Source organism: Triticum urartu, chromosome 3A (genome assembly GCF_056163025.1).
Source record: "Triticum urartu cultivar PI428250 chromosome 3A, HENAU_Tu73, whole genome shotgun sequence".
Taxonomy (NCBI): domain Eukaryota; kingdom Viridiplantae; phylum Streptophyta; class Magnoliopsida; order Poales; family Poaceae; genus Triticum; species Triticum urartu.
In genome coordinates this window covers 671260580-671325155 of record NC_141875.1, presented here as the reverse complement: position 1 = coordinate 671325155, position 64576 = coordinate 671260580, and the positions used below count along the sequence as shown (strand labels likewise).

General features: G+C 46.9%; 2 protein-coding genes across 2 annotated transcripts; one reads left to right on the top strand and one right to left on the bottom strand.

Annotated features, from left to right (window-relative positions):
- Window positions 1–8453: 8453 nt before the first annotated feature.
- LOC147981364 (uncharacterized) lies at window positions 8454–18948 on the bottom strand. Its single transcript, XM_087515950.1, has 2 exons — window positions 18202–18948; window positions 8454–9046 (listed from the first exon to the last, which is right to left on the bottom strand). Exons 1-2 carry the CDS (start codon window positions 18842–18844, stop codon window positions 8454–8456), a joined length of 1236 nt encoding a protein of 411 aa, XP_087372076.1. The 5' UTR covers window positions 18845–18948.
- Window positions 18949–24635: 5687 nt separating this feature from the next.
- On the top strand, window positions 24636–32486 carry LOC147981363 (uncharacterized). Its single transcript, XM_087515949.1, has 3 exons — window positions 24636–24815; window positions 31659–32263; window positions 32465–32486. The coding sequence occupies exons 1-3, from the start codon at window positions 24636–24638 to the stop codon at window positions 32484–32486; spliced, it is 807 nt and encodes a 268-aa protein (XP_087372075.1).
- The last annotated feature ends 32090 nt before the right edge of the window (window positions 32487–64576 follow it).

The following is a 64576-nucleotide window of genomic DNA, read 5'->3' as shown; positions in this document are numbered from 1 at the left end:
GGTCATTGACAGAATCCTCCAGTCGCTTCCACCAAGCTACAAGAGCTTTGTGATGAACTTCAATATGCAGGGGATGCAAAAGACCATTCCTGAGGTATTTGCAATGCTGAAATCAGTAGAGGTAGAAGTCAAGAAGGAACATCAAGTGTTGATGGTCAATAAAACCACTAAGTTCAAGAAGGGCAAGGGTAAAAAGAACTTCAAGAAGGACGGCAAGGGAGTTGCCGCACCCGGCAAGCAAGCTGCCGGGAAGAAGCCAAAGAATGGACCCAAGCCCGAGACTGAGTGCTTTTATTGCAAGGGAAGTGGTCACTGGAAGCGGAACTGCCCCAAATACTTGGCGGACAAGAAGGCCGGCAAAACAAAAGGTATATGTGATATACATGTAATTGATGTGTACCTTACCAGTATCCGTAGTAGCTCCTAGGTATTTGATACCGGTGCAGTTGCTCACATTTGTAACTCAAAGCAGGGGCTGCGGAATAAGCGGAGATTGGCAAAGGACGAGGTGACGTTGCGCGTCGGGAATGGTTCCAAGGTCAATGTGATCGCCGTTGGCACGCTACCTCTACATTTACCTTCGGGATTAGTTTTAAACCTTAATAATTGTTATTTAGTGCCAGCTTTGAGCATGAATATTGTATCGGGATCTCGTTTAATTCGAGATGGCTACTCATTTAAATCTGAGAATAATGGTTGTTCTATTTATATGAGAGATATGTTTTATGGTCATGCTCCGATGGTGAATGGTTTATTCTTAATGAATCTCGAGCGTAATGCTACACATGTTCATAGTGTGAGTGCCAAAAGATGTAAGGTTGATAATGATAGTCCCACATACTTGTGGCACTGCCGCCTTGGTCACATAGGTGTCAAACGCATGAAGAAGCTCCATGCAGATGGACTTTTAGAGTCTCTTGATTATGAATCATTTGACACGTGCGAACCATGACTCATGGGTAAAATGACCAAGACTCCGTTCTCAGGAACAATGGAGCGAGCAACCAACTTATTGGAAATCATACATACTGATGTGTGCGGTCCAATGAGTGTTGAGGCTCGCGGTGGCTATCGTTATGTTCTCACGCTCACTGATGATTTGAGTAGATATGGGTATGTCTACTTAATGAAACATAAGTCTGAAACCTTTGAAAAGTTCAAAGAATTTCAGAGTGAGGTTGAGAATCAACGTGACAGGAAAATCAAGTTTTTGCGATCAGATCGTGGAGGAGAATACTTGAGTCACGAATTTGGCACACACTTAAGGAAATGTGGAATAGTTTCACAACTCACGCCGCCTGGAACACCTCAGCGTAATGGTGTGTCCGAACGTCGTAATCGCACTCTATTAGATATGGTGCGATCTATGATGTCTCTTACTGATTTACCGCTATCTTTTTGGGGCTATGCTTTAGAGACTGCCGCATTCACTTTAAATAGGGCTCCGTCGAAATTCGTTGAGACGACACCGTATGAATTATGGTTTGGGAAGAAACCTAAGCTGTCGTTTCTAAAAGTTTGGGGATGCGATGCTTATGTCAAGAAACTTCAACCTGAAAAGCTCGAACCCAAGTCGGAAAAATGCGTCTTCGTAGGATACCCTAAAGAAACTATTGGGTATACCTTCTACCTCAGATCCGAAGGCAAGGTCTTTGTTGCCAAGAATGGATCCTTTCTAGAGAAGGAGTTTCTCTCGAAAGAAGTAAGTGGGAGGAAAGTAGAACTTGATGAAGTGTTACCTCTTGAACCGGAAAATGGCGCAACTCAAGAAAATGTTCCTGAGGTGCCTGCACCGACTAGAGAGGAAGTTAATGATGATGATCATGAAACTTCAGATCAAGTTGCTACTGAACTTCGAAGGTCCACAAGGACACGTTCCGCACCAGAGTGGTACGGCAACCCTGTCTTGGAAATCATGTTGTTAGACAACGGTGAACCTTCGAACTATGAAGAAGCGATGGCAGGCCCGGATTCTGACAAATGGCTAGAAGCCATGAAATCCGAGATAGGATCCATGTATGAAAACGAAGTATGGACTTTGACTGACTTGCCCGTTGAACGGCGAGCCATAGAAAATAAATGGATCTTTAAGAAGAAGACAGACGCGGATGGTAATGTGACCATCTATAAAGCTCGGCTTGTCGCTAAGGGTTATCGACAAGTTCAAGGGGTTGACTACGATGAGACTTTCTCACCGGTAGCGAAGCTGAAGTCCGTCCGAATCATGTTAGCAATTGCCGCATTCTACGATTATGAGATATGCCAAATGGACGTCAAAACGGCATTCCTTAATGGTTTCCTTAAGGAAGAATTGTATATGATGCAGCCGGAAGGTTTTGTCGATCCTAAGAATGCTGACAAGGTATGCAAGCTCCAACGCTCGATTTATGGGCTGGTGCAAGCATCTCGGAGTTGGAACATTCGATTTGATGAGATGATCAAAGCGTTTGGGTTTACGCAGACTTATGGAGAAGCCTGCGTTTACAAGAAAGTGAGTGGGAGCTCTGTAGCATTTCTCATACTTTATGTAGATGACATACTTTTGATGGGAAATGATATAGAACTTTTGGACAGCATTAAGGCCTACTTGAATAAGAGTTTTTCAATGAAGGACCTTGGAGAAGCTGCTTATATACTAGGCATCAAGATCTATAGAGATAGATCAAGACGCCTCATAGGTCTTTCACAAAGCACATACCTTGATAAAATATTGAAGAAGTTCAATATGGATCAGTCTAAGAAGGGGTTCTTGCCTGTATTGCAAGGTGTGAAATTGAGCTCGGCTCAATGTCCAACCACGGCAGAAGATATAGAAGAGATGAGTGTCATCCCCTATGCCTCAGCCATAGGTTCTATTATGTATACCATGCTGTGTACCAGACCTGATGTAAACCTTGCCGTAAGTTTGATAGGAAGGTACCAAAGTAATCCCGGCAAGGAACACTGGACAGCGGTCAAGAATATCCTGAAGTACCTGAAAAGGACTAAGGAAATGTTTCTCGTTTATGGAGGTGACGAAGAGCTCGTCGTAAAGGGTTACGTCGACGCTAGCTTCGACACAGATCTGGATGACTCTAAGTCTCAAACCGGATACGTGTATATTTTGAATGGTGGGGCAGTAAGCTGGTGCAGTTGCAAGCAAAGCGTCGTGGCGGGATCTACATGTGAAGCGGAGTACATGGCAGCCTCGGAGGCAGCACATGAAGCAATTTGGGTGAAGGAGTTCATCACCGACTTAGGAGTCATACCCAATGCGTCGGGGCCAATCAAACTCTTCTGTGACAACACTGGAGCTATTGCACTTGCCAAGGAGCCCAGGTTTCACAAGAAGACAAGGCACATCAAGCGTCGCTTCAACTCCATTCGTGAAAATGTTCAAGATGGAGACATAGATATTTGTAAAGTACATATGGACCTGAATGTAGCAGATCCGTTGACTAAACCTCTCCCTAGAGTAAAACATGATCAACACCAGAATTCCATGGGTGTTCGATTCATAACAATGTAACTAGATTATTGACCCTAGTGCAAGTGGGAGACTGTTGGAAATATGCCCTAGAGGCAATAATAAAAGCATTATTATTATATTTCCTTGTTCATGATAATTGTCTTTATTCATGCTATAATTGTGTTATCCGGAAATCGTAATACATGTGTGAATAATAGACAACAACATGTCCCTAGTAAGCCTCTAGTTGACTAGCTCGTTGATCAACAGATAGTCATGGTTTCCTGACTATGGACATTGGATGTCATTGATAACGAGATCACATCATTAGGAGAATGATGTGATGGACAAGACCCAATCCTAAACATAGCACAAGATCGTATAGTTCGTTTGCTAGAGTTTTTCCAATGTCAAGTATCCTTTCCTTAGACCATGAGATCGTGTAACTCCCGGATACCGTAGGAGTGCTTTGGGTGTACCAAACGTCACAACGTAACTGGGTGACTATAAAGGTATACTACGGGTATCTCTGAAAGTGTCTGTTGGGTTGACACGGATCAAGACTGGGATTTGTCACTCTGTATGACGGAGAGGTATCACTGGGCCCACTCGGTAATGCATCATCATAATGAGCTCAGAGTGACCAAGTGTCTGGTCAAGGGATCATGCATTACGGTACGAGTAAAGTGACTTGCCGGTAACAAGATTGAACGAGGTATTGGGATACCGACGATCGAATCTCGGGCAAGTAACATATCGATTGACAAAGGGAATTGTATACGGGGTTGCTTGAATCCTCGACATCGTGGTTCATCCGATGAGATCATCGTGGAGTATGTGGGAGCCAACATGGGTATCCAGATCCCGCTATTGGTTATTGACCGGAGAGTCGTCTCGGTCATGTCTACATATCTCCCGAACCCGTAGGGTCTACACACTTAAGGTTCGGTGACGCTAGGGTTGTAGGGATATGTATATGCAGTAACCCGAATGTTGTTCGGAGTCCCGGATGAGATCCCGGATGAAGCAGTTGGTAGTCTCCTCCCACCTTCCATGGTTTTTTTGGTACCTCGTCCCACCTCACACTAAGCCGTCACGAACCGCAAAAACTGCCTACCTTAGCCAAATCAACAAATCTCTCTCGTTAATGCAATTTTCTTTAGGAAACAAATAATAGATTCTTTCCTACCTTAGCCAAATCAACGGATCTCTTCTATTAATGTAATTTGTTTTAGCAAACAAATAATAGATTCTTTTCTACCTTAGCCAAATCAACGGATCTCTCCTACTAATGCAATTTGCTTTAGCAAACAAATAATAGATTCTTTCCTACCTTAGCCAAATCTATGAAATCTCTCTCATTAATGCAATTTGCTTTAGGAAACAAATAATAGATTTTCAGGAAACAAATAATCTCTAATCTCTAATAATTTCTACTCCTAATGAAGCAGTTGGTAGTCTCCTCCCACCTTCCATGGTTTTTTTTGGTACCTCCTCCCACCTTTGCTGGTTTTTTTCGTCCCCTCCCCTCACTTCATCGGTTTATTTTCGCGTCACCCTCTCACACAACGAAAGAAATCTAAACAGATCAGAACTTTCCATACTGGCGCAAGTTATTTAGTAATGTAGAATCAATCACGAACAATCTCTAAAGATCAAATCTAAATTAATTAACCTTACCTTAAATCACTCAATTACATTAATTAGAAAACAAATAATTGATTTTCAAAAAATCGCTCAATTATGTAAACCTTACCTTAACTCACGGATGGTAATCAATCTCCAAACAAAGGAAACAATACATCGAGGGAGCAGTAAATAAACTCTCTTTCTTATGACATGTATATGACCTTTCCTTCCCTCTACGTTGTCGAGCGTTCTTGATTCTCGAGGCCGATGCTTGGGCTGCGTCACTGGGTCGCGACGGTGCTGGAGGACGAAGACGGCGAGGCCGGGTGCCGCGGCACCGCGTTGGCCGCGGCCGGTGAAGGGGGCAAAGAAGGGCGGCTTCCCTGGCCCTGGCCATGGCCGTGACCCTGGGAGTTGGTGCGGTGGAAGTGGCACTTGAAGGACATGGCGTGGGTGGCCGACGCGCAGACGCGCTTGGAAGCGGGCCTGTGGCCCGTGCCGGACGGCGCCAACGCCGACCCGGGCCACCTCCTCCGCGTATTCTTGGAGCTGTGGCTGGCCGATTTATATGAAATTAATTCCCTCAGTTGTGGTGGCAAATATAATACACATAATCCATATTGTTATGTACTAGCGTGTGTGTGTGAAATAGATGAATTATGGTCCCGTACCCAATAAGATGGATATGTGTGTGTGTTACAGAGAGAGAGAGAGAGGGAGAGGGGGAGAGAGTGAGGAAGAGGGAGGCAGAGAGTGTGTGTGAGGAATTGATGGTAAAAAAGGTCGCCAATGTCACTTGATATATATGAGAATATTAATATTGAACTTTTAAAGTTAATGTGGCCCCGTTGCAACACACGGGTGTTCTTCTAGTTTGTATTAAGAAACTTCTGCACAATTGCCACTCTTACGTGACGCGTTCACCTGAGCCTACTGGCAACTGCTTTTGGTTCATCCTCTCTACCAGTACAATAAATTTAGAACTAAAACCACGACAAAAATTACTGGCTTCAACGAAGCTTAGGTCCTTCTTTTACTGTTACACCAGAGCTAGCTACACATCCCTAACTGAAACCGAATCTGCAGTGCTGAACAGTAAGACACTTCTCCAGAAATACCACTACTAACAGCTGAAGCAGTACTAAATCTGCTGTTCAACATACAAAAGCAAGCAGTTGAAGCACACAAGACACCAACACAAACAGACCAGGCAAGAGAGGTACTCGGCATACATGTCTTCTAGACGACGAAACAGAGGAATTAATTGGTCGCTAACAGAGTGGCACTACTGATGCCTTATTGATTCACTATACTAGTAAAAATGAACACGGTTACAAGTACTACTGACGAAATGTGCAGCCCTGTGCTCTTCATTGATGGCGCCCTTAGTCACAAGCCATCCAAAAGCTTCCTCGTATCCCTTCACGTGGCATTCCTGTTTTAGAGAAACAGAGGAAGTATCCAGATGGAGGTTATTGAGCATCAGAATAAATTCAGTTATCCACTTTAAGCATCAAAAATATCAGATGAGCTAACAAGACACGTGGCTAGTCCAACAATAGTTAAATGTTTAGTGCGTGTTTCCAAAGGCTACAGCGATAAAGATTAAATGCCTTCGTATTCATATCCCAGTCACACGTATTTCCATTTTATAGTTTGTATTCCAACAAACCAAAACTCTGGTTACAGGAGGAGAAATTCCACACAAACATAAACTAGCCACTGTTAGCTTGGACTAGCAATGTCATATAAAAGGGAAAAATATTACTACGATTTATCTGGATCACAAATCATGAATAAGCTCAAGAGCAACGACGTAAAAAACTACCACTTGCGTTTGAGAAAAAGAACATACGATCCACTAGGAAACATTCGAGGGTAAAAAACAAGCATTAGCAATCTCATACATAGCTTGAGCTTCACAGTTGAGAAGTAGGCTGTACAAAAGTACACCATGATTATATTAAGAAAATGGGAAGCTAAAATTCCAGGCTTGATTGGTCTGTCTATTTTTGTGCAAGAAAACATAATGGTCAACACTATAACAGATAACAAGGTTAGGCATCTTTCAGCTCTTCATCCTCTTATACATGATGTTTTATACTACTTTTGCAGGTCCAATTTGCAATTCTGCACTGATAGTTCAGTAAAGTGTAAGACTACAAATTGCTATTATGTTCATGAAGATTGACTTCTGGATACAGCACAAGGTTGAACAAAAGTAATTATTCCATTGAGTGGTCTGCCATTGTCTCATACATGAGGAAGGATCGAGTCCAGAATGATGATATACGAGATAGAGTTGGGGTAGCGCCAATTGAGGAGAAGCTTGTCCAACATCGTCTGAGATGGTTTGGGCATATTCAGCGCAGGCCTCCAGAAGCTCCGGTGCATAGCGGACGGCTAAAGCGTGCGGAGAATGTCAAGAGAGGGCGGGGTAGACCGAATTTGACATGGGAGGAGTCCATTAAGAGAGACCTGAAGGATTGGAGTATCACCAAAGAGCTAGCTATGGACAGGGGTGCGTGGAAGCTTGCTATCCATGTACCAGAGCCATGAGTTGGTTGCGAGATCTTATAGGTTTCACCTCTAGCCTACCCCAACTTGTTTGGGACTAAAGGCTTTGTTGTTGTTGTTGTTTGGTCTGCCATTGTCTGATACTAGTACTTCAGTACACGTCTAGCAAACGACAAGAACCATCGACACTATCATGTGTAATTTTGCAACTAATATTGAGCCCATAGAAATATCACTGCGACAGACTGACAGTATACGTGCGATAGTTGGATTCGGATATATGTAGCCGTCCGAGTAGCACCAGGGAAGTAAATGTCAATCACGGATCCACCATGGTAGCATATCTAAAGGGGGACTTCTGTAATCTTTTAGTGATTAGGAACCAAACCTGCATCCCCCCTTAACTCCTACTTCTCTTTTTTCGCTTACCTATATATCCACAACATCATTTGCAACGAACCCATTACACACCAAAAACCACACGCAAGGGTACCCTACTATGACCACAAGTAGACACCTTGCAATATTCCTCGGCACACAAGTGATTTCAAATCATCTTACATCAATCATTCACTAATGCCGCCTCAAGTATTATTAGATGTCCCACTAAATCAATACAGAGGTGATTTCAAATCATCTTATGTCAAGCATTCACTAATCTTGCTTAACTAGTATTGTCAAAAAGGCAAGGAAACAATACAGAAGTGATTTCAAATTATCTCACGACTAGTATTGTTTGATCTAAAGAATCAATCACATATGTAACAGCACTCCACGGCTATACTAAACAGTGAGATGCACAATTCACATTGCAAAACTATGTAAACTCTACAAGTACACTATACAGATCACCAAAAGGTTAAAAGGCAAACCTTGCAGGACGGAGAGTAGGGAAAATGGGAGGCCAGGTCATCATTAAAGGATAGATATTACCCAAACATTTCTCCTCTGTTGTCATCTCGTACACTTTACACAGCCTCCTGCGCCTGACATCCAAGTAGAGTGCGGATCGACCCATTTCCAAGAATACAAACCGATTATAGTCCCCCACATGGTTTATCTGGATATCAGCAGTAGGCTCATCCTCAAGCAAACCAGCACATGTTTCGCTCAAGCAAATGGTGTCCACCAGCAACCAATTGTCCCCATTGTGGAGCCAGATATGAAGTTGAAGCTCCTTGATATGGATGAGATATACACCAGAACCATCATCGACCCGCGACAACATGGTGGTGCCTAGGTCAAAACCCACCCCGTGTGGGAGCTGAATTGTCGATAAGATTGAGGATGTCAAATCTAGGACAACAATTGCATTGTCGGTCGCGAAATAGATTTTGTTGTCAACAAGTACGCCTTTCGGCCTAGATTGTGGATGCAGGAGGCGGTCTGACCCCAAGGTGAGATGTTTGTGCCAGGCATCATCACCAGTTTGCAACATATACACGTTCACCTTAGGTTCCATCACTACCGGACTCGCCACCTATGCCGACGGCCATTTCCCGTCGGCATACATCTATGCCTACGGCTGCCGTCGGCATAGCCCCGTCGGCATAGATCACGTCACCGTAGTCTTGTCAGACCGTCGGCATAGTTTAGCCGTCAGCATAGGGACCTATGCCGACGGCTTCCGTCCGGCCGTCGGCATAGTTTAGCCGTCGGCAGTGATTTTCACCTGACGGCAACGGACGGCGCCGTCAAAAGCGCTGACGAATCACGGGCCACCGCGTGGCAGAGGTATGCCTACGGCAAAGCCGTCGGCATAGGTGAAAATCTATGCCGACGGCTTTGCCGTCGGCATACCTCTGCCACGTGGACTCCTGGCAGCAGGGTATGCCTACGGCAAAGCCGTCGGCATAGATTTTCACCTATGCCGACAGCTTTGCCGTAGGCATACCTCTGCCACGTGGCGGCCTCTGGTGCTATGACCCTCTTTAGATCGTTCTGTAATATTCCAGTGGTTGCCACAAGGAATGTCGCATAGTCCTGCCACGTGGCAGCTCATGGTTGCTCCTGGCTGAGTACTATGCCTACGACTTTGCCGTCGGCAAAGCCGTAGGCATAGCCCTTGGCTAGGAGCTACCTATATTGATGAATAAATGATACAAGTAATATTGCAAAAAGTGAATAAAAGAAACTATATTCATAATATATGGAACACTACAATTATTTGGTCTGAATAATAAACAATAGACTTTATTAATATAAATGTCAATTACAAGCATTCAGGAATTACACTTAGAGGAAAAAGAAATAAAAGAAGAAAGAAAAAGTCCTAAACTAAACCTATACTAAACTATCTAGTTCTTCATCTTCTGCTTCTTTCTTCCAGTTCATCAACCTGCAAAACAAGAAAACAACAAACATGAAAAACTTGATCAAGGTTTAAATGTAGCATTCCCCTTAGCAAAAATGCCTTTGCTGTAGGAGCTAGCACTTACGAGTTTGGAAACATTAGTCAAACCCCAATCAGATTAAGTTGATCAAAGAAACAGTAGAAGAGAGCCAACACTGCATAAATGGAGCCAATAACCCAAGACAGAAGTAGAGCCAGCAAAGTATAGATCAAAGCCAAACCCAAAGATCAACTCAAACTAGCACTAACTCCATGATTAGGGGATCCCTCAATTAAGCTTGGGTTAGTTTTCAGATGAAATCCAACAAACCCACTACTAATCAACTAGCCCAGAGGTAGGGTTTGAAGTAGGGATTGTCCTCAGGCAGCCTAGTAGTGCTAGGACTACTGCATCATTGGATCAAGTAGTGCAGCATCTTTAAGTAACGATGAGAGCCTCAGGACACCATCATTGGCATGGCAAGATTAAGGAGCACCTATTCTTATCAGTGAGAGTAGGAGAGAAAGAAAGAAAGTGAAGAGACCAGTGTAGCATCTGTTCAAATCAGATTTAAGAGAGAGGGAATTGGCAAGGAAAGATATAGTCCATAACCTGCAAGAAGAAATAGGCCATTGATAGCACCTTTACTAAACATCTGTTGTAAGCAGAACACATACACCCACTTAGACATGGGTACTATTCTGTATATAGGTACACAAGCACAATACATGCACCTGGTATAGATAGGAGTATAAGCATGCATCTAAATCATCTGAAACATATGAAATAGCTAATGCAAAGAAAGAATTATCACTACATGCAACCATCACGACTATGTCCTGTACAATATACAACTAACCACCAGTAGATGATGTACTAAACCATACAAGAAATACCAATACATGGTATTTAGATAAAGACTAGAATATATCAAACACAGATACCAGCTTGAAAGAGAAACTATAATTTTATACCACTACAGGAGCAAATCATGAAGTACACAGAGTAATTGCAGTAAAGAGATGAATCAGTATATGTTGATCAATAAGAGAGTTACAGCTATATACAAATGAAGGACTATATCCTTTATAAGATAACAAAGAAACAGTAGCACTTATGCATATGAACAAACAGAACCAGCAGCCAACCAATAAAGAAACTAGCATGTGCTATATGACAGGAACAATAACATCTATAAGACCAAGATAATTGCAATGATAGACCAACATTAGGGTCATGCAATCATTCGATCCCATCATGGGAGCACTAGTTGAGAAACAAATCAAATATAACATTAGTTCCATTGGTTCAACCAACAAGTTAACAAAAGTTTACTTCCCACTACTAATTTTGCAACTCGTGATAATAAAGAAAACAGAGCACAAATAAATAGGAATGATCTTTTCCATGACACAAGCATCGCAAGCACAAACAAAATCACCCATACGCATGAAACAGAGCAAGGTACTAATATAGCAGCACAAGAGCGGGAGCTAGAGGTAGGAGACGGATTCACAGGAGAGGAGGCTGTAGTCGATGCCGCACACGACCACGTCGCCGTCACGCGGTGGATGTTGTAGTCGAGTTGGACCATGTGCGGGGTGTCGTCGTGGCGGTGGATGACCTGGTTGTCGTCATCGTCCACGGAGGATGCCTGCTGCTCCGAATCTAACAAACAAGTAAGTGCTAGTGTCGTTGGTCTAGTACAGAAATTAAGCAAGCTAGTATAGGAGAACGCGTGCTGCTGCTAGTATCTACAGAAATAAATCAAGCTGCATGTGTGTGTGCTTGAGCTAGCTTAGTACGTACAGTCCATGGTTGGGCTCCAAAACTAATAGAGCATGCTAGCGTCAACAGAATCAATCACAAGGTTATTTTGTTGTTGTTGCTAGCACTGCTAGCTGTATGTATTGGTCCATCCATCCATGACCTAACTAATGTTGTTGTATCTCTAGACTAAGTGCAGCAACACAAGAAGAACTAAAACTGCAGAGCACATGTGTACATAACTACCTATACTCATCCATGGCAAACTGTACCAAACCATCCATACATAGCCAGATTGCAATGGAGTAGATTTAACACAAGACATGAAAAATTGATGAGCCAAATGATTTTTAGTATTACTAACTTGAAAGGAAGCTCGCTGTTTCCATCTTCTATCTATCCATGATTTTATTTTTCTGAAGCAAGCATCAAAAAGCACAATGACAATCGAATTTCACACAAAAACTGAACCAATACTTGCTGTTATGTAGTGTCCATGACAATTGCAATTGATGTCCACTCCAGATCAGATTTGCAAGGGCTAGAAAGAGAGGTTGTAGCTCACCATGTATGGGGGTAGGAGGTGGATGCAGGGGAGGGGTGGAGGGCGTCCTGCAGAAGAAGCTTCGCCATTAGAGAAACCTGCACAAAACAGAGGAAGGGGAGATGAATAAATCATGGTGAGGAAAAGGGCCTTCCACATGATTAGATCTGGAAGAGAAACAGCAAAAAAAGACCCAAAAAAAGCCTTCCATGGCGTGCTGTACTAGGAGCAGCTCCTCTCTCTCCGCTAGGGTTTGGGGCTATGGGAGGATCCATGGTGCCGCTGCGTGGTGGGGGACAAGGGAATCCATCTCCATGGCGGCGTCCCGCCCCACGGAGGTGAGCCCCTCCTGCCGTCGTCGCCGGCACGCCCATGGCGACCTGCAGAGAAGGAAGAGAAGATGAGGTGAGGTGAGGAGGAGATGGTGGGCGAAGGAGGGGGAGGGGCTTACCAGTGCTGGATCCGGTCACCTATGGCCTCGCCGTGGCCTGCCGTGGTGGATCCCGGCGAACAAAAGGGGATGCAAAACCCTAGCCAGTGGGGGAGCCGCGGATCTGCACGGAGGTAAGCCAGACGCGGACCAATGGGATCTCGCCGGCGTGCTGTGCGCGGCCGGAGCTCGCCGGAACCGGGCGGCGTGGGTGGCGGCGGCGGCGAGGGAGAGAGGGGTTCGGGGGGGGAGAGAGAGGAGGCAACGAGGGTTTGGGTGGGTTCGAGCGAGAGAGAGAGAGTGCGTTGGGTCGGATGGATGGATGGATGTGGGATTGTGGGATTCCTGGGCACAAATGGACGGTAGGATGTGAGCCAGGTCATCGATCCGTGGCACAAATGGATCCACCAATGAGAATAAGTGAAACTGAAATTGAGTGTGTGGGTCTCTCTCTTGATTATTTTTCTTTTTTTTCTAATTCTGATTTCATTCGCGGGCTGTTTTTTTCGGTGAAAACGAAAGGAAATGATATATGGTTGGAGGGCCGATGGGTTGGGTTTCGAAAGCATCGCGTGCATGTTTCATCTGGCTTTTGGAAGACGGCATGGTGTCGAGCAGAGCCCACACATTTCGTTCGGCTTTCGGAACACGAAACTCAAGTTAACTGTCGGCTCACGTCATGGAGGTCGAGGAAGAACCGGCATTCGTCGTCGCCGTCCTCACAACTGCTACACATGCAACTCGGAGGGGGTTGTGAGGCCGAACATGAACACGTGTGATGGTCAACATCATAGATCTTCCTCCGCGATGGGTGGGTGATGCACGGCGAGTACGATGTTCCACGAGATATGCATGTTGTCGACCTCTTCCGGCTCGGAATCTATGTTGTGATAGCTCAGCCCATGGGAACATGTCAGACCAAGGTATTAGCCCAACCCACCACAAGATTGCCTTCGGGCTGACCCGGCGTGGCCATTTCTCCCGTCCAAGTGCTGGCGACAGTGGCGTCCATGAAGGGGTCACACTTCGGAGTTGTGTGTCAGGTGGTCACGCCTACCACCACACATTCAGACATGTAAGAGGATCCAATGCGAGTTTTGATGGCATTGCTAGCCACCGAAGACCGCGGAACATTACTACGGTGTCATCGCCATCCGTGAGGGGGGCACACTTCGGAGCTGCATATTGCCTATTTAAACATCCCGCCACACTTGCTGGCATTGCTACCCCCCCCCCCCCAAGGCCCACGACCGCCCTAAGCATGGCCTCGTTTACCTGAAGATCTAGGCCTTTGATTTTCGCCAGACGGACTTTGACCAACGTTCTTTTCCATTTGGTTGTGGTAGGTCATCCCATACGAACTCTACAGAACAAGGTTCGGGCCCAACCTGTTGGGGAATGTAGTAATTTCAAAAAATTTCTTACGCACACGCAAGATCATGGTGATGCATAGCAATGAGAGGGGAGAGTGTTGTCTACGTACCCTTGTAGACCGAAGCGGAAGCGTTGACGCAACGTAGAGGAAGTAGTCGTACGTCTTCCCGGTCCAACCGATCCAAGCACCATTACTCCGGCACCTCCGAGTTCTTGGCACACGTTCAGCTCGATGACGCTCCCCGGGCTCCGATCCAGCAAAGCTTCGGGGAGGAGTTCCGTCAGCACGACAGCGTGATGACGATCTTGATGTTCAACCGTCGCAGGGCTTCGCCTAAGCACCGCTACAATATGACCAAGGTGGAATATAGTGGAGGGGGGCACCGCACACGGCTAAGGAACGATCACGAAGATCAACTTGTGTGTTCTAGGGTGCCCCCTGCCCCCGTATATAAAGGAGCCAAGGGGAGGGGGCGGCTGGCCAAGGAGGGCGCGCCAAGGGGGATTCCTACTCCCACCGGGAGTAGGACTCCCTTCTTTCCTAGTTGGAGAAGGAGAAGGGGGAAAGAGGAGGAAGAGGGAAAGGAAAGGGGGGCGCCGCCCCCCTCTCCTTGTCCTATTTGGACTAGGGAGGGGAGGGGCGCGCGGCCACCTCTTGCCTCCTTTCCTCTTCTCCCTTAGGGCCCATGTAGGCCCAATAACCCCCGGGGGAGTTCCGGTAACTCCCCGGTACTCCGGTAAAATCCCGATTTCATCCGGAACGATTCCGATATCCAAATATAGGCTTCCAATATATCGATCTTTATGTCTCGACCATTTCGAGACTCCTCGTCATGTCCATGATCACATCCGGGACTCCGAACAACCTTCGGTACATCAAAATACATAAACTCATAATGAAACTGTCATCGTAACGTTAAGCGTGCGGACCCTACGGTTCGAGAACAATGTAGACATGACCGAGACACGTCTCCGGTCAATAACCAATAGCGGAACCCGGATGCTCATATTGGTTCCTACATATTCTACGAAGATCTTTATCGGTCAGACCGCATAACAACATACGTTGTTCCCTTTGTCATCGGTATGTTACTTGCCCGAGATTCGATCGTCGGTATCCAATACCTAGTTCAATCTCGTTACCGGCAAGTCTCTTTACTCGTTCCGTAATACATCATCCCGCAACTAACTCATTAGTTGCAATGCTTGCAAGGCTTAAGTGATGTGCATTACCGAGAGGGCCCAGAGATACCTCTCCGACATTCGGAGTGACAAATCCTAATCTCGAAATACGCCAACCCAACAAGTACCTTCGGAGACACCTGTAGAGCACCTTTATAATCACCCAGTTACGTTGTGACGTTTGGTAGCACACAAAGTGTTCCTCCGGTAAACGGGAGTTGCATAATCTCATAGTCATAGGAACATGTATAAGTCATGAAGAAAGCAATAGCAACAAACTAAACGATCAAGTGCTAAGCTAACGGAATGGGTCAAGTCAATCAGATCATTCATCTAATGATGTGACCCCGTTAATCAAATAACAACTCTTTGTCTATGGTTAGGAAACATAACCATCTTTGATTAATGAGCTAGTCAAGTAGAGGCATACTAGTGACACTCTGTTTGTCTATGTATTCACACATGTATTATGTTTCCGGTTAATACAATTCTAGCATGAATAATAAACATTTATCATGAATTAAGGAAATAAATAATAACTTTATTATTGCCTCTAGGGCATATTTCCTTCACAACCCACCACAAGATTTCCTCCCGTGTCGACCCGACGTGATTGTTTCCCCCCTCCAAGTGTTGGCGGCAGTGCCGTCCGTGATGGGGGTCACACTCCGAAGCTGCGTGCGGGATGACACTGAATTGATCTCGCTCTGAGCGTTCAAGAATATTCATGCAATACCAAAACTGCAAAACATTACTTCAGTGTCATCGCCGTCCGTGAGGGGGGCCACACTCCGGAGCTACGTATTGCCTCGGGACCTGGCACGATGTTGTCATATGGCCCTTGTAGGGTGTGGTGAAAGTTTTAGCGCGTTTCGCAGAAGCTTGACCGGAGGTCGCTTGTAAACTACACCATCTCCGAGGTAGTATCTGGCTATCGAGAGCAAACGTGTCCGGTTTGTGAAGGAAGTGTGTTGCTCGTTGCTCCGTTGGCCTCGAAACTTCTCGTGCTCACAAAGGGGGGCATTGCATGACACGTGCCAGTACATGGCATTTTTCGGGCCAGCCTGCAATATTTGAGACATTTACTACATTCGTAGGGTTTCAATGCAGGGAATTGCAGATCTACACGGCGGCCACCTAAAATGATGTCCAGAAGTGGTTTGGCAAATCATATATGATGTCTTTGTAGTATGTGTAGGCCTAGTGCAACCCAAGGAGGGGCATGCCCCACCACCGGGAGGCGAATGTACCTCGGCGACATGCCGGATCTAGCTGTTAAAATCCACGGGAAACCATACGATGCCGAAAATCCTCGGGACCTGGCATGGTGTAGTCATATGGCCCTTGTAGGGTGTGGTAAAAGTTTGAGCATGTTTCGCAGAAGCCTGACCAGAGGTCGCTTGTAAACTACACCATCTCCAAGGTAGTATTTGGTTATCGAGAGAGAACGTGTCCGATTTTGTGAAGGAAGTGTGCTACCCGTTGCTCCGTTGGCTATTTCAAACCTCCATCACACTTGTATACATATATTAAGACACAAATGCATGTTTTGGTGGCATTGCTACCCCCGAAGGCCCCCGACCGGCCTAACCCTAGCCCCGTTGACCCGAAGATCTAGGCCTTCGACTTTCACTGGACGGCCTATGACCAACGGAATTTCCACCTGGTTGTGATAGGTCAGCCCATAGGAACATTTCAGAACAAGGTCTGGGCCCAACCCACCATCGGATCCCCCTTGTGTCAACACGACGCGGCCGTTTCCCCCCTCCGAGTGCCGACGGCAGTGCCTTCCGTGTAGGGGGTCACACTCCGGAGCCGCATGACAGGTGTTTGCACCTGACACCACACTTCCAAACATGTAAGAGGACCCAGCGCAAGATTTGGTGGCATAGCTAGCCCCCGAAGGCCCCTGGCCATAAGATTCCCTCTGTGTCGGCCCAACGTGGCCGTTTTCCCCCTTCAAGTGCCAACTGCATCGTCGTCCATGAAGGGGTCTCACTCCGGAGACGGTTGTCGGGTGTTTGCGCCTGCCACCACAATCCTTGAAACAATCTGATGGATGTAGATATAAAATTTGTCTCGATTGGCAAGGAATGAAAAATATACAAAAAATTCAAAACAAAAGGGTGCTTTATGTAAATTTGAAGCAAACATGTTTTAAGTTTGTTCAAATTTGAAACATAGCATAGCAACATGATCCTTTCAAGATTCTGATAAAAAACCATATAATTTTTTTCAAAATCAATCCAAGTATCAATTACTTATGATTTTAACAAAGTATAAAGACCTATATGCAAAAGTACATGAGGTCACATTTCTAACATACTAAAAAAATAAAAACAAACTGGATATTCATCATCCATGGGAAATTCTACCCCAAGTCGATGTATAATTTGTGTATGTTTAAGTTTAGATAAGTTGATTTAAATCATTCAAATTTTAACTTAAAAAAACAAAAATAATTTAAAATAAAAAACAGATGATATCTATGCCTACGGCCATGCCGTAGGCATAGCTCTCGGGGCTACCAGGAGGCGCCACATGGCGGGGCTATGCCTACGGCCTTGCCGTAGGCATAGATGGAAAACTATGCCTACGGCTTTGCCGTCGGCATAGCTCTGCGACGTGGCAGCTCCCGGTAAAAAAAAACAGATGATATTTATGCCGACGGCCACCGTCAGGGCCGTCGGCATAGATTTAACGGCGTCAGTCCGTCGACATAGATTTGACGGCGTCAGTCCGTCGTCTGTCCCCGGGCCACCAGGGCCACCTCTATGCCGACGGCCTAACTATGCCTACGGCTGCCGTAGGCATAGATCGATGTATGACGACGGCCTTACTATGCCTACGGTTGCCGTAGGCATAGATGGAGCTATGCTGACGGCTTTTCTATGCCGACAGTATTCCCCAGGCCGTCGGCATAGCTCTATCTATGCCTACGACAGCCGTCGGCATAGATAAGGCCGTAGGCATATAAGGTTATTCCGGTAGTGCATGGTATCCTCCACGGTGACATAAAAGTAGGACGAGCCATCCCCTTCTTCTTTGGAGAAGAGTTGTGCCCAATTGTACAAACAGGGCATTGTGAACTGTAATCCTGGGAGGATGGCCATACCATGGTCATTGTCATAGCACAGTGGGCTGTGCACTGCAAATACAAGCTCGTAGGCGAGGACGCTGTTGGTGAGGCTGAGGACGCTGAAGTTTATGCGGCGGGTGAGGACGCTGCCGTTCGAGCAGCCCACCATGGTACCTCCTTCTTTTTTGGAGAAGTTTGTGCGGCGGATGACCGCAGCGAGCTCCGGGGGCTGAGGCAGCATCGGGAAGAAACGTGCGGCGTTGTACGGATAGCTTTGTGCAAGATAGAAGCCGAGGAGTCTTGGCGGGTGGAGCTCGCGGAAACGGCGGAGGAATGCGCGGTCGGAGGCGTGGCTGAGCCAGCGCCGGCAGACGCAGGCGGCGCGGACGAGGCTGGTGGGGAAGCCGACGCGGACGATGATCTCCGTCAGAAGATTGTCGTCGTCGAGCACCTTGGATACACACGCCGGCGGCGGCCGCGCCTCGTCTTGCATACTGTCCGGCGGCGGCGGCGGCGGCGGCGGCGGCGTCTCGCCCTCCATTCCGTGGGTTCAGGGTTTGGGTGGAAAGGCGATCGAGGAGGTCGACGATGGAGTGAATAACATCCGAGATTGGCTCCCCTTGTTGGGCTCCTAGCCGTGGCCCATCCGAGTCCAGCCCGAACTAAAAACGAGGCCCATCAACCCCGTAATATGAGTAACAATGCAAGCGATCGGTTCTCGTTTTCTTATAGATGCATACATTTTGATTTTGACTCGAAACCCGGGGATCTTTATTGGTTAATAGAAATTTGGTTACACTTTCTTAGAAAAAAAGGTTACAATCGGTCACAATGGTTCTAACAAGGAACCTCGAACTTTCAGCCATCGGCGCTTGTAAGACTAGTAGCGTGCTTAGCACATAAATCAGTCAGAGTGTTGACTTGCCTCATTGAAAATAGGCGCCACAATGAACGTTCATTGTGCCGCGAAGACCAGAGGTTGACAACCTCTAAACAATCCCTTTCATTATCACATGCGAGTACCCCCTAGTTGGGTGAATACTACACCATATCGCAAAGCCAGTACTCCAGTTATAAACGTACCGGTAACACCTGGAAAAGGTTTACTCCAGGATCCTTGGAAAGAAAGGTGTGGTCTGGTTATACCTACTCTACCTTCATTCTGAGAATGGAATCAATGGCACCGTTAGTATTGATCTTTACCCAACTTGGATCAGATGGTTTCCAGCATTGTCCTTGATGCATACGTTGTCTAAAGGCATGTCCAGTACTGACAAATCATCTCTTACCCTCTTGACCGCATGAACTGGATCAAAGGGCTCTTATTCATGTGTCCATATGTTGCGAGCTGTCCAGATAGTATGCATCACCGTAATGATTTTGCATTTATCCTTATCAGCAAACCTTTGATCAACCACAATATCCCGAGTCCATGTATCCGGGTGGAGGCGAGGTAGCTAAGATCCACGGCCTCTCTTGTCACCATCCAATAGGGTGTGTTTGGTAGGGTGCATGAACTCAAAAGTTCCCTACAGAACCCATTTTTGACTGTTTGGCAGGGTGTATAGACTCACCTCGATTATGCCCATCTCATGTAAAAAAGATCTCTTGGCCATGTTGAGTTGAGCATGCCCAGATAGGGTGCATGGAGGCAGCCATGCTCTCCTCGACCCTCAAAAAATGTTTAGAATTTTAAATTTTGTTTAAATTCTCAAAAAATGCTCAGAATTTCAATTTTTATTTAAGTTTTCAAAAAATATTCAGAATTTCAAAAGTTGTTTAATTCCTAAAAAATGTTCAATATTTCAAAATTTATTTAAATTCTCAAAAATGTTCAGAATTTCAAATTTTGTTTAAACTCTAAAAAATGTTCAGAATTTCAAAAAATGTTCATAATTTCAAATTTCGTTTAATTTTAAAAAATAAAAAAATTGGAATGCCATATGTGTTGAATTTTTCTCCATGTTTCTCAAATTTTGTTCACCATTCAAAAAAAATATATTTAAAATTCAAAATTGTTCAACATGTCTAAAGTCTAAACACATGCAGACTGCCAAACAAAGTCTTAGCTCAGCATGTCTCAGCAGATACACCGCTACTAAATAACAGCAATGCATGTACTCAGCATGTCTCAAGGGGGACAACAATGATATGGTGAGAACTGCTACACTCCTAGCATGGGAACATGACACATGGGCATGCATCATGTTTTTATCCATTGCTTCGCAAAGATCACACCTTACAAATACGCCTACTGTGGCGATGCTTCAATGTAGCATAGTCAGGGAGGATTCCTCGAAGAACTCTCCACCAAAATACCCGAACTCTCGGTTTAACCTTGAGTTTCAATAGAGCAGACCAAAGGTGAACATTTGACAATGAAGTCCTTGTCGTCGCTCCTTCCTCTAGAGTGCAATGCTCACTATAAGTGACCAGAGCATGGTATGTTGTTTTGACTGAATATTCACCTGATCTTTGTAATGCCCATCTCAAAGTGTCTTCCACACCAAACACCAGAGGTGGAGCCAGGATTTCTCAAAGCCTAGGGCTAAAACTAAGTGCCAAAAAAACACCAAATACCACGGATACTAATGCATATTAGAAGTACACAAATTCACGTTACGAATGAAATATGAATTCATATTACCATGAGAGCAAATTTGATAAAACTTTTTAGAAAAATTAACAAAGTGCATCATTCGAAAATTGATACCAAATTAGTTAATTTGAGGTCATTCTTTCTTCAGAAATAATAAAGGGACATGGACCTATAAACATAAATCAAGTACTCAAGTATTTAAAATCAATAACAAAATAAGATTGTATGAAATAAAGTTGACTAAAGTAGTAAAAAAATTACATCACTAATTCATTGATTTAGGTTGATACAAAAGAAGTAGGGAAAATATATACTCCCTCCGCCCGGAAATACTTGTTGAAAAAATGGATAAAAAGGATGTATCTAAAACTAAAATACGTCTAGATACATTCGTTTCTCCGACATTGTATTTTCGGATGGATGGAATATGATACTCCCTCCGTTCGGAAATATTTGTCATCAAAATGAATAAAAGGGGATGTATCTAGATGTATATTAGTTTTAGGTACATCCCTGTTTATCCATTTTGTTGACAAGTATTTTTGGACGGAGGGAGTACAACAAGCTAGAGATTACCTATCATGTCCAGCTGGTTGTGTAGATGGAGCAGATCGAAACATAGCAAAACGGTTGGAGGAGGCTCCTCTAATGAGGCTACATGATCTGAGGTTCAGAACGCCGCCCGCCGGGCGCAGCTGCCCAGGTCCGGCCGTCCGGCCGTCGAGTCGAGTAGCCGAGGGGAATTGGCGGCGCAGCATGAACGAGGGTTTTTTTTTTTGATCGATCTGCCTCGACGTCCCACTGTCTGTTAATACAACGTATTGTTGAACGAAATTTCACAGGTGCTTAGACCACATGCATGCCTATTCATTAAAAAAAATCATGTCGCTGATGCTTGCCCGAGCAACCACAGGTTGCCGCCGTTGCTCGCCCACACCTGCGCGCGCCATCGCAGCTCGCGTTGACCACGCCTGTGTGAGCATCCGCATGTACTTACCCACGCCTACTCGCGCCGGCGCAGCTCACCCTCGCCTTGCCGATGTGCACGTCTGCACGTGCTGGCGCAGCCTCATGGGTGCCTGCGCGAGCCACAACAGCTTGCCGTCGGTGCTGGCCCACGCCAGCGTAGCTCGCCCTCCCCTTCACGCGTTGGCGTAGCTTGTCCCGAGAGCCAAGACATACGAAGGCAGCATTGAACAGCAGCTCCAGCGGCGTGATGGCAGCACCGGCTGGAGTAGATGGATGCGTGTACATGTTCCGAAGACAGGGATGCAAGCGTGACGCTTTCTCTAATCTTATACTTGAATCTCGCATTGCAATTTGGCAAAAAAAAAATCTCGATAAAGGATGAATTTTATTAACTCAAAATGAAGCGTTAAAAAGATACATAACGCACGAGCACACACCCGGCTTCTGCATAACTAGGATGCACACAGTCAACACCAACTCACACACACACGTAAAGAACACGCCGACAAATAGCAAAGTCATATAAGACCAAAGCTATGTGTAAACGGTAAAAAAACAAGAAAAAATCCCTAAGCGATAAGATCTGTGATCGGTAAACTACGGTGAAGACCATATCCGCACCAATCATCTCATAACACCACATGGACGACGAAGTTCTTCAACAGCAACGCCTTCAGGAAGGGAGCGACACTCAAGTTTCGCCGTCACCGGATCCAACAAGAATGTCGGAATCTAGATTTTTCACCCTGAAGAATCAGTCCGAACATATTCGAGCAATGCCTTCAACAAGGTAACGATGTAAACAAAAAACATCGTCATTGCTAGGTATAACTACTCTGGTCTGACCTAGGCTTTCGCCTCGGAGCTCGAGACTAGGTGCTTGAGTAGCACCACAATCAAAGTCTCTCATGTGTTGTCGCCACCACGTTTCCGCAATTCCAGCAGCTGCATGTGATGCAATCACCGCCACTGCACCACCATTCCTCTGCGTCAAGCCTTCATCCATAATTTGTATCTCACCGTCGAAGTCAACCACCGGATCAAGAGGACATGAACCCTCTCAAAGACCTCTCGATGATCACGGTCGCCGTGAAATTGCAGGAAGTCGTTGCAATATAGTTGCAGTCACCACCCTCCAGCCGATCAGATCCGTATCACCACCACCAAGCCATGGTCCTTAGCCGCCCGAGCGAGAACGCCGCCATGGTCGTTGGACGGCACAGCCGCTGGTCACCGGGATGAGCCGACGCGCACTCCGTCAACATTCGGCTACCACCCAAGCAGCCAACAAGCTTTCGGCCGTCAGATCTGGAGGCAAAGCCCGGCCAGACTAAACAAAGGCCAAGCGCGTGAGGCCTAGCACCACCAAGCATGCCCTGGTGCAGGACAGCACGCACAGCCGCAGCTAGCTTCCTAGCACCGCAACGCCATGATCCGCCGCCGCCGTGGCCAGTCGCATACCTGCAGGCGCCGCCTCCTGGCAATTACATGTATCTAATCATAGTGTATGTATATCTGCTTGTGTATCTATTCACAGTGTATGTAAAGATAGGAAAAAGGAATTGCAGTCAGAGGAGAGTGTACATTTGCCTTCCACAAATACAATCAAAGCCACTAGTGAAGTTTCTTGCAATCTGTTTTTCTGCACTTGCTGTAGCTTATTTAAAGACAGGAAATGGAATTGTAGCTAGAAGTGGCAAAATATGTAGACCTCAAAATTCAGTATGGCAAGGGAGAGACAAAATACCGTTCGGAAAGATTGGTCTCCATATCACCACTTCCTTGTCGAGCCTCGCCGAGGAGATCGGCGGCACGAAGCTTCGATGAAATCGGCGGCGGGGAGAAGATCAGTGTCACGCGGCGGCGAGGAGATGGAGGCGGCGTCCAGAGGTTGACGCAAGACGTGGATACAGCAAGCACGTTATTCTCGGCGGGCTGCACGCTTTCTTCTGTTTCAAGTGTGCTGATTGGATGCCAATTACGTATTTACGTGAAGATAACATCAGGGGCGGTTTAGTCTTTTCCGGTGCCTGTAAATGGGAAAAGAAAAAGAGAAATCTGTAAAAGGGATGGGATGGCATGTTAATCAAAGTACACACGAGTCGGGTGGCATTTTTAGGAAGTCGATCTTGAAAGTGGCATTTGTGCGAAGCCCCATATTGAAAATGGCACTTTCAAAAAAAAATTATTGAAAGTGGCAAATAACCAATTTTCTTCTTCACTCCACCTCCATAGCCCGATCCCCTTTCAATTCTTACCCAAACCCTAAACCCACGGAGACCACAGGAATGGAACCAGAAATGCCGCCGCCGCTGGATCTGGACGGAATGGGGGCGACGTGCAGCAGCCGGTGGATCTGGACGGAATGGAGGGCAACATGCAGCCGCTGTCGGCGTGTGTGTCCAAGGTGCTTGACGACGGCAACCTCCTGACGGAGGTCATCGTCCGCGTCGGCTTCCCCGTCAGCCGCGTCTGCGCCGCCGGCGTCCGCAGGCGCTGGCTCAGCCACGCCTCGGACCGCGCCTTCCTCCGCCGTTTCCGCGAGTTCCACCCGCCCACACTCCTCGGCTTCTACCTCGCACTCCGGAGCCATTCGGCCGCCTATGCGCGCTTCTTCCCGATGCCGCCTCAGCCCCCGGAGCCCACTGCCATCATCCGCCGCGAAAACTTCAGCTTGGACACCCACCAGCGCGCGCATCACAATATGATGATGGGGGCTGCCTCAACGGAAGCGTCGTCACCATCTCGCACTTAGTGAAAAAACATGCGAGAGGACGTTGCATTTGTGATGCGCAAGCCGCTGCGCAATGAGAGAGGTATGGCCATCCTCCCAGGATTAAAGCTCACAATCCAGGAAGCATGTTTCTACAGTTGGACACAACTCTTCCTCAAAGAAGAAGGGGATGGCAGCTTGTCCTACTTTCATGTCATCTTGGAGAATACCGCGGATGCAACAAAACCTAGGGTGCACTACCAGAAAAACTTGGGTTGCCGACGGCCAAACCTATGCCGACGGCCCCCGTCGGCATAGATGGACCTATGCCGACGGCCAAGGATAGGCCGTAGGCGTAGAAAAGTCGTCGGCATACATCCATCTATGCCGACGGGGCCGTCGGCATAGACGAGGCCGTCGGGACCGCTCGAGATACGCCTACGGGGCCCGTCAGCATAGGCGAGGCCGTCGGCATAGCCCGGGCCCACCTACCCGGTCAGCGCTGACCGTTTGACGGCGTTGAATCTACGCCGACGGGAGGTAACGGCGACCGTCGGCATATATGTGGCACAGGTATGCCTACGGCATAGCCATCGGCATAGACCTGGTCCATGCCCCTCTGCCACGTCATCGATCCGTCTGCGCGGCTATGCCGACGGCCGTGCCATCGGCATATGTTTATTTAGTTTTATTTTTAATTTTGCTTTATACTTTGGAGCAACATCCGGGGCAGACCCACAGCAAGATCCCCTCCGCGTAGCCCTTACGCGTCCATTTCCCCCCTCCAGGTGTCGGTGCCGGCGCCGTCAGTGAGGGGAGGCACACCCCGGAGACGTGTGCCACCTCTTCGGACATGCCATCGCAGCGTACGCCATGTAGTAGGTCCCGGTGTGACGGTCCGGTGGCATTGCTACCCCCCACCCCCAGGGCCCCCATCCCGCCTAACCCTGTAGCGTTTGACCACGGGATCTAGCCCTTTGACTTTGCACGGATGGGCTTTGAGCAGTGGACCTATCCACCCGCTTGTGTTAGGTCAGCCCATAGGAACACTTTGGAGCAACATCCGTGCCAGACCCACAGCAAGATCCCCTCTGTGTAGACCCGACGCGTCCGTTTCCCCCCTCCAGGTGCCGGCAGCAGCGCCGTCCGTGAGGGGGGCACACCCCGGAGACGTGTGCCGCCTCTTCGGACATGCCACCACACCACCCCTCATGTATGAGGACCCGGTGCGACGCTCCGGTGGCATTGCTACCCCCACCAGGGCCCCCCATTCCGCCGTGTAGACCTCACGGGCGTGGCTGCCGCCGTGTCCCGGAGGGGGGAAACGGCCACGTCGGCCCGACACGGAGGGTATCTTTGGGTGGGTTGGGTCGGGATGGTGTTGGGGGGTGTAGCTATGGGCTTGGCTACGAAAATCAGGTGAAAAGGTCCACAGGTCAGACCCAGTCCGGCGCAAGTCAAAGAGCTAGATCCAGCGGTCATCTATGTTAGGGTTAGATGGGACGGGGTACCAGAGGGGGGTAGCAATAAAAAAATAAAAAAGTATCACTATTTTTGGGCGAGGTGAGACTATTTTTTACATTGTGCTGAGAGTCACACATATGTCATAATAAAAAAAAAGCAAAGTATTTATGCCAACGGCTTAGCTGTCGGCATAGCAGCGCGCACGGCCACGGATCAATGACGTGGCAAAGGGACAGGCCTATGCCGACGGCCAAGCCGTCGGCATAGGTTGACCTTATCCGCTGCGGTTCGCCCCCGACCACCCATTCCCCATCTCTTCCCCCCGACCCACACCCGACCCCTACCGCCGCCGCCCACCTCCTCCGCCGCCCGCTCCTCCCCGCCCCGACCCCGCGCCGCCCCGCCCAGTCCCCGCCGCCGCCCGCTCCTCCCCGCCCCGACCACGGGCCGCCCGCCCTGACCCCGCCTCCGCCCACGCTGCCCCGCCCCGACCCCGCGCCGCCCCTCCCCAACCTCGCGTCGGCCGCCCGCACCGACCCCGCGCCGGCCGCCCCGACCTCGCGCCGGCCGCCCCGCCCCGACCCCGCGCCTCCCCGCCCCAACTCCGGCCGACCGTCTCGAAGGTGAAAATTTTATGTATTTTTTAGTGTTTTTAGTAATTTTGTAGCTAGTTAGATAGATAGTTAGATAGGTATTTAGATAGTTAGATACATAGTTAGATAGATAGTTAGATAGATAGTTAGATGGTTAGATAGATAGTGAGATAGGTAGTAAAAAAATTGGTTAGATGAGATGTTATATGTTGCGTATATTGAAAAAAAATGGTTCGATGAGATGAATCAATGATTATGATGAATAGGTGATAATGATGGTGATGAATATGTGATGACGATGATGAATATATTGTTAATGTTGTTACTTTTTTTGCCTACATGATGCAAAAATAAATGAATGCATGTTTAAATGTTTTTAATATGCTCTATGAGTTGTGATGTTCTAATTTTTTGCCACGATGGAATTTGCAGGCTTTGTGGTGTCGCATTTCATCAGAGTGACCATTGTCCGATGCGTTGGTCCCCCTGAGCACCCCTCTGCTGTTCGACAATTCCTCTACAGCCGAGGGTGAGCTACAAGTCCATCTCCTCCATTTTTTCATATCACTAGATTTCATTCTCAAATCAACTGGCGTAACCTAGGCATCTCCCGTCCAAAAGGGTTGCATCGATAAATATGCATTCAATTGCATATTTATCACCGCAGCTCTTTCGGATTGTCCGGCGTTTTCCACGGACAGCCCGAGGATGTGTAGATTGGGTATGTTCTCTATGTTCTACCCCGTTCCGAGACAGAATTTCGGCGGCGCCTTCCCATTGTTCTCCGGAGCACATTCTCTCGGCTATTTGCCGAGACGTGTATCTGGAGAACAACGGGGAGGTGCTGCCGAAATTTTGTCTCGGAACGGGGTAGAATGGAGAACGTACTCAATCTACACATCCTTGGGTGGGATTAGGACCCATCTTTACCTATTAGGGATGTAGGTGGATTCAACGCGGTAGAAACTGAAAATTTGATGTGATTAATTTAAGTGAATCCTTAATTATGTTGTGTGGCTTGCAAAAAATTAGAGGATGGCAGATAGTCAGTGGATGTACAGTGGTTTTATCCGTCGAAATCGAGTAACATCAGAGTGGATCGCGAAAACCGATGTGTATTTGAAGGAGATATTCCGTCGTCCAATGAGAATTATCCCGCCATGCCCCTGTGCGAGATGTGACAGACGTCACCGTAGAAATCAGACGGACATGAGTGAGCACCTTCGCACGCACGGATATATGCCAAACTTTGACATGCCGCCGATAAACATAGCCGAGCAGGACCGTGGTAGAGAGGAGGTGATGCGACAACGCATCGATGGATATGAGGATGACGGGGTCAGGGACATGCTAGATGATGTCATTGTTGCAGAAACGGCAAATGCATCACCTTCGGAGAATGAATCGGAGGAGCCGGAGGCAACCGCAAAGGCCTTCTTGGAGGTCTTGGCCTCGTCGAAGAAACCTCTTTATGCGGGTGCGAAAATATCTCATCTGGATGCCATCTCGCAACTGATTGCAGTCAAGGCTGAGTACGGCTGTAGCCAGAAATGCTTCGAAGCATTCCTGGGAGTATGGGCTAACAGCCTCCCTGAGGGGCATGAACTGCCGAAAAGCATGTACGATACAAATAAAATCATGAAGGCACTCTCTATGGATTATGATAAAATAGATGTTTGCCCGAAGAATTGCCTTTTGTTTAGGCACGAGTATGCGGATGACAAGTACTGTAGGAAGTGCGGTTCGTCTCGGTACATTGAGGTGGTCGGTGAGGATGGTGAGAAAAAGCAGCTAACCATCCCCGTTAAGGTTCTTCGGTATCTTGATTTTATAAAAAGACTGCAGCGCCTTTTCATCACGAAGGAGTCTGCCAAAATGATGAAGTGGCACAAGGAAGGTATAAGGTACAATCCAAAAAATATCGTACATCCATCTTGCGGGGAAGCATGGAAGTCGTTCGATGAAGAATACCCCGAGGAAGCAGCCGAGGTTGGGAATGTCAGAATAGCCATATCAGGTGATGGGTTGAATCCATATGGTATGTCGTCCAATCCATACAGCTGCTGGCCCGTGTTTGTAATTCCGCTCAATCTTCCTCCCGGTGCCCTAATGCAACGGAAGACCATGTTCTTGTCGCTCATCATTCCGGGGCCTGAATACCCGGGGAAGCAATTGGGTGTGTTTATGCAGCCGCTGGTGGATGCTTTGCACCATTCTTGGTACTTTCCGAGGTTGACATACGACCGGGATCTGTAGAGAAATTTCTTGATGAAAGTTTGGTTGCACTATTGCATGCATGACTTTCCCGGCTATGCTCTATTCTGCGGATGGTGTACAAGTGGGAAGATGCCATGCCCATTGTGCATGCAGGCTCTGCGAATGATTTGGCTGAGTAAGGGTGGCAAGTATGTAGCCTTTGACCTGCATCGACAGTTCCTCCCTCCAGACCATCCAGACAGGGAAGACAAGAAAAACTTCACGAAAGGCCGGGTTGTTCATGAAGTAACCGAGATTCCAACATTTTCGGGGGCATATGTTCTTGCTCAGCTAAAAGCTCTCAAGGCTAAAGTCAAAGGCAAAGGCAAAGCCAAAGCCAAAGGCTTCGAGGGATATGGTGAGATGCACAACTGGACTCACATTACCCCCTTCTCGCAGCTTCCTTATTTCAAGGACCTCAAACTTCCTTACAATATTGATGTGATGCACACCGAAAAGAATGTGGCAGAGTCCCTTTTCCACACGATCCTCAACATTCCTGATAAGACGAAGGATAACGTTAAAGCTAGAGCCGATCAACAGAGAATTTGTGATAGACCACGCTTGAACATGAAGCCTCCCACAGGCGGTCGAAAAAACTGGTTCAAGCTAGATGCTGACTTTGTCCTTAAACCGCCAGAAAAAAAGGAAGTACTTATCTGGCTGAAACAAATTTTGAAGTTCACCGATGTTTATGCATCGAATATAAGTAAGGAGTCAATCTTTCAACGGGCAAAGTGACCGGCCTGAAGAGTCATGACTACCATGTATGGATTGAGTGGATAATGCCGGTGATGGTTCGAGGCTATGTCCCCGAGCATGTCTGGCGAGTGCTTGCCGAGCTTAGCCATTTCTTTCGCATGCTCTGTGCTAAAGAAGTAAGTAAAGAGGTGATTGAAAAATTGCATAAGAAGGCACCGGAGTTGATAGTCAAGCTAGAGAAGATCTTTCCGCCAGGCTTCTTTACTTCGATGACACATCTCATTCTGCACCTCGCGAACGAGGTATTGTTGGGGGGGCTGTGCAGAATCGCTGGCAGTACGGCCCTGAGAGACAGAACAAGCATCTCCGACGGAAATGCGGAAACAAAGCTAAGATTGAAGCTTCCATAGCTGAGGCAGTTATCCTAGAGGAGGTGTCAGACCTCAGGACATCATACTATCCAGACCACGTTCCCCATCTGCATAACAAGGTGCCTCGATACAATATAGAAGAGCCCAAGTATCAACCCAGGCTCCATCTATTCAACGCGCAAGGTGGGAGGGCTGGGGCCTCGAAATCTTATAACATGCCATGATAAGAGTGGGAGGACCTCATGTTCTATATCTTGCACAACATCAAGGAAGTTGAGGAAGTGTGGATGAGGTAATACCACTACACCATTCCTTTATGTCTTCCACATCATCATGTTCCATGTTCACTTAGTCCGTGGCATGAGAGGCTTTATGAACACCAAGTGTAGAGGGGTCGCCAGATGCAGCAGGCTTTTCAGGAAATGGCGGCTAGCAGGTGTCCTCAGTTGCAGCCAGCACAATGTCCTCCAGCACAACCAGTGCTGCTGACCTTTGAGGAGTTTGTGGCACAGAACGCTGGCCCCTCGCCGGTTAGTTCATCCCCAATCTATTCACCCAAAGCATGTCATGCCTTTCAACATAGTCATATATCCCGTGAATATGTCTTTTCAACATCCAGGGAACAGGTGGATCTACCGTTGGCGGTGGTCTTCGCAGCACTCCCGAGACACGGAGCCCGACCACTCCGATCCACGAAGGCGGAGGCGGAGGTGGAGGCGGTCTTGGCGGTAGCGCTGCCGCTAGCAGTGACGACCTGGGCTTCGGCGGTCTTGGCGGTGACGACCTCCGCGGTGCTCGACGTCCTCGCGCTTAAGCCTTGTGTGTGGTGATGATCCTTGTGTGTGGTGATGATCCTTGAGATGACTTGTGTGTGGTGATGATCCTTTAGATGACTTGTGTGCTTCTCTATATGCTTATGCTTATGTTTATGTTGATTGTGATGATGCTTATGCATATATTGTTGTGATGGTGCCGGATGATATCCCGTTGTGTTCTATATGTCTATTTCCATCATATATATCTGCTAATATGTGCTGTATATTTGAATTGAATTGATCTGAAAACAAACAGAAAAAAGAAAAAAAAATCAAATGCAAACTATGCTGACGGCTAGGTCGTCGGCATAGGGCTGGCGTGAGCTCCCAGTAGCTAACATGTGGCGCCTATGCCGATGGCCTAGCCGTCGGCACAGTTTTTAAACTAAGCCGACGGCTAGGCCGTCGGCATAGATGCCACGTGGCAGCTGCTGGTAGCTCTGGAGGAAGGAATATGCCGATGGCCTAGCCGTCGGCATAGTTTGACACTAAGTCGACGGCTAGGCCGTCGGCATACCCCTGTCCCACGAGCAGCGTCTGGTCACCACGTGGCACACCTAAGCCGACGGCTAGGCCATCGGCGTAGTTTGAAACTAAGCTGACGGCTTAGCCGTCGGCTTAGGTGTGCCACGTGGCGACCAGGCGTTGGGCAAACTTGACGGCGGCCGCCGTCAGGCGTGAACGTTGCCGACGGCCAGGGCCCTCGGCATAGATGTACGGCCCCGTCGGGAAAGCTACTATGCCGACGACTTTTCTATGCCGACGTATATGTTGCCGACGTGGGCCGACGGCCCTATGCCGACGTGGGCCGTCGGCATAGGTATGTCCCGATGGGATTCAGGGCTATGCCGACGGCCCTGACCGTCGGCATAGGGGCCGATTCTGGCAGTGGTGCATGTGTATATGCTGCGGAATGGTGATGATGCCTGGCACAAACATCTTACCTTGGCTGACTGCGACCTGTATCCACCATCTTGGATCAAAGCTGTGCTGGTGGACAACAAAATCTATATGGTTAACTCCCCGAAAGAAATTGCTGTCTTGGATTTGAAGGCCTCAATCTTATCGACAATTCAGCTCCCACATGGGGTGAGTATTGACCAAATAGGCACTACCCTGTTGTCGCGTGCTGATGATGGTTCTTGTCTATATCTCATCCATATCAAGGAGCTTCAACTTCAAATCTGGCTCTACAATGGGGACAACTGGTTGCTCGTGGACACCATTTGCTTCAGTGAAATCTGTGCTAGTTTGTTTGAGGATGAGCCTACTACTGATATCCGGATAAACCATGTGGGAGACTATACTGAGTTTGTATTCTTGGAGATGGGTCGTTGCGCACTCTACTTGGATGTCAAGTGCAGGACACTGCGTAAAGTGTACGAAATGACAGCGAATGAGTTTCATTTGGGTGATATCTATCCTTTTATGACGAGCTGGCCTCCCATTTTCCCTGCCCTCATGGATATTCCTGCAAGGTTTGCCTTTTTACCTTTTGGCAGTCGGTGTAGTGTCCTTGTAGAGTTTACTTAGTTTTTCAATGTGCATCATGCATCTCACTGTTTGGTATAGCTGTGGTGTGGAGTTACATATGTGATTGATTCCTTGGGCCTTTTTAACAATACTAGTTATGTGATAACTGTTAGTGAATTATCGTTAGGCCTTTTTAACAATTACAGGTTACTAGTTACATTATATTAGAGAATGCTTGTCGTATGATGGTTTAAACTTTAAAATGAGCTCCGTTGAAAGGCCAGCTCATATAAAGGTATCGTATCCGTACTGATTTCTTGGGCCATTTATCAAATGCTAGAGGCGAAACTAGTGAATGCTTGTTGTAAGATGATTTGAAATCACGTGTGTACCAAAGTATATTGGAAGGCCCAAGGAATATTAACTTGATATGTCGATAGCGGTCAGGTGAGGGCTTTTGATGGCCGGGCTACAGGCAGGCCGCAATCTGGTCCGTCAGTGTGGGCTTTGGGATTGTGAATCAATCATGTCGTTGCAGCAGCCCACCAACCGCTGCTGTTCCCTGGCCCGCGTGAGCACTGGTTTGGTTGGACCGGCACCTTGGTACAGGGTTGTCTTTTAAAACAACACATGTAAATGGGCCCCAGGACGTTTGTGGGTCACATAGAGCAACGGGACAGGGTTGCTCGCCATCCCCTTCTCGGCGAATCCTATTGGACGCCCGTGTGCGGCAAGCTGCCGAGGAAACGCTCACAGCTGTTTCCGTTCGCGTGCATGTTGGGCCGGCCCACTACGGGTTCGCGTGCTTCTTTTTCGTTCGCTGCTGTTTCTTTCGTTAGTTTTTTTTCTTCCACGTTTTGGTTTTCTTTGTTGTTTTTTTCTTCTGGTTTTGTTCCGATTTTCTTCTTCTAGTTTTGTTTATGTTTCTTCTGGTTTGGTTTTCTCTTGTTTCTCTTCTGGTTTTTGGTTTTTGTCCTGTTTTCCTCTTTTGGTTTTGGTTTTTTTCTTTCGGTTTTGTTTTTTCAACGAATATACAAATGCTCAATATGTTTCTTAATTTTGTTCACTGTATATATTACATAATGTTCAGTGTGTATTCGTAAATTGTTCAACGTTCTTTTACAAATGTTCAGTGCGTATCCGAAAATTGTTCAGCGTGTATATTCATATTTTCAAAAAAGTTCATCGTATATTCAAAAAAGTTCATCATGTATTATTTAAAATGTTCAACTTATTTTAAGAAAATGTTCAACGGATATTGCAAAAGGTTCAACGGATATACGAAATACTTTATGCATTATACTTTTAAAAAAGAATTCAACAGAGTATGTACTTAAACGTTCGAGCCTTAGACTTCCACAACAGGTCGCAGCTTCTGTTGGTTAGCAACGCTAGCTGAATGAATGGATGTTCGCGGGTTCGAGCTTCGGTTCACGCTTGAGTTATTTTTTATATTCGTCTGGAGCTTCGTTTCCTCCTAATGGGCTGGCCCATGCGCTCTTCCTTTCTGCGCGAAAGCTCGACCATTGGACGCACGCGCGCGTCCAATAGGAGCTCTCCCCCTTCTCTTCCACACACGCGCACAACGGCGGCCAGTCTGTTCTTCCACACACGCGCACGGCGGCGATTCTCTTCCGGCTATGTCCACCGACGGCCTCGAGCTCTACGGGTATGTTGATTTTGCGGCGCTGAGTTCCTTCTTCCATCAATTGCGTGTAGATTCGATCGTGTTGGATTGAAAACTTCTCCTAATGCGGCTGGATTTGATTCTCGCAGGGGTATGCCCATGCCTGTCGGGTGGAATGGTTCTGTTTTCCCAGTGGAGTCCCATGATTCCATGAGTGCATCGGCTTTAGAGATCAACAAGGGCGGCGAAGTACAACTGCAACAAGCTGGAGAAGGAGACATGTACGAGGTGCGCTCCGAAGCTATGAGCGGCTGGACACGGAGGTTAGTAATAAAAACGGATGTAGGTTTTTCCTCATATTAGTTTGCAGCTGCTCATCAGAGTTATTGTGGGTCCTAGCTGTACTTGTCACCTTATTTTTGGTGGAAACTGAAGGTTTGCTGCTGGATACATGATTCGTTTTAGTTTCAGTTTGGATGCCTGCTAGTTTCGGTCCATTTGGAGGTGGAAACTGTTGATGTTTTCTGGTACAGTTTGTGGGTGAAAGTTTAATAGAGTTGGATTGGGTCCTGATTAAGTGTGTAGGCTGAAATGTTTATTTTTGATGAGCTTGGTGTTCATTGGAAGAAGGCACATGGTTGGAGTAGTTCTGGTACATTTTTTTGTCATCTGGGATTTTTTTCAGTCGGAGTACAGGAATTGATCGGATGGGCGTGTGATGTTTTGGATATGTGATCGATGCCGTATGCAAAATGTGTGTTGTTGGGCGTGTTGTCGACTGGAATAAATGGTTCATAGGATCAGCTGTAGTCAAAATATGTGTTGTTAGGCATGTCTTGGATATGTGATCTCCGCCAAAGTCTAATTGCGTGTTGTATATCTATGGTTTGTTATTGTTATTTGGTATAGCTAACAAAGTATGTACTTTTCGAGAAATGTGGACGGGTTGTTGTACGTGAGCCTATGAGAACTAAAGCTTGTGGAAATCATTGATTTCTAGATCTAGTGTGTGGCTCCAAAAGGGAAAAATGTTGGAGTTAGTTTGGATTCATTATGTAGCTTGCAATGTATATTCAATGAGCTTGGTTTAATTTGAGGACACATGATTTAATTATTGGATGAGCAGTATGTATATTCAATGAGCTTGGTTTGGCACATATAAATTTAGTTTCAGTGCGAATTGGGACAGATTTGTTTGGATGAGCAATATGTTTGTTTGATCTTTTCCCCATGCCACAGGCAGCGTTATGGTGTAAATAGGGTAGTCGGAGTAGATGATTTTTTTTACTTGGGGTTAGCATGTACATGACCGAATGGGGCATTTGTAGCTTGGGGTTTGGGGCTTAGTGATGTTGGGCTCAGGATGACCATATTTATTTGATGAGTTTTGATACAGAGGAAGCCACATGATTTTATTTTATTGGTACGTGGTGAATTTGGAGTAAAAGTTTTGCGGATCGTTGAGTGGGACAATAATGTTCATCATTGTACTTGGGTTGATTTAACACATGAGTCTTGTTCTAAGGATTGTTTAGAGGCAAGTTGGTTGTGTTTAGGTTGTTGGTTACTTTTTAGAGGCAATGGAACACTGCAGGTTGCAGATATGGGTGTTAGTGATGTTGGATTCAGTATTTTTTTTAGAAAAGAAGGATGACCCCCGGCCTCTGCATCTGGGAGATGCATGCGGCCACTTTATTTATTATTCTCGAGGACCTTAAAAAGTATTACAACAATATGTCTGAATCCGCCATCTTGGCAACATATGCCGCTACTCCTATCCGAATGATGAAGGCATGCTAGTTGGGCCACTACCCAGACCACTCATCTAAGCCTAACATCAAAATGATGAAGGGGTGCTAGCTGGGCCACTACCCAGACCACTCACCTAAGCCTAACATCAAAAGCCGGAAGCCCCAGCCGAGCCACATACCGGGTCTGGGGTACAAACCGGTCCAACGCATTCGTGTGTCGTCGCCGCCATCTTCCACAGGTCCGTCTTCAGAGCACATATTGAGGCTTCTACCTTGTTTGGCCACTCCGCCATCGACGTCACCACGACACCAGACAGCTTCCTCCTCCTGCGCGAGTCCATCGACACACATCGAACGCCGAATCTCCACTGCGCCACGTCGCCGAGATACGCCTCCATCAATGAGTAGGATGAAGCACCGCTCCGCCGAGTCCGGCAAGGCTGCTGAAGACCAAGCACCGTGGAAGAAGGACTCCGAGGCTGAGCACATAGGCGGCAGAGCACCAATGCACCGCACACCAGACGAACTCCGACAACACCACCAACCGCCGCCAAGCAACCAAAGCATCACATCCACCCCAAGCTCACCACGAACGACACCCCCAAGAGGGTGACGACGCCTGGAGCGCCGCTGTCGCTCGATCCGGCAAGGATTTGGGCTTTCGCCCGGCATATGAGCTGGGTGGAAGGAAGAGGGGAAGGAGGCAACCTGGACGGCGCCTTCAAGAAGGTTACGGCGCCCTCGGGCGTCGCCGCCGTCGTGGCCAGCATTGGCCTCAGATTTCTCCGGAGCCACCTCCCACCTCCAGCCGCCAAACAGGTACAACTCCGGCGACAAAAACCGCCCAAAGAAGGACCATCGGAGGCATCCCTGGTTGAAGTAGACAGAGGCCTTCAGATCTGGATCGGGCGCCGCCGACCACGCCGGAGCCCGGACCAAGGCCGCCGCCCCGGCGTCCCATCCGCCGCCCGCAGCCGACGCAACCAGAACCATGGTGACGGAGATCCAGGAGGCAGGAGGGGGGGACCTCAACCCCACCCAAACTCGTCGGGCAGAAACCACCAGGCCGCAGCCTCGGGGCCTGCCGACGACGCTCCCACGGCCGCCACCCGCCGGAGGCGCAACCTCAGATCCGTCACACGCCGCCTGCACCGCGCCATAGGGAGCCGAGCCTCCCCCACCGCGATTCCCAACCCAACGTCCGATCTACGCCGCCGGAAACCGAACGCGCCCGTGCCGCGCCTTGCGCGCCCTCGCCACGCCGTCCCAAACACGGCAACCCTCGCCGGTGCGCACACCCACGCGAGCGCCGCGCCGAGTCCCCGCCCGAACGAGCGGCCCGCGCCGCCCCTGCTCGGACTGGAGGAGGGAAGGGCCCCGCCGCCGCCGAGCCGCACGGGCTTCGCCCGGCGACGTCCACCGGCGGCGGCGAGGGGAGGAGGGGCCGGAGGGGCCTGCGCTGGCGGCGGCTAGGGTTCGCTCCCGGGCCGCCCGCGGGAGCGACCTGGGGAGCCTTACGAAGAGAGAGTTGTAGTGATGTTTGATTCAGTATAACCATTTCTGTTTGATGAGTTTTGATCCAGTGCAATTCAAAGGATTGTTTTGATTGGGAGATGATTTGTTTGGAGTAAAACTTTGATGATGGTTGTTTGGGAAAAAATGTTCATCAATGTACCTGGGGCGAAAAAGAGTTGCAGAGGCCGGTCTGCAGGCAGCTCTGAATCCCACCCGCCGAATTAGCATGGGGATATGTATTGCTAGACGTATTGCAATTACAGCCCCAACTTCAAGGCCGTATATCACCGTATTCTAGGATAGGCCCCATGCAGGAGGTACTTCCAATCTGGGCCGAAAGCAGGTGGCTGGCAGTAGGCACATGCTAGTACAGTGTCATCATGTCTTCTTTGCAGAACGACAGGTGTTTTGGTTTGTACTTAATCATCGGATACACTTAAGATGATGGATTAAGGAGAACTTTTAGAGAGGGAAAAACGCTGGATGGTGCTACTCTGAACGGCGGCACAATAGTTTTTTAGGAAAATTTTATGGTGGTCCAGATCATTATGGACTGTTAAATTTTAATGAACTAATGGTTGATACAACATGTAATAGGAGGTGATAGACCATTGATAATGGGATGGGGGTTAGACATTGTTGCGGTATAATTAAGGAAAAATTATTATAATTTATTCCCTTTCTTTAAAACCTTGCATACATAGAAAAAAAATAACAGATCTAAATAATGCCAGATTTTTTGCCAATTATTTGTTTAGCTGATTTTCCCCAACTATTTTCTTTTGCTGAACGTACCTTATCATTATGTCTATAGCAAATGAAATAAGAAGTTTGTCAAGTTCTGTGATATATGTTTATGCATGTATTATTTTGTCGGCTGGGAGCTAAACAATAGAGAATGCATAGAAATTGTTTCTAGAAAACACCAAAAATGAATACTAGTTTTTTTCTTTTGCATGGTAAATGAATAATAGTTGACAAAATCATAGCAAAAAGCAGACAAAATACCATCAGTATTTTTCTTTAACAGAGTACCCAGGTGTACCAATGTTCTTGCACATTTTATTTCCTTGAGAAGAGAATGTATAACGGAAAAGTTTAGTGTATTTCTCACACAATAAAAATTCAAACACGTTCCTAGCATGACATGTGTACATCTAATTTTTACTAACTCTCTCATAATAATGCGAGTACACATACTGTTAATTATGGTGATGATTATTAGGTTGTAATCTAGACAAATTATAATAATGCCATTTGTAGATTGTAGTGTATATACAAATATTTAGGATTCCATAGATATGTATCATATTCCACAACATTATAATTATCCATCTTTTTTCAGGGGAATTATTTATCTTCATATGATAGATACAACATAGACGTACGAGGATTGAATGTGATTTTTTAGTAGATTAAAATAAAAAGATATGAGGCAAATATTTTAATATTTCCCTTTTGGTAATAAATTGCCATAATATTATGTGTGGTCAAATATACCTTGATGAATGGGCGGTTCTGACCAAATATTTCTCTTATCTCTTAGGGGTAAAAGAACCATCTTGAAAGAGCTTTGAAAAAAGCACAACTAATTACTACCTCCGTCCAGGTTTTTTAGTCCTCACTGTATTTTGGATCAAACTTTGATCACATGTTTGACTAATAAAATATTAATGCACCTCATAAAAATATGTATTTGAATTTAGTTTTTAATAATATGACTTTTGCTACATATGAGTTTCATTTTATTAGTTAAAGTTATTGTTAAAATATGACCTAAAATGCGAGAGGACTAGTAAACCCGGCCGAAGGTAGTAATTACTCTGTCCGTCTCAAAATATAAGATTTTCTTGACATAGTAAGTAGCAAGTTGTACACTACTTTGAGGATTAGTTTTATAAAAACAGAGAAATGCGCGGCGGTACATTTACAGAAAATTGCCCAGAATGAGACATGGCTGCAGCATGCAATGATGAGGTGGCCGAATAGAGTAGAATATTGATACTTTTGTCCTCCGTGAAGGGTGAGCCTTAATTTCACCGTGTTTGATTTCGAGCAGTCAAATCAATCATCACATGCATCAAACAGTGTTATCTCATTCACTGATATACAGTTGCACTATTCATCTAGATGTATATTGGCTCGTATACTTTCAAAAGGTCTGACAGAAGTGAATCACGAGGCCCACACCCACGAAGGGGATAACGAGCTGTCTGGTGCTCGGCCTCTGCAACGCCGCTCTCGTACCTGGGGTGACTTCACACAGGAGGTTTGGTTTGAGGATTTTCTAGAGGCAAGGTGGTTGTGTTTAGGTTGTTGGTTCTGTCGGTTGTCAATCGTAATGGTCTTACCATAATTTATTTGCTTGGTTTCACAGAATCCTGAACCTTTGAACAAATTTTCTGTGCATAACTAATGCTAGACTGTGACTATTAGTGTTCGTTGTTCAAGATAGAATTAAATGACGACGAGAGTTTTTAAAATACTTTGAACATGTTGGGATTGTTGCTGCCATGCGCTGCTTAAGGTGTGTAAAACATGGAACCAAACTCAGTACACTAGTATGATTTTTTAATTATAACTGCTCTGCTTATTAACCTGTAATTTTTAGACATAGGGGATGTGTCTAAAGCTTCGTAGCAATTACCAAAGTGCTCGAAATGTTGCGCGTTGGGCCATCAGCAGAATGTCGGCGGTAAACCACCCGATCGGTTGGAGCCAAACATCCATGGACTACCACAGTAGCAAAACTCTGTTACTATATTTTAAAGCTATTTTCCTGACTGGTTGTGTGGACATTGATCCATTGTTGTATCACTTGCGAACTGGTGATTTCTTTTTTTCTGAAATACTGTCATGGGATGTGTTACAGAAGAATTGCTGGTATAATGTTTTGTCGCCGATCAACAGCAATGATAATGGATTGTTTCCTGTGAACTTCATATTGTGGAACCCTTCTTGCAGCATGTGCAGTTTTCAGCTAAACATTGCATGAGCTTGTCCGTGAAAGTCAACATTGATCTAACGATTTGCACATCTCTGATATGTTGGGGCATTCTGCTCACGTAATAGTATACCAAGCTTCTCTCGTGATTGGTGATTTGGATTGAGCAACACAAGTCAGTACGAATGCACTTTTCGAGTTCCAATGATTTGATCTTGTGTGATTGGTATCTTAGTATGCTTTGGTACTCCTACAGACCTGTATTGGAGTAGCTTGCTCATACCATGGGGGCATACTCGTTTTGGCAGTAGTGATGGCATGAGACAGTTTGGTGTCAACTGTCAATGGTTCCTTTGAAGGGAAGCCAATCAACTTGCTGACATTCAGTTCGTTTCGTACCTGTTATGTTTTTTTTGCGGGAAAAAATGCATTGCTTAATCATGATGATTAAAATCGTTTTGAGTCAGCACACGTATTTCTTGAGGAACAGACCTCAACAAACTAAAATCACGACGAGTAATTTGGAACGGAGGGAGTACTTGTTATGTTAAACACACAAATAGAAAAAAAAACATGAGTATGATATTTGGTTGATTTTGCTCCTCTCAGTTTAGTTTTAGTTTTTTCTTTTTGTGGGAAATTACTTGTATTACTCACATAGCCGAGCTACCATCAGAATTACAGAGTTTGACGATCTAATCAGGTCCAGATCCAAGCCACACCATGGTATAACCCGTAGTTCTACCAAAAGATGCCAACAAATGGCTTACATTGTTTTGACAACAATAAATGTGAGTAATACAAGAATTTTGTTGATCCATGAGTATTTTGATTTCATGAAACAGTTTTGTTTTAGTTTGAATAGGCATGTAATATTTGTAATTCACATTAGCTTTACGACATACATCAGCGACAACAAAAATAAGTCAGTGGTAATGATGAAGCATTGGCGTCAAAAAAATATGTTCATTAAAATGATTGTAATTTCTAAAATGCTAATGTGTTCATGAAACCGTCAAAATATGAGTACTCCCTCTGTAAACTAATACAAAATCGTTTAAATCACTGTCAGGACATGTTAATTGCGTCGGCAGTAATTATCAACCTGGAGCCTACCGGTCTGAGTTCATCCATAGCTGCGTGCATGTCTGTGGCGATGTGAGGGCATAGTAAATTCGCAGATGTGACAAGACGGTATAAAGTGAACCAGACTGCGCGGCGCAAAGCTGCTCCACCCGAGCGTGCGCCCGTGTAAAGTGAGCTCGCTGGGCATGATCCTGCCGCTGTGGCGTGATAAGTCAAAACTAAACGCGTGTTTAAAAAATGTCTGCTCTATCAAATGCTTCATTAACGAGCTCATGTAAGCACAAAACAGTTTATCGATTCCCAGATTGGTCGTAATAGTACTACTGTAGTTTCTAAACACAAAACAGTCTTAACCTTAGCGCGTTTTGTTAGTGCGGCCGGAGAGATCACATTAACATGAAGCAATCCAACCTAGCTTAATGAAGGATGGCCAATGCTCCACGTCCGCTGGCCACCAATGCTCCACGCCATGCATGCACCATGACGTACAGGTCTCGGCGGACTGCGCATGCAGCACGACGTACAGGTCTATGCTCGCCATGCTGTGCATGCATGTCTCGGCGGACTGCGCATGCAGCAGGACGTACAGGTCTGTGCTTGTCAGGGGCATACTCGAAGCCTAGATGCCTTTGCACGTGGGTGGGACCTCCCTGGCTGAATACAACACAAAAACTAATCGAATACAGGGCAAATACTCTGGCAGCACAGATTCCCGTGGTGGTGGGACGGCCGAGATAGCGGCCTGCCTGATGCTCGGCCTCCATTCGCATTTTCCGGATAGCGGTCGCCATTTGCAAGACATATGCTAAAGTATCAGGCTAGAATTGACCACTTCATGGAATACTTACTTTTGTTTAGCCTTGTGCTGGCACCAGACATCGTGCTTCCTGAACTATGTCTTCCCGTTATACTCATGATAACAATTCGTAGTGGTGTTGACAAGTTTGCTTTCTGCATGGATCTCTTATCCTGTTGTATACTTCTATCACAATTTTCTGAACTATCAGTGCAAAATTGCCAATTGGACCTACAAAAGTATGAACATCATGTATAAGAGGATTAAAAGCTGTAAGATGCCCAGGCTTGTTAATATGTTATCAAGTTGATACTATATTTTCTTGCCCAGAAATAGTCATAAGCCCATCAAGCCTGGAATGCTAGCTTCACATTTCTTAAATATAATCATGGTGTAATTTTTTACGCCCTACTTCTCAATTTTGGACGTCAAGCTATGTACTCCCTGTTAGATAATAACGAGATAAACGAGACAGAGAGACACGGATTTTTACGTGAAAACCTTTGCGGGAGAAAACTACGGACGCACGAAGGCGCAATCACTATGAGGAGGAGTATTACAAGCACGAGACGACATGCCGTCTGAGGTGCGACTACATGGGGTATATATGAGGGCAATACATGAGAGTCTTTGGAGGACAAGTAGACGAGTTGTACTCATACGCGTCGGTACCAACGCAAAGGCCCAGACCGTATGTACTATGTCTAGTCCAATACGGTAGAATTTGGATCACAATTTAACAATCTCCACCTTGAGCCAAATTCCCTCCAGTAGTCGAAGAAAGTAGATAACTTCATCCAAATCAGTATAAACACCTTATGTGTCAAAGTCCATAGGACTAGTGAGAAATACCAACTAAGCCTGAGCAAAGCTCAAACTTATTGGTCGGAACTGGCTTTGTCATCATATCAGCAGGATTATCATGAGTACTTATCTTGCATACCTTCAAATCGCCTTCAACAACAACATCTCGAATATAATGAAATCTGACATCAATGTGTTTTGTCCTCTCATGATACATTGGATTCTTTGTAAGATATATGGCACTTGGCAAGATGAATCTCCACAAATCTTAGTGTACAAACCCCTCAACCAAATAGCTTCTTTGCATGCCTCAGAAATAGCCATATACTCGGCATTAGTAGTGGAACAAGCCACAATAGACTGCAAAGTTGCTCTCCAACTCACAGCACAACCACCAATGGTGAAAACATAACCTGTGAGCGATCTTCTCTTATCCAAATCATCAGCAAAATCAGAATCAACAAAACCAACAAGTTCATCTCTAGTTTTTCCAAACTGTAAATAAGCATTAGAAGTACCTCGCAGGTATCTGAAAATCCACTGAACTACTTTACAATGCTCTTTTCCAGGATTAGCCATGTATCTACTGACAACACTCAATGCATATGATAAATCCAGATGAGAGCAAACCATGGCATACATAAGTGAACCAACTGCACTCGAATAGGGAACTCTAGACATGTACTCAATATCTGCATCTGATTTAGGACATAAAGCTGATGATAATTTGAAGTGTGCAGCTAACGGTGTACTCACCGGCTTGGCATTATGCATGTTAAAACGACGAAGAACTTTATCAATATATCCTCTCTGACTTAGATATACTTTTTCAGATGGTCTATCTCTGGATATTTCCATGCCAAGTATTTTCTTTGTTGCACCCAAATCCTTCATCTCAAATTCATTACTCAATTGCTTCTTTAGTTCATTAATCTCTGACATACTCTTTGCAGCAATAAGCATATCATCAACATAAAGGAGCAAATAAATAGTTGAACCTTTGACAATTTTCAAATAAACACAACTATCATAATTAAACCTTTTGAAACCTTGAGAGAGCATAAAGGTGTCAAATCTCTTGTACCACTGTCTAGGGGATTGCTTCAATCCATACAGAGATTTCTTTAACTTACAGACAAGCTTTTCTTTTCCAGAAATAACAAAACCTTCAGGTTGTTCCATATAAATATCCGCTTTTAATTCTCCATGTAAAAATGCAGTTTTAACATCCAATTGTTCAAGCTCAAGATCATGCATGGCAACAATACTGAGTAAAGTGCGAATAGAGCTATGCTTCACAACAGGAGAAAAGACTTCGTTATAGTCAATACCTGGAATCTGACTATAACCTTTAGCAACTAACCTTGCTTTCTATCTTGTCTCATCATTAGGAGAAACACCTTATTTTCACTTGAAAACCCACTTGCAACGAATAGGTTTCTTCTCTCTATGTAATTTTACTAAATCCCAAGTGTCATTCTTTTCAAGTGATTCCATCTCATCATGCGTAGCGGTCATCCACTTATTACTATCACCAGAAATGATAGCCTCGGAATATGAAGAAGGTTTAGCATTACCTTCAATGTCTTCTGCAATAGATAAAGCAAAAGAAACAATATTGCACTCTTCAATTAACCTGTCAGGTTTATTAATACCTCGTCTAACTCTGTCACGTGCGAGATTCCAACTGGGGGGAACAATAGGCTGATTTGGAGTGGGAGTGACATTATCATCATTAGCGATGGGTTCATCATGTGCATCAACAATTTCATTACCAGATGTATCACCTGAATCAATAACATGCTCCACCTGAATAGTAGGCTCCTGAATAATAGGCTGTTGTTCACTCTCAATGGGAACATTAGTAGATGAAACATCATGTAACATAACAGATTCATTAAAGATAACATTTCTGCTAATAACCACCTTCTGGGTTTCAGGATTTCACAATTTAAAACCTTTAACACCAGACTTATAACCAAGAAAGATGCACTTAACAGCCCTAGGATCCAACTTCCAATTATCAACATGAGCATAAGCAGTGCAACCAAAAACTCTCAACTGTGAATAATCAGCAGGTGAACCAGACCATACCACAATTAGAGTTTTCTTATTAAGAGCAATAGATGGTGAACGATTAATGAGATAACAAGCAGTGGAAGCGGCCTCAGCCCAAAAATGCCTATGCAAACCTGCATTGGACAACATGCAAGGGGCTCTGGAAATAATGGTTCTGTTCATACGCTCAGCAACACCGTTTTGTCGAGGAGTATAAGGAACGGTGTAGTGTCTGACAATGCTTCAGACTTGCAATAATTCTTGAATTGCTTAGAACAGAATTCCATACCATTATCAGTGCGAAGTATTTTTACCTTCCTTTGAGTTTATCTTTCAATCATAATCTTCCACTCCTTAAATGTTGAGAATGCTTCATATTTATGATTCAAGAAATAAGGCCAAACTTTTCTCGAATAATCATCAATAATAGTCAGCATGTAACTAGCACCACCTAGAGACTTCTTGTGAGATGGTCCCCATAAATCAGAATGGACATAATCAAGAATACCTTAAGTTGTATGACTCGAAGTGTTGAACTTCACCCTCTTGTGCTTGCCGAAGATACAATGCTCACAAAATTTCAATTTACCAGGTTCATATCCATCAAGAATACCTCTCGTATTTAACTCTGCTAAACCAAGTTCACTCATATGTCCAAGACGCATATGCCAAAGGTTAGCAGGATCACAATCAGAATTCTTTGAAATAACTAGAGTAGCATTATCTGAAATGGTAGAACCTCGAAGGTAGTAAAGACCATTGGTCGAACTCAAATCACCTTTCATCACAATAAGGGAACCTTTGGTGACTTTCAAAACACTATCTCCACCTGAATACTTGTGTCCCTTTGCATCAAGGGCACTCATAGAAATAAGATTTCTCTTCATCTTCGGAATATACCGAACATCTGTCAAAGTTCTGATTATGCCATCAACCATCTTGATTCGAATAGAACCTATGCCTTCAATCTTGCATGGTGAATTATCAAAACCTAAAACGGAACCAGCAGTAGTAGTGGAATCAAAAGTATTAAACCAATCTCTATGTGGACACATATGAAAAGTGCATGCAGTATCAAGTACCCACTCATCATTGGTCTCAGCACATCCAGCAATAACGACAAGAGCACCATCGGAACTATCATCACGAGCAACGTTAGCAGAATTTTCACCTTGTTTGTTACCTTTCCTCTTTTCCTTGTTCTGCAACTTGAAACACTCAGAGATGTCTGATAACCCACAAGTATAGGGGGTCGCAACAGTTTTCGAGGGTAGAGTATTCAACCCAAATTTATTGATTCGACACAAGGGGAGCCAAAGAATATTCTCAAGTATTAGCAGCTGAGTTGTCAATTCAACCACACCTGGAAACTTAGTATCTGCAGCAAAGTATTTAGTAGCAAAGTAATATGATAGTAGTGGTAACGGTAGCAAAAGGTAACAGTAGTAAAAGTAGTGTTTTTGGTATTTTGTAGTGATGATAGCAATAGCAACGGAAAAGTAAATAAGCGAAGAACAATATATGGAAAGCTCGTAGGCAATGGATCAGTGATGGAGAATTATGCCGGATGTGGTTCATCATGTAACAGTCATAACCTAGGGTGACACAGAACTAGCTCCAGTTCATTGATATAATGTAGGCATGTATTCCGAATATAGTCATACGTGCTTATGGAAAAGAACTTGCATGACATCTTTTGTCCAACCCTCCCGTGGCAGCGGGGTCCTTATGGAAACTAAGGGATATTAAGGCCTCCTTTTAATAGAGTACCGGAACAAAGCATTAACACATAGCGAATACATGAACTCCTCAAACTACGGTCATCACCAGTAAGTATCCCGATTATTGTCACTTCGGGGTTAACGGATCATAACACATAATAGGTGACTATAGACTTGCAAGATAGGATCAAGAACTCTCATGTATTGATGAAAACATAATAGGTTCAGATCAGAAATCATGGCACTCGGGCCCTAGTGACAAGCATTAAGCATAGCAAAGTCATAGCAACATCAATCTCAGAACATAGTGGATACTAGGGATCGAACCCTAACAAAACCAAGTCGATTACATGATAGATCCCATCCAACCCATCACCGTCCAGCAAGCCTACGATGGAATTACTCACGCACGGCGGTGAGCATCATGAAATTGGTGATGGAGGATGGTTGATGATGACGATGGCGACGGATTCCCCTCTCCGGAGCCCCAAACGGACTCCAGATCAGCCCTCCCGAGAGGTTTTAGGGCTTGGCGGCGGCTCCGTATCGTAAAACGCGATGAATCCTTCTCTCTAATTTTTTTCTCCCCGAAACAAGATATATAGAGTTGGAGTTGGAGTCGGAGGAGCTCCATGAGGCCCATGAGGTAGGGGGCACGCCCTAGGGGGGCAGGCGCGCCCACACCCTCGTGGACAGGTGGTGGGCCCCCTGGCCTTCATCTTTTGCAGGTATTTTTTATATTTTCCAAAAAGTTGCTCCGTGAAGTTTCAGGTCATTCCGAGAACTTTTGTTTCTGCACATAAATAACACCATGGTAATTCTGCTGAAAACAACGTCAGTCCGGGTTAGTTCCATTCAAATCATGCAAGTTAGAGTCCAAAATAAGGGCAAAAGTGTTTGGAAAAGTAGATATGACGGAGACGTATCAACTCCCCCCAGCTTAAACCTTTGCTTGTCCTCAAGAAATTCAGTTGACAAACTGAAAGTGATAAAGAAAAACTTTTACAAACTCTGTTTGCTCTTGTTGTTGTAAATATGTAAAGCCAGCATTCAAGTTTTCAGCAAAGATTATAACTAACCACATTTGCAATAACGCTTAGGTCTCAAGTTTACTCATATCAATGGCATAATCAACTAGCGAGCAATAATAATAAATCTCGGATGACAACGCTTTCTCAAAACAATCATAATATAATATAACAAGATGGTATCTCGCTAGCCCTTTCTGAGACCGCAAAACATAAATGCAGAGAACCTTTAAAGATCAAGGACTGACTAGACATTGTAATTCATGGTAAAAGAGATCCAGTCAAGTCATACTCAATGTAAACTAACAATAATGAATGCAAATGACAAAAGTGCTCTCCAACTGGTGCTTTTTTAATAAGAGGATGATGACTCAGCATAAAAGTAAATAGATAGGCCCTTCGCAGAGGGAAGAAGAGATTTGTAGAGGTGCCAGAGCTTGGTTTTGAAATAGAGGTGAATAATATTTTGAGCGGTATACTTTCATTGTCAACATAAATACCAAGAGATGGCGATATCTTACATGCTACACACATTATAGGCGGTTCCCAAACAGAATGGTAAAATTTATACTCCCCCTTCCACCAACAAGCATCAATCCATGGCTTGCTCGAAACAACGAGTGCCTCCAACTAACAAGAGTCCCAGGGGGAGTTTTGTTTGCAATTATTTTGATTTAGTTTGCATAAAGCATGGGACTGGGCATCCCGGTGACCAGCCACTTTCTCGTGAGTGAGGATCGGAGTCCACTCCTCTTGAGAATAACCTGCCTAACATGGAAGATACAGACATCCCTAGTTGATACATGAGCTATTCAAGCATACAAAACAGGATATTTATTTGAAGGTTTAGAGTTTGGCACATACAAATTTACTAGGAACGGCAGGTAGATACCATATATAGGTAGGTATGGTGGACTCATATGGAATAACTTTGGGGTTTAAGGTATTGGATGCACAAGCAGTATTCCCACTTAGTACAGGTGAATGCTAGCAAAATACTGGGAAGCGACCAGCTAGAGAGCGACAACAGTCATGAACATGCATTAAAATTAATCAACACCGAATACAAGCATGAGTAGGATATAATCCACCATGAACATAAATATCGTGAAGGCTATGTTGATTTTGTTTCAATTACATGCGTGAACATGTGCCAAGTCAAGTCACTTAAATCATTCATAGGAGGATACCACCCTATCATACCACATCATAACCATTTCAATAGCATGTTGGCACGCAAGGTAAACCATTATAACTCATAGCTAATCAAGCATGGCACAAGAAACTATGATCTCTAGCTGTCATTGCAAACATGTTTATTCATAATAGGCCGAATCAGGAACGATGAACTAATCATATTTACAAAAACAAAAGAGGTCGAGTTTATACCAGCTTTTCTCATCTCAGTCAGTCCATCATATATCGTCATAATTGCCTTTCACTTGCACGACCGAATAGTGTGAATAATAATAATAGTGCGCGTGCATTGGACTAAGCTGGAATCTGCAAGCATTCAATAGACAGGAGAAGACAAGGCAATATGGGCTCTTTTGTCAGATCAACATTTATGCATATAAGAGTCACTTCAACAATTTAATCATGGTCTTCTCCGATCGACCCCCAAAGAAAAGAAAAGAAATAAAACTATTTACACGGGAAAGCTCTCAACAAGCAAAAGAAGAACAAGAAATCTTTTTGGGTTTTCTTTTTAATTACTACTACAAGCATGGAAAGGAAACTAATTAAAAGCTACAACTAATTTTTTTGTTTTTCTTAAGGTTTATTAAACACACAAGAAGAAAGTATAAAAAGGAAAGTAAACTAGCATGGATGATACAATGAAAAAGTATGAGCACCGACATTTAGCAATGAGTATATGAACATAAATGTAACTGGTGGGAAATACGTACTCCCCCAAGCTTAGGCTTTTGGCCTAAGTTGGTCTATGGCCACGGCTGGCCTGGCGGATATCCATAATAGTAGTTGGGGTCGTACTGCGATGCAACGGCTATCGCCTCCTGAGCTGCAGCGTGGCGATGAGCGGCCTCCGCTCTCCGCTTGTACTCATCTGCCTCCTCTCTAGTAATAATATATCTTCCTTTTGCCTGATGATCAAAGAAGGCAGGAGCAGGGAGAGTAATACGGACAACACGTCGTCTGTCAAATATTAGTCGATACTGGAGAGGTGATTCATTCCTCTCAACAAACTGGTGGTGAAGCATAGCATTAAAGTCTAAGTAAGCAGGGGTTAATTCAATATCATCTTCGCGTATGGCTACACCAAGAAAATTAGCTATGCGGGTTGCATAAATTCCACCAAAGAAATCTCCATTAAATCTATTAAGATGCAACATACGTGCAACAATGGCTCCCAAATTATAAGACTTATCTCCTAACACAACACTCCTAAGAATACTGAGGTTAGGAGCACACATATGACATGCTTCATCTTTACCATTAATGCATCTACCTATGAAGAGAGAAAAATAATGTATAGTAGGAAAGTGAATGCTGCCTATGGTAGCTTGTGTTATATCTCTAGATTCTCCCACAGTTATGCTAGCAAGAAAATCTCTAAATTCAGATTTGCGAGGATCCCTGATACTACCCCATTGTGGAAGTTTGCAAGCAGTGGTAAAATCCTCTAAGTCCATAGTGTAAGAATTTTCATAAAGATCAAACAGGACAGTTGGAGAATTACGTGAAGATGAAAATTCAAACCTCCTCACAAAGGAACTAGTGAGCTGGTGATACGGGCTGCACTTCTCTTCCTCGAAGCTCGCAAGATCAGCGTTGCGCAAATATGCGTTAAATTCTTCCTTAATTCCCGCTCGATCCATAAAGTCCTCAGAAGGCCATTCACAAGGACGCACTGGAGCGTCTCTTGGTGGCTCATCATCAGCATCACGCATTGCAAGCCTGGGTCCTTGCTTCCTTGAAGAACCACCTTGGAACATTTTCCTAAGCATATTTCTTCCTCTGAAAAATTCTGAAATTTTTTAGTAACTTCAAAATAAAAGTAAACCAAACTCAATAATATTAATAGCAACTACTCCTACAAGTGCCTAGGGCCTATATCATGCATCAAAACTACTTGGAACCATATAAATTTGACATGCAAACTCAAGAACATGGTCACCTAGGCAGCACAAATTTGCAATGAATAAAGCACTAGAACAAAAACTAATTGGACCAATGGAGGAGTCACATACCAAGGAACAATCTCCCCAAGCAGTTTTGTGAGAGGTGCTTTGAGCAAGGAGATCGAAAATGGCAGCAAAACGAACTTGGACTCGGGTTTGAGCTGGATATTCATGTTTGTGGGAGGAAGAAGGAGTGTGTGGGTGAAAGGATAAGTGGAGGAGGGCCATCGTGGGCCCACGAGGTAGGGGGCGCACCCAGGGGGTAGGGCGCGCCCTCCACCCTCGTGGGCAGGTGGGTGACCCCCCTGCTGTGTTCTCAGTGCCAAATATTCTCAAATATTCTAGAAAAAAATCATATTTAAATTTCAGGGCATTTGGAGAACTTTTATTTTCGGGGTATTTTTATATTGCACGGATAATCAGATAACAGACAGCAAAATATTTATTTTTATTTTATTTAATATAAATAACAGAAAGTAAAAGTGGGGTACAGAAGGTTGTGCCTTCTAGTTTCATCCATCTCATGCTCATCAAAAGGAATCCACTAACAAGGTTGATCAGGTCTTGTTAACAAACTCATTCCAAATAACATGGAACCGGAGAAATTTCGAATAACACTATGTTACCTCAACGGGGATATGCACATCCCCAACAATAAGAATATCATATTTCTTCTTGACAGTAGGAAGAGGAAATTCAAAACCTCCAAATATAATCGATGGAAATTTACCAATAGAATTGATACTGTGGACTTGAGGTTGTTTCCTCGGAAAGTGTACCGTATGCTCATTACCATTAACATGAAAAGTGACATTGCCTTTAGTGCAATCAATAACAGCCCCTGCAGTATTCAAAAAGGGTCTTCCAAGAATAATAGACATACTATCGTCCTCGGGAATATCAAGAATAACAAAGTCCGTTAAAATAGTAACGTTTGCAACTACAACAGGCACATCCTCACAGATACCAACAGGTATAGAAGTTGATTTATCAGCCATTTGCAAAGATATTTCAGTAGGTGTCAACTTATTCAAATCAAGACTACGATATAAAGAGAGAGGCATAACACTAACACCGATACGTCCATTTTGCATCATGCTTTTTTATCGATATTTATTGCATTATGGGCTGTTATTACACATTATGCCACAATACTTATGCCTATTCTCTCTTATTTTATGAGGTTTACATACAGAGGGAGAATGCCGGCAGCTGGGATTCTGGGCTGGAAAAGGAGCAAATATTAGAGACCTATTCTGCACAGCTCCAAAAGTCCTAAAACTTCACGGAAGACATTTTCAGAATATATAAAAAATATTCAGCAGAAGAAACTCACCAGGGGGGCCACAACCTGCCCACGAGGGTGGGGGCGCGCCCCCCTACCTCGTGGGCCCCCTGGTGGCCCTCCGATGGCCATCTTCTGCTATATGAAGTCTTTCGATGGGAAAAAATAAGAAGCCTTCTTCTCGGACAAAACTCCGCCGCCACGAGGCAGAACCTTGGCGGAACCAATCTAGGGCTCTGGCGGAGCTGTTCTGCCGGGGAAACTTCCCTCCCGGAGGAGGAAAACATCGCCATCGTCATCACCAACGCTCCTCTCATCGGGAGAGGGCAATCTCCATCAACATCTTCATCAGCACCATCTCCTCTCAAAACCCTAGTTCATCTCTTGTATCCAATTCTTGTCTCCAAGTCCGGGATTGGTGCTAGTAGGTTGCTAGTAGTGTTAATTACTCCTTGTAGTTGATGCTAGTTGGTTTAATTGGTGGAAGATCATATGTTCAGATCCTATATGCATATTAATACCCCTCTGATTATGAACATGTTTATGCTTTGTGAGTAGTTACTTTTGTTCCTGAGGACATGGGAGAAGTCTTGCTATTAGTAGTCATGTGAATTTGGTATTCGTTCGATATTTTGATGAGATGTATGTTGTCTCTCCTCTAGTGGTGTTATGTGAACGTCGACTACATGACACTTCACCATTGTTTGGGCCTAGAGGAAGGCATTAGGGAGTAATAAGTAGATGATGGGTTGCTAGAGTGACAGAAGCTTAAACCCTAGTTTATGCGTTGCTTCGTAAGGGGCTGATTTGGATCCATATGTTTCATGCTATGGTTAGGTTTACCTTAATACTTTTGTTGTAGTTGCGGATGCTTGCAATAGAGGTTAATCATAAGTGGGATGCTTGTCCAAGTAAGGGCAGTACCCAAGCACCGGTCCACCCACATACCAAATTATCAAAGTACCGAACGCGAATCATATGAACGTGATGAAAACTAGCTTGACGATATTCCCATGTGTCCTCGGGAGCGCTTTTCTCTATATAAGAGTTTGTCCAGGCTTGTCCTTTGCTACAAAAAGGATTGGGCCACCTTGCTGCACCTTATTTACTTTTGTTACTTGTTGCTCGCTACAAATTATCCTATCACAAAACTATCTGTTACCACTTATTTCAGTACTTGCAGAGAATACCTTGCTGGAAACCGCTTATCATTTCGTTCTGCTCCTCGTTGGGTTCGACACTCTTACTTATCGAAAGGACTAAGATAGATCCCCTACACTTGTGGGTCATCAAGACTCTTTTCTGGCGTTGTTGCCGGGTAGTGAAGCGCCTTTGGTAGGTGGAATTTGGTAAGGAAAAAACTTATATAGTGTGCTGAAATTTACTGTTACTTGTTACTATGGAAAGTAATCCTCTGAGGGGCTTGTTGGGGTATCTTCACCCCGACCAGTAGAGCAAAGAGTTGCTCCTCAACCTACTCAACCTACTGAAAATGAAAATGAAAATGAAAATGTCTTCTTTGAAATTCCTTCGGGTATGATAGAAAAACTGCTAGCTAATCCCTTTTTAGGAGATGGGACAAAACATCGTGATGAGCATCTAATATATGTGGATGAAGTTTGTGGATTATTTAAGCTGGCAGGTGTACCCGGAGATGTTGTTAATAAGAAGGTCTTCCCTTTATCTTTGAAGGGAGATGCATCGACATGGTATAGGCTATGCGATGATATGGGGTCTTGGAATTACAAATGATTGAAATTGGAATTTCATCAGAAGTTTTATCCTATGCATCTTGTTCATCGTGATCGCAATTACATATATAATTTTTGGCCTCGCGAAGGAGAAAGCATTGCTCAAGCTTGGGGGAGGCTTAAATCAATGTTATATTCATGCCCCAATCATGAGCTCTCAAGAGAAATGATTATTCAAAAATTTTATGCTCGGCTTTCTGATAGCAATCGCACCATGCTTGATACTTCTTGTGCTAGCTCTTTTATGATGAAGACTATTGAATTCAAATGGGATTTATTGGAAAGAATTAAACGCAACTCTGAAGATTGGGACCTCAACAAAGGTAAGGAGTCAGGTATGACACCTAGTTTTGATTGTGTTAAATCTTTTATGGATACCGATATTTTTCGTAAATTTAGCACTAAATATGGACTTGATTCTGAGATAGTAGCTTCTTTCTGTGAATCTTTTGCTACTTATGTTGATCTCCCCAAGGAGAAGTGGTTTAAATATCATCCTTCTATAGAAGTAAAAGTAGCTGCACCTATTAAAGTTGAAGAAAAGATTGTCACTTATAATGATCCTATTGTTCCTACTGCATATGTTGAGGAACCACCTTTCCCTGTTAGGATGAAGGATCATGCTAAAGCTTCAACTGTGGTTCGTAAAAATAATATTAAAACATATACACCTCCTGAGCAAGTTAAAGTTGAACCTAATATTGCTATTGTTAAAGATCTCTTGTCTGATAATATTGATGGGCATGTTATTTATTTCTGTGATGAAACTGCTAGAATTGCTAAACCTTGTGCTAAAGATAAAAACAGACCGGTGGTAGGCATGCCTGTTATTTCTGTTAAAATAGGAGATCATTGTTATCATGGCTTATGTGATATGGGTGCTAGTGCTAGCGCAATATCTCATTCCTTATACAAAGAAATTATGCATGATATTGCACCTGTTGAGATAGAAGATATTGATGTCACAATTAAACTTGCCAATAGAGATAGTATTTCACCAATGGGAATTGTTAGAGATGTTGAAGTCTTGTGAGGGAAAACTAAATATCCTGCTGATTTTCTTGTTCTTGGTTCCCCACAAGATAGCTTTTGTCCCATTATATTTGGTAGACCCTTCCTGAATACTGTTAATGCTACCATAGATTGCAAAAGGGATGTTGTTACTATCGGTTTAGATGATATGACTCATGAATTTAATTTCTCTAAATTTAGTAGACAACACCGTGAAGAAGAATTACCTAGTAAGGATGAAATTATTGGTCTTGCTTCTATTGCCATACCTGCCAGTGATCCTTTAGAACATTATTTGCTAGACCATGAGAATGGCATGTTTATGAATGAAAGAAGGGAAATAGATGAAGTATTCTTTAAACAAGAACCTATTCTGAAAAACAATTTACCTGTTGAAATCCTAGGGGATCCTCCTCCACCCAAGGGTGATCCCATGTTTGAGCTTAAACCGTTACCTGATACTCTTAAATATGCTTATCTTGATGAGAAAAAGATACATCTTGTTATCATTAGTGCTAACCTTTCAGAGCATGAGTGTCGGTGTCAAACCGGCGGATCTCGGGTAGGGGGTCCGAACTGTGCGTCTAGGATCGATGATAACAGGAGGCAGGGGACACAATGTTTTACAAAGGTTCGGGCCCTCTTGATGGAGGTAAAACCCTACGTCCTGCTTGATTGATATTGATGATATGGGTAGTACAAGAGTAGATCTACCATGAGATCAGAGAGGCTAAAACCCTAGAAGCTAGCATATGGTATGATTGTTGTATATGATCTATCGACTAGCCTGGCCTCGGTTTATATAATGCACCAGAGGCCTAGGATAACAAGAGTCCTAGCCGAATACGCCAGTGGGGAGGAGTCCTTGTCTTCATCACCAAGTCTTGTGGAATCTTCCTTGTATGCGGTAGCTGTCTGAACTGGCCCATGAGTATACGGCCATGGGGGTCCTCGGCCCAATCTAACTGATCGGGAGACGGCATGGTGAGTACCCCCTAGTCCAGGACACCGTCAGTAGCCCCCTGAACCGGTCTTCAAGTTAGGGACACTCCTCGATTCTTCCGAACTATTCTTCATCTTCGGTTGTCGATCTTGAAAACTGGTTCAACAAATCTTCTCATCTTCGATCTTGAGGATTGCCGAAATGCATTCGACGAGTTTACACGTCGGGTATCCGAGGAGACCCTTTAAGTTTCCGGCCTTTATCAATGCCTTGTTATTTTTATGCCACACCTCGGGTTTGAAGTTGTTCCCGGGAGGCAGTGTCCTCTTGCGTCCGAGTTCTAACGCCGGACTGCATTCGAGGTATTTTTTGCAGCCGAGCACCAATGCCGGACTCCTTTCGAGCTCCAACGCCGAAATGTATCTGAGCTCCAATGCCGAAATATATCCGAGCTCCAACGCCGGACTATGTCCAAGCTCCAACGCCGGACTATATCCGAGGTGTCATATCACCTTGGTTCAAAAAAGTTGAAGGAATTTAGCCGATCTTAATGCCGGAAATGCCCTCTATGGAGCCAGCCACTAGCGCCCGAGCTTTATGCCGGATTGCTTCCGAGGTGGTGCACCACCCCGACTGTGGGCCGATTTTTTGTCAATATTTTTTATTGGTGCGATTTATTCTCTACCGAGATATATAGCCAGTAGCCCTCAAGGTGTGTATCGGTGTAAAACCCGAGATGCACCTGAAGGATGACGTAAGACCGTTGATCCCAGTAGCCGCTAAGACTCAGGTTGATTTGTAAAATCGGCCTGAGGATCAAGTCCTAGCTCGGCATGATACTTCGGGACACAAAAAGTGGCTTGCTCAGTACTCGAGACTCAGGTTGGGTGCGGCCGACCAACCTGAGGATCAAAATATCCTCGAAAACTGTATTGCACTTAAAATTTTCTGCATTGGATAGGCAATGCAGTAGCCCCCGAGACACTGGTCGGGTGGCAACACCAGATCAGGGGATCGATGTGCCCCTTTAATATGTTTAAATAATAAGCCCGAAGCCCAGTAGCCCCTGAGCCTTAATGCGGGCACGAGTGGCTGAATTAAGGATCGATATCCATAGTAAAATCACAAATTATGTGTAATGACTCTATGTATCCAAGTACTTTACATCATCAATGCTCGGATCCGCATTGTACAAAACTTTGTTGACCGACCATTGGCTTCCACCTCCTCAGCTAGTAGCCGAGGAGTGTTTGTCCTACTTTATAAAGCCTTTATGAGGGCAAAGATTTACGACAAACAAGGCAATCTGGCCATACGGTTTTAAAAACAAAGGTACGCAGAGAGATATGTTATATTACTGTTTAACATAAGAAATGTCTTCCAAATAAAATAGTCCCGCTATCGGTTCCTTTCTTTGGGTTGTCATGCTAAGCATGATCATGAAACCTCAGCTCTAATGTAAGAGCAAAATATCGAGGATTTAGTTTGGGAGGCCAGTTAATAGCCCCCGGTAGTGTTCGACGACAGTCGAGGTCAAGCCGTAAACACTTCAGCCATTGTTATGAATGGCCCGTCATTTAACACAGTCATCGGATCGCTGACCAGTTTACGCTTATTGTGACAGTCAGTTTTTGGTTTCTCCACTGAGGTGCTAAACCAAGTGAGCTGGAAGCACAATCGCAGTGGTTCTCCCGTTGCACGCCTAGCCGAACAAAGCGGAACGTAGGAAGCAAGTGCAGGAGCCGGGCAACCCAACTATTGACCGAAGACACAATTCAAAACCGATGCATATATAGCAATATCCGAGAATGTTTTTTCCGAATCTCTAAAGGTGTCCGGCTTTGCACTGCGAGACTTGTGCTGAAAACACACAAATAGTTTAAAAGTGCCATAAGCTTGGAAAACCAAAAAACGTCAGTAAAAACTTGACGCCCGAACAAGATCAAGTGTTCGGTGCCAATCCGAAAATTGGTCTTAAAAAAGGAGTGCTTCTGTCGTGCTTTAACATGACACATCCTATCTCAAGACTTCAAGCGGGTCAGCCTACGGCTTCAACCTCCTATCCCGAAGGCGGAGTACTTCTCATTAGGCCAGTTTAGCAAACTAAACTCTAGCGGCTTTGAGAGAGAAATTAGGCTCCCCAGCTAGTGACCACACACTCGTGTCGAAAAAGGAGCGATAAAAAAAGACTTTGCAACGACCAAGAAGAAAACACATTTACTATAAAATAGCTCATATAAATTTTAAGAGCCCCCAAGTGACTTGGGTAAAAGATTTTATGTATAATGATTGTATGTACCTGCCGGCGTTCTGGGAACGGGGGTCCCCAGACTTGCCTGCCTGCGGCCTGCAGCGTGGCTCAAAGGAGGCCTAGCATGGCCCATCTTCATCAACGCAAGGCTCAAGACCCTCGCGAGGGGCCAAGCCTCGCGAGGCAGATGACACGGAGCTTCCTCAGGCACGGCCTCGTCAGGCTGGCTCGCGAGGAGGCGGAGAGATCAAGGAGGGGTACCTCGCGAGGTGCCCGTGACGCAAGCCATGACGACTCAGGGCGCCAGGCGGGTGCCAGCGCGCGCAGCGTCCTTCTTTCCTCTTTGGTGCAAAGGGGGCAAGCGCAGCCGCGGAGTACCGAGGCATCAGGTAAAGGTTGCCATTTCGGTGCAACGAGGCCAAGACCAGGAGGACTACGAGACGGAGGTCACCGTGGAGCCCAAGACAACGTCATCACTAGAGCTTTGCGCAGGCGAAGACTGCTTTTGTCAGGATAGTTGATACTTGTTGTCCCCCTTCAAATTAGCCCACCATTGTTGGCTCCCTTCCCGCTCGATATTTGGGAAGAGGACCAGGGCCTCTATAAATAGGACCAGCCACCCACATGGTAGGGTGGATCGAAATCAGAGAGAGAGAGAGAAGGGTGACTGAACTCCTCCTAGCAGTTCATCGCCCCAGTCAAGAACAGACCCTCGCGAGGCTGTTCTTCCTTGTATTGTTCATCATCATCAGCCCCAGGAGGCAATCCACCAACCACACACTGGAGTAGGGTATTACACCACAACAGTGGCCCGAACCAGTATAAATCTTGTGTTCCTTGTGCAGTTCTTTGAGTAGTTTAGATCTTTGCGAGGCGGGGAGGTAGAAGGCGTAATCTCTGCGCGCACCCCAGTGTTCGAACCTTAAGGGTCTGCCGGAACCCGAAATCCGACATTTGGCGCGCCAGGTAGGGGTGCGCCGGAATTCTTCGTCCACCACCCCGTTCTCCTCCGACCGTCGCATCCATGTCTGACGCTCATTGGGCCCGCGCCGAGCGCCGGGCCGCCATCGCTTCTCGCGTCTCCCAGACGGCGCCCGTCGGCGGACGCCCTCGTCGTTCCCCGTCGCCCGCCGTCAACGCCGCCACCGGCCCGGCGGGGGGCAAGCAGCAAGCATCGTCCCAGCACCCATCCGTGCGGCAAGACGGCCGCACCGCTACTCCATCGCTCGCACCAGCTGGTTCTTCGTCCCGCGCGCTCCGCGCACCCTTGGAGGCTCGAGCTATGCTCCTTGCGGCAAACGAGCTTCTGCGCTACCGTCCCGTCAATGACGTCTATGAGGAGTGGCTCGACCGCGTCGCCGAGCTTGTCCGCGCCGCAGGGGCTCTTCCGCGCTGTCTGTTCCGCTGCGCCGCACCCCGCCTCGCGCGGGCAACGAAGCCCCGGAGGCGTACCAGCCGCCTCCTCTCCAAGAAGACGCCATGGCTCCAAGGCGCGCGGCCCCTGAGTGGAACCCGCTCCGTCAGGCGCCAGCGCAGCAAGAACGGAGCTGCCAAGAGATCCCACGCCCGCAAGGAGCTGCCCGGGCGCTCCCTGCTCCGGCACGCCGCGACCCTGCTCCAGCTCCAGCACGCCAAGACCCCGCACTGCTCCTAGCTGCAGCGCGTGGGGACCCTCAAGACCAAGCGCTCCGCCAGCCGAGGCCTGTCGTGGCCATCGTAGGCTGCCGTGCCTACACCACCGAGCTGCGTAGCGTCGCGTGGCCTGGCAAGTTCAAGCCAGACCTGCCTCCTTGTTACGATGGCACGACTGACCCTGCAGAGTTCCTCCAGCTCTATGAGCTGGGCATCGAAGCTGCCAGCGGGGATGAAAAGGTCATGGCGAACTGGTTCCCCATGGCGCTCAAGGAAGGAGCTCGCACCTGGCTCCTGAATCTGGCTCCAGGCACGATCTCTTCCTGGGACCAGATGCGCACCCGCTTCATCGCCAACTTCCAAGGTACTCGCGACCGGCCGCCCGCCGTGAGCGACATGCGCCGCATCAAGCAACAACCTGGAGAGACCCTGCAAAAGTACATCCAGCGCTTCAACAGCGCGCGCCTCAAGATCCCCAAGGTGTCCGAGGAGGCCATCATCTCGGCCTTCTCCGATGGCGTGCGCGACGTCAAGATGAAGGAGGAGCTGGCGATGCATGAAGACCTATGCACCTCCCTGGAGAGCTGTTCAACTTGGCGACCAAGTGCGCCAGGGCTGAGGAGGGACGCCTCTCCCTCCTCGAGCTGCCTGCCGCAGAACCAGAGGAGAAGAAGCCCAAGGCCAAGGACGGGAAGCGCAAGGGGGCTGCCGTGCTCGCGGCAGAGCCAGACACCAAGCGGGGCAAAGATCTGCCTGAGTCCACCAGGGGCAGCCGGTACTGTGTGTACCACGACCTCCACACCCACAACACTAACGAATGCCAAGAACTCCGTGCCGTGCGAGAAGGAAGGATCGGCCGTCGTCTCGACCGCGCCGATCGGGGCTACGACCGAGGAGGAGGAAGAAACGCAGGACGCTGGGAAGACCGTGGCCCGCGCCAAGGGTGGCGTGATCAGCCTCGCGAGGATCGTTGGCGAGACCTGCCTCGCGAGGGGGACTGGAGGGATCAGCCTCGTGAGGATCGCCCGCAGGGCAATGCAGGCCTCCCTCCATTGCCACCTCAACCAAGGAGGAACGAGGACCGCCATCAAGACGAGGGGGATGGGGGCTTCCAGGAGCCGCGTGCAATCGCCTGCATCCTGGGCAGAGCTCAAGCCCCAGCCTCCCAACGCATCTTCAAGAAGTTTGCCCGCGAGGTGAACGCAGCCCTCCCCAGGCTTGAAGCAACGCGCCCTCTCAGGTGGTCGGCGTGCGCCATCACTTTCAGCTCAGTGGATCAACTCAAGTGTGCAGCCACAGCCGGCGTCCTCCCGATGCTCTGCTCCCCAGTCATCAGCAATGTACTGGTCACCAAGACCCTCATCGATGGTGGGGCAGGACTCAACGTCCTGTCCGTGGAAACGTTCAACAATCTCCAAGTGCCCTACGACCAGCTTCAGCCAACCAAGCCCTTCTCTGGAATCACCGACGGCTCCACGGTCCCGATTGGGCAGGTTCGCCTCCCTGTCACCTTCGGGGCACGCGACAACTACCGCACTGAGCTCATCGACTTCGACGTCGCCCACATCCGCCTGCCGTACAACGCCATCCTCGGGTACCCAGCGCTGGCCAAGTTCATGGCCGTGACTCACCATGGCTACAACGTCCTCAAGATGCCAGGGAGTGGCGGAGTCATCACGGTGCCCTGTGAAGAGAGGGATGTGGTGTGTTCCCTGGAGTGAGCCTTTCAGGCCGCGTCGCTGGAAGACCCGGATCACGGAAGCAGGAGGCTTCCCGAGGCCACCCCCAAGAAGAAGAAGACGTCGTCCGGACCAGCCCCTCGGGAGGCAGGCCCCTCAGGGCCCGCGTTTGCCTAGGGGTAGCCTCCTTCCATCGCATACGAAAGCGCGCCCGGCGCCCTCCTCAGGCAGGGCTCGGGGGCTCTCCCCTGGAGGGCCACCGACCTGGCCAGGGTCACGAGGGAGGCGCTTGGGCACCACGTGGAGGCGTGCTTCAGAGCACGTTTCCCTCAAGAAGGAGCAAGGCAAGGAAGGTTGGACCCGCAGGAGCTCGTCGACAAAGCCATTCAAGAACTACAGGGATCAAGGATCGTGAGAGGTTGCCGCCGTCTGTCGGCTGCGGCTCCCCATCCAGGCGAGGATGGTGGGCTGCGCGTCTGCGTCGATGTACCAGGGCTCAACCAAGCCGCTACGATGGAGCGCCTCTGGCCCTCGCGAGTGGGGTGCTGCCGAGGTCCGCCCCACAACTACGTTCGCATGCCTTACGGCCTACCGAGCATGGTTGCTACGCGCCAGCGCCTCATGAGGGGCATCATGGAGGCTCAAGAGGACAGGCGTTCCGCGGCCCTGGCGGAGATGGAGGCGATTCGCGAAGAGTTGCCAATGCCTCCGGAGCCTCCCGAGGCCCCTGGGCCTGGGGGCTCGTGAGGATCGGCTTCTGCAGCCCCTCGAGTCTGCTGCACCGACACCCCTTCGCCCTCGACACCCTTAGGTGACATCTTACAAGTTTCATTTCCAGCTGGGAGCGCCCTCTCAGGGCTGCGTCGTCCCCAGGCCGCGTGGGTCCGTCCCTGCGGCATGTATCCCTTTTACTTTCATGTCATTAGCTTGCCTTGTTGGGGGCGCCCCTCGGGCCGCATTATCCCCAAGTCGCTCGGGCCAGACCCAGCGGCATGTATCTCCCTTGCATTATTTCCAGCTATGCATTCGCCCATCATGCTTGATTGCTTGATGCATGCCCACGGCATCTCTTCTTCTCCATGTCGACCACTTGCACGTTAAAGGGGGGGTACCTGAGCATCGCGACTCAGGGCTCTTACTGGCTCTCCAGCCCTCACCCTCTGGCTATGTCCACGGCATCGCGACCTGGCATACCAGCGACGGCTGAGACAAGCTCGAGGGCCGGGACCCGAGGACGTAGAGTGCCGGCATCTAACAAGTTTGCAGGAACACAGCCCAAGATAGGGCCCAGTGCCAGGCGCAACCCGCCTAGAGGTAGGGCCTCGTGAGTCCCGCGCTGGCTCACGGGTGCCCAGATACACCTCACCTAGCCCTACCGTGCCGGCCACGTGTCAGGGCGGGGCTGTACACGCCCCGGGGGCTCCTCCCGGAGGGGAGCCCCCTCCCACGTACCAGTGGAAGCACCATGCTCCGCGCTGGCTGACGACACTGCCGAGGAGCGGCTATGCCCATACACATGCGGAAGCGCTATGCTCCGCGCTGGTGAGAAACAACTGAGGGTGGCCCCCGGGCCGCATCGACCTCAGGGAGCCCAGAGCTTAGTGTCTAGCGTCATCGCAACGCCTCCCCTTGGGAGCGCCGCGCGAGGGGGATGGGCACGGGGGCTGCGCCTGGGTCACGCCCGGACGTACGCCAACCAGCCAGGCCCCTCGGGCCTGGTTCGTCGCGCGCCTCTCCCCGAGCGGAGCCAAGGTATGAAGGCCGTTTGAGCGTCAAGGGGGACCCCTGAGCATCGCGACTCAGGGGCCTAACTGGCCTCGTAGCCCCTCACTCCTTAGTTCCAAAAGGCTATGCTGGGTGAGGCACGCGCGGGGCCGGGCTCTGCAGACGTAGAACGGTGGTCCCACTCGCATCTCACCTAATCACATGCTGTTTGCGCGTCAAGGGGGACTCCTGAGCATCGCGACTCAGGAGCCTAACTGGCTCCATAGCCCCTCACTCCTTTGGTCCCGTCCTGGTTTCCGGTCGGGGCTAATGCTGGGTGAGGTATGCGTAGAGTCGGGCTCTGCAGACGTAAAACGGCAGATTCACCTACATCACACCTCCCTACTTGTTGTTCGTGCGCCAAGGGGGACTCCTGAGCATCGCGACTTAGGAGCCTAACTGGCTCCGTAGCCCCTCACTCCTTTGGTCCCGTCCTGGTTTCCGGTCGGGGCTAATGCTGGGTGAGGTATGCGCGGGGCCGGGCTTTGCCGGCGTAGAACACAAGCAAGTAGGGAGGGAAAGCATAAAATTCAAGGAACTTAAAAGCAAATATTACAGTCCATACTGTTATCTCAATACCAAACGCAAGTTAAACGCCTCCCCGAGGCATGATACATGATGCAGGAATTAAAAGCAGGGCAGGAGCAGCAGTGGAGTGACTTGGCGGCGGTGGAGCAGCGCGGGTGGCCCCGCCTCACGGAGCAGCAGAACCGGAAGCACCCTGCTTCGGCTTGGTACTGAAGTCCCGGAACTTCCCCAGTAGAGCTTCCGCGCGACCCTTCATGGCCTCGGCAATGGCAGCAGCGCCCTCGCCGCTTACTGGCTCCAGCAGGCTGTCGAGGTCGGCGCTGGGGTTGCGAAGATAGATGTGGGTGAAGACCCGCGTCAGCGCAGCAGAAGATAGAAAACGCGCCTCGGCCTCGGCCGTGGGGCCAAGGCCAAGGGTGACATCCTCAAGGGCACGAACCAGGAAGGGAAGCAGCTTGGCGGGGCCGTCCTCGGCGCCGGCCAGCGGGCTCTCCAGGCCACTGGCCTAGAGCATCTTCAGCGAAGCACGAGCCTTCTTCTCCATGTCTGTGAAGGCCACGCGATCCTCGGCAAGAACCTTGGCCTTGCGGTCCAGCTCAACCTTCGTCGCCTCCAGCTCCTCCCCCAGCGCACTTAGGCGGTCGCGGCGCTTCTTGAGCTTGGCCTCCCGGCCCTCGATGGCCGCCTCGCGAGCCTTCATGCCTTCTTCTTGCTCCTGGCGAAGACGAACCTCCTTCGCGAGCTGGTCCCGCAGGCCTTGCAGCTCGTCCTCCAGCGCCTTGCAACGACCGCGGGCTTCAACCACCTCCCCCAGGGCTGCGTCACGAGCAGCCTTCGTCTCAAGGAGGGCCTGCCTATCCTCGTCGCAGGCCGTCGAGGCTTGAACCAGCGCCGCCCGGATTGAGGCGTCGGAGCGAATCCATCCCGAAGCCAGCTCCAAGCACCCGGCCACCAGGCGAGGGTCGGCACCAAGAAGATCCTGCCGCAGCCGGTCCAGTCCA

What these genes read in the sequence shown, in the direction of transcription:
- LOC147981364 (XM_087515950.1), bottom strand. Translation starts at nt 18,844, where the DNA reads ATGGAGGGCGAGACGCCGCCGCCGCCGCCGCCGCCGCCGCCGGACAGT. An exon ending in CATGCACTACCGGAATAACC is followed by an intron (nt 9,047 to 18,201) that starts TTATATGCCTAC and finishes TGATGGAACCTA; the next exon opens with AGGTGAACGTGTATATGTTG.
- LOC147981363 (XM_087515949.1), top strand. Translation starts at nt 24,636, where the DNA reads ATGCGAGAGGACGTTGCATTTGTGATGCGCAAGCCGCTGCGCAATGAG. An exon ending in ATGTCATCTTGGAGAATACC is followed by an intron (nt 24,816 to 31,658) that starts GCGGATGCAACA and finishes CCGTCGGCATAG; the next exon opens with GGGCCGATTCTGGCAGTGGT. An exon ending in CTCATGGATATTCCTGCAAG is followed by an intron (nt 32,264 to 32,464) that starts GTTTGCCTTTTT and finishes TAACAATTACAG; the next exon opens with GTTACTAGTTACATTATATT.